Here is a 72,089-nt window from a genome sequence, read left to right as displayed (position 1 = left end):
CTCCTGCATGCAAGAGTTTCGGCTTTCCCTCATAATTTGGGAGCAATATCGTGGACCTACGTGCAACTCTAGGTACTACCGAGTTTACTCGCATAATGATCGCACTCGCTTAGTGATCGCACCCCCGAATTTTGTTGGCAAAATTCAATTTTTTTTATTCCCCGCGTAATAATTGCACCCCGAACTTGCCGCTGCAATTTTTGGACGATGTCGAGTCTAGCCGACAATAATAGTACTTGCCATCTGTCTGACAGATTGCACGTGCAGATGACCATCTTGCTTTGTCAGTATTACAGCAGCAGCCGCCTGTTGGTTGACCTGCAGTCACCTGGACATTCTAAATGCAGTAATGCTTAATCGCCGATACCAAACTTAACTGTGGTTATCTCAAATCGCAGTTCGCCGTTGTCACAAGGCTCGCCACCGTTCTGGGTTGCGGTGCAACAAACGAAGTGACGCGGTGATCCGGCTAAACTTTCTTGTTCTCGTAAATAATAAGCCCTGGGATACGGGAACGTCAAAAATGAATCCTCCTTGAGGATCGCTGGCCTGCACCAAGTTGCTGGTAGGAGTAATAACAGTGATACAAGCTAGTGTTATGTTCGCAGCCACGTAGCAGCTGCCGCCGTTGCAGCGCGAGTTACCCAATCTGCTTGCACGCTAGCTCCGCTGCTAAGGCATTGCCGAAATCGATCGTATATATTTATTTTAATATGAAACAATTAGGTTGTCAGTAAGGCAGCACCATAAGTAGAACATTCATTATGACGTTGGTCAGTTCAAAAGCGCTGTCCACTGTGGCTTCGATAAGAAACAAGTTAGGCCTAGTGACTACTGGGGAGTACAGAGCACCGTTGTCTGCCGCGCTCGTGGGCAGCACCATTGCGGTAAGCGCCCGGAATCCAGTGCTCCGAGCGTTGAGAACGTGTCACCTAAGTACGTCTACGATGCGGCAGGGACCGGACATTTTTCGGCGTAATTGCGGTAAAATGCGTAGCTTGAGCGCCGCGAGAGGTTGCTGCTCTACGCTGTTGCTGCACCGTCGGATGAGATCGAAGACTGCATGAAAGCGCCCTCAGATGGCACTCTACACACTGCCTATTTTATTGCGTTGCTGTTGGAACGTGATTTAGTGCGAAGAAAGTACGTTCTTGAAGCGGGCCAGCTCGTGCGCTTTTCGCACTCTACCTTCTCGGTTAACGACGTAAGCCGAGGTCGCCGAGCTCGGTTCACGATAACCGCGTTTAGCGGCGTAACCGCAGGTAGCACGCCCCTATGACAAGGGTTGTCTTCCTGCAACTTGTTTGTGTTTTCGGTGCTCAAAAATTTTTTTGTGAAAAATTTACCCCCCGTAATGATTGCACCCCTAAATTTGCGTCAATTTTAAAAAAAAAAAGTGCGATCATTATGTGAGTAAATACGGTATACGGTAACTCTACATGCGCGCAATGCTCTGTGCCACCCCAAGTCAGCCACCAGAAAGGGGCATCATCTCTATATGTCTTGTGCTAGCTTCCTCTTGTGCTCGCACCGTCTTACGTGATTTGTGAATTTCACGCGGAGAATAGTGGCTGCGGTGCCTGCAGTCAGCTCAGACTTGTTCCGCAGATGTCAGGGCAGCAATACGTCCTCCGATTTTTTATACACATTTATCATAGCGCGATGCGCTTCCGCGGGGAGCCGCTACGCATGCACAGGTCGCCTTTTGGGCCCCAAAAAGTGTTTCGTTGTCGTTGGGACCAGTAAGTGCGTGCACACTGGCGGCACGCAAGCGGATCGCGCTATGCTAAATCTCTCTGTTAATGCATGCTGCCATGCTGGTTACAGTGTGTGCGCGCCGTGTGTAGCGCAGCCGCAGACTCCTGGCTCGCACAGATCTAGGAGCTGCACTTCCGGTTGCTGCTCATGTCTGTTGTTGGGAGCGTGTGCTTCACCGGCTTTGGCATTCGCGCGGGAGCCCAGGCAGGTGGTGCGGAGTCGGGGCTTTGGTTGCGCATGTGCCATGGCCCCATCTAGGAGGAGGTGCGCTGAACCAAAACAACACGAAGCAAGAGTTCTAGAAACATTTTTCGCTCAAGGCGAGTACTTCGAATACCGCGAATACCAAGAAGACGAATACCGAACATTTGAATCGAATGTCAAGTACTTTACTATTCCACTGAGTATTTGAACTTATTTAATATTCGCGCATGCCTGGAGACAAGCTCTCAGACAGTGGCAGAATGGCAGCAATCGGAGAGTGGTTTTGGAATTGCGATCGCGTGAAAGTGGAACATTATTTCGAAGCTCGCACTTCGTTTTGCAGCCACGCGACTGTCTAAACGTTAGTTTTTTTTGTACTTTGGCATAACTTTCAGCGGAAGTATTTTACAGAACAGAAGTCTAGTTTAAGTATATATACTACAAGAAACTGTCTTTTGAAAAATGGCCTTTTTCCCAATTTTTTGCAAACTCAAGACCCGCACGCGCCTTATAAGCTCCCAGGAGGAAAAACTGGGCAGTGATAGCTGAACAGCTCCTCCATCTCGCTGAATGTGCTGACACTTATGAAGTGCTCATGAGCCTTGAGAATTCGTTAAGTTAGCACAAAGTTGAAGCACAAAGTTGCCAATTGAAGAGTTTGTTGTTCAGTTGCCTGACAATTTGACCTGTTGATCTGTTTTTAATACTTCTGTATTATCTATCTCTATGCTACCCATGTTATTTGTTTTTACTAATGTATTTACCCACTCCTGCTATGTCTCTCCTCATAGAGAGCAGTATTTGTAAATAAATAAATAAATAAAATTTTTTTTCAACTCCGTTGGTACAATAAGCTCAGTAACATCGGAAATTAACATGAAAGGTTTCGGGCCATCACTGTCAACTCATATCAGCACGGCATCGGGTTCAAAACTGTCAGTGTGTATTGTAGTATTGGTCTAACCTGTTGTCCCTGTTTGGCTGTCTTGTTTCGACAACATATCTCTGCTCCCCCCTCTTCAGCCGGATGTGACCCTCCAGAGCCTGGTGCCCATGAGGGATGATCCCAAGCCTGCTGAGGACAAGAAGCACTCCGAAGCGGCCCGGGCACTTCTTGAAGAGCGCGCGCGACTTACAGAGGTAGGAGGGATGGTCCTTCACGCGCAGGGTCCTTCTGCATTTCCAGGTGTGTCTGGTCCGTGTAAAGGCACACCTCTTCTCCACAGGGTTTGTCCCATGCACTGTGGAAAGATTCACTCGCCTGGTCTGGCTGCTTTCGGTGCTTCTCTTGCTCCGTCACGAGGGTGCACCATCGCAGTGTTGCCACAGGGCAGAACTACAACACTGTTGCTGACTCCCATCGAAGGGAGCACACACTTTCTACTTTCTTTGGCGTTTAATTATTGATTGCGGAACTGATTCGTGTTAGAATCAGCAGGCTCATTTTTACATAGACTTCAGTGGAGCATGAGCAGATCAAGTTTTGTAGTCCGAACTATCTGAGGATTTGAATGAATGCAGTTTGAATCAACGAGCTTTCGCTGTATATTCTGATTTCAGTTCATTTGCTGGGCGTTAAAGATCCACCATGTCTCATGGTACACAACACAGATTAAAACTGCATGCTCGAGTTAGTCCCATTGGCTCTCTGTCTTTTGGTCATGTCCTGTTCATTCCCGAAGGCTTCTTTCTTCAAATCGTTAAGTGACGAGTGCTAAGAAAAATGCCGCTTTTTTGCTGTGTGTTTAGGGAGGAAAAAAGAAGATGGAACCCAATGCGTGCTGCTTGAATGCAGCCCATTAGCAAATTCGTCACGAGTGGCAGTGCAGTGCAGGTTGATCTCTCTCGTGAGTCGCAGAGTGTGAAATGTCCCCCCCCCCCCCACACCCCCTTTGCAGCAAGTGATGCTCAAGAACCACCAGCTGAAAGAGGTCATCGACGCCCTCCGCAACATCATCTGGGAGATCAACACCATGCTGGCCATGCGCAAACGGTGAGCACACTGAGTGGGCCACTGACAATGTCCGCCTCTGGGATTCATGAGCCTGTACTCAGCACACACTTGACGTGAAGGTACCGTAAAAATCGGAATATAGGTCGGACCAGAATATAGGTTGACCCCCCCCAGCTAACCAATTCTAAAAATGAAAAAAAATTTGTCTTTTTCAACGCGAAAGTACCGAAAGACGCCCATACCTTGAAACAAATGCGACTCAACCGGCTGCACAATGGTGACAGTATTTATTTTCATTTAGATGCTGCTCCTACGTACACCCGGCCAATTCTTTAACAGTATCCCGTGACCATTGACCTGTGTGCTTGTCAGCGCCTTATTAATGGCGCTGAGCGGCGAAAGAAGCAAGATACGCACATGTGTACACATGCGCTTAGTCTCACTTCTTTCGCCGCTCCATGATAGGGTGCTGACAAACACGCGACGCAATGGTTGCACGATACTGTTAAAGAATTGGTTGGGCATACAGTGCAGAGAAGGGCGCGAAGTGTGCAAGAGTTACTCCGAGTCATCAGAGTCATCCGAACTCAAGTCGGATGACAATTGCTTCTCGTTGCCCACGTCCCATACAGCATCATCCTCTGTGCCGTCTAGCGCGTTGCTTATGCTGCATTTTCTAAAAGGCTTGCACACCGTCTCTGTGGGGAGAGATTTTGCCAGCAGCACCCAGCCATAAACCAAAATAACTTTGTGACATTGGAAACACAAATTGGCGGTGCCACAATGTCGCCATACTGCGCTGCTGCTAATGGCGATGGCGATAGAGTCTGTTGACTTCAGCCGCACATTGTTGCAAGACTTCCGTAGTTTTTCCGCCAATGACAAGTATATAAGACGGGGGTCGACTTTTTGCTATGGTTTTTTGAAAAAAATTTCGACCTATATTCTGGTTTTTACGATATGGTTGCATCAGTAAGGCTAATGCAGACTGCAAAAACTGGGATGGTAATTCTGTCCTCTAGTTTCTGTTATTTATTACAAATTGATAATGGCAGTAATAATGTTTCATAAATTTATTTTCCTCTATTGAACACCGTAGCTTCCTGTGGGCTAGTTTTTTGCCTTTTTTTCTTGCTATGGTTAGAGAATTGGTAAGAAAAAAAGTTGTGCCCTGACTTTGGTGCTCAGGTGTGTTCGTGTTTATTTTGTTGTTCAGTTTGTAGTTACAGATCAGTATACTAACGGGGCCAGCTATTTATCATGTCAAAAAGAGGTGTTATGTCATTCAAGGATCCCTTTGTGTTTAATAGAGTAGCTAGCAATTTGTGAGATGCCAGAGGTCTAGCCCAAACGATGGCCTGAACAATCTGTATCACCCAAGCAATTATTGGTAACATTGAAAATGGTAGAACTGTCTGGGAAACCTGTGAATTGCACAGAAATGAAGCATGCTCAATTGGACTTGCTTAAGCTTTTGCCGTTATTGAATTTTAATGAAATTCTCGTTAGTCGCTTCTCCCTATTTATGATCTGGATCTTGAGGTAGTTGGTTCGTATTGCAATTAAAACAGCAGCCAACGAGGGACTGCACACAGGAGGCTGATCTTGTGTCGTGTCTCTTTGGTGTGTGCTGTCCCTCATTGGCTGCTGTTTTAATTGCTGTATTTATCGTTTTCTGGCAGCTTTCCAGTTGAAAATATGAATCAAACTAGTTACTGCACTCTCCATCCCATTGAGTTTCCAAAAGACAGATAGGCTTTTGCCTCGTTTTCCTCTTGATTTCAGTAATGACAGCCTCCATTTGTGCAAGAGTCATCTTCCTATCTAAGGAACATGACAGTGCAATCAGTGTATTGATAGTACTACAACAAATATCCTGAGTGGCCACACTGCCATGTTTGTGCAGAACTTTGTGATAATGAAGCCATACCAAAGGTGCCCTACAGCTGCCATCCAATTTTCTCTCTAGTTATCTCACTTTTTCATTAGAAACGAACATGAATGTTGATAGTAGTGACCTTTAATAATGTGACTGCAGTTTAACCCAGTGAACTGCACGAGGCCGTCGTACAGTCGGAAGTCTCGCAGAGTTGACACGTATGCATAATAAATGCACTTCTTACTCTGGCTGTCAAACTGAACTAGATTTATTTTCCCCACACATTATAAAAGCGCTCAGTTTTTTGCTGTGTGAGAGTTGGCACTGAGACCACACAGTTGGCCAGTGGGCATTTCGGCGTCAACGAGGCCGTCTTTAGGTGAGGTGCGCTTCTCCTTCCATCGCTGCATCAAGTAAGTGTCACACGCGCCTCGAAAATGCTTTGGACGACATGCCAGAAATATGGCTGCTCCAACTAACGTCTACCGTATTTACCCAATTCCAACGCGCCCCCGATTCCAACGCGCACCCAATTTACGGCACCAAAAAAAAAAAATTTTCAAGCCCCGATTCTAACGCGCGCCCAATATTGGTAATAAAAAAAAAAAAACTACAAACCCCGCTTCTAACGTGCATGTGACTTCCACGAATGAAAATAATTTGCAACCGTTTTTATATTTTAAGGGGAGATGCGGGTGAAAAAACCGCGATTTTTTTCGATAAAGTCGATTTTGTATTTTCTTGCGTTTTGTATTCCCCCAAGCCTCTTCTTTTATGTGTAAAAAAATCAAAGCCGATAATCAATGGGAAGTTAGTAAAAAATACAATTAAAGCACTCGCGGTGGCTCGCGAAAGTGCGAATTTGACCGAATTTCGGGAACGCGGCATTTCGCTCCACGGCGTCGCCCGCTCTTGAATATTCGCGGGGAAGTAGGCCTACCCATCGTCTACGAGAAGCCACTTCGGCAGCGGCGCATTCTTGATAAAAATACGAAAAAAAAAGATCGTTTCCCGCCCGAGTCGAGCGTCGCGACTGGCCCTTCAAATCACGTGGTACGATCGGAGCCGTTCCATTGGCTACGAGCATTCCACCGCACGGTCGGGCGCAGACGCTCTTTCTTCGTTCTGCCGCCACCGAGACGTGAACCAACGCTTCTGCCCGGGTTTTTCTCCTATCTCCGCTATGGATGTGACTGAGAAACGAGATTTTCGCTCACGCAATTTCCTGACAAAGCATCAGTATAAAGGAAGACGCCCCAAGCGCAAGCGGAGAGCTCCGGTTACGGGAGGTTCGTCTGCTGCTAGGCGTAACTGCGGCAACGGCGATGCTTCTTGCGGAGCATCGATGACTTCGTCAGTGCGTCTGAGCGAAAGATAAAGATCTTCGACTGTAAAAACGGGCGCGGGAGCGCTGTTATCTGTGAGATCGGCATGGTGCACGACCTCGTCAGCGGCGCGGCGTGCCCCGCCTGCGGACGATGTAATCTCTGTCAGAGAGTCGGCCGCAAAACAGAAAGGAGTCTCATCGTTTTTGGAACTTTACCGCCGAAATGACGCGTTTCCGATAACCGTTGTTTCATCAACATATTCTTCGATCCGCGTATCTTGATCGTGCAACGGCAGTGATGAGGCGTCCGCCCGCGGCAGTGCACGGGATACCGTCGCCGTGAACGCGGTCCGTGGTCGCTGAGCACGCGACCAATGACAAGCGCCACACCGGTTGAAAACGGCTCCTGCGACGCAGAAAACGACGAGCAAACGTGCTCCCATGTTTCCAGCAGTTAGTGAGCTCCATGGAGGTTTTTCTTCCTCCATGGTGAGCTCCCACATCGTATAATGGCGATGACGATGGGCAGCTATGGGGCAGTTTCGGTTTGCACTCGAATCCAACGCGCATGCGATTTTGAGACGTATTTTCCCCGAAAAAAGGTGCGCGTTGGAATTGGGTAAATACGGTAATCCTCTCACTGGTTATTGTGAGCACAATAACTTTACGCTGAAATGAATGCAGAGTTGGTTTTCATAACACCTTTGCCAGCGAAACGAGCGGTAAAGAGGGTCACTAGAGACATTTAACATAGCATGCACTGCTGTCCAGTGCGTGGGCACATTCCAAAACGAAAATGTGTAAGTCACTGGACTACTCATCCACACTTGTGCTACCATCCTCACTAGGGGTGCCATCGTCATCAGCACTTTGTCATAACCCACAACACATCGTTCTAACATCGTTGTCCGGCGAAATTCCCCACTTCGCAAACAACCACACCGCAACTTTGTATGGAACAGTGGAAAATTTTGCTTCACTGCAGCCTCCACGCCTGTATCACCCGTTCCAAGACGTCAAACTTGTAGTTCGGTGGCAGTTGTTTGTTTCTTCAATTTAAAGAATGGCAGCCATCTTGATTGTAGCTGTGAACAAGCACCAGATGCTTACCGGACCCAGAGCACAAATGACATTTGATGAAACACTACATTAAAAATTGGTAAAACGTGGCTGGCAGTCGTCAAACACATCAGACAGAGCCAAAGAAAAACTGTGCATGAGAGGTGTCGGCTCTTCCATCAGCTAGTGACATTCTCCGGAAGTTGTGCCATTCAGAGTGGCGATGCTGCCATGATTGGAACAGTGGCCCTGCCATCAACTATTGACACTCCCTTGAGCGCCTTATGTGCAGTTGAAAGTTTAAAAAACAAATCCTGCCGAACAAGTGCGCAGAATAGCCGAATGTTACTGTGCAGAGCCGTAGAGCAAACATAAAATTGCAGCAGTGTTGTAGCATCCCTGATATCTGATTTGTCTCGCCTTTATTTATGGTGCTATGCTTTGGTTTAGATTATGAAGGCTGGTTCACATGCAAGGAATTGAGTGATTGAGCGGTGTGTTGCAGTGAAGATTTCCGACTTGTCGGAGCCTCGCCCCTCCAGCCGCTGGAGCTGCCGCCGCCGCTCGAGAGAGGGTGTATGTGCCGCGGTGGTGAGACTCACGAGCGTTTCATTTGCATGTGAACCAGCTTTTAGTCTAATCCCCCGCCCCACTTCAGATTTTCAAATAATGAAAAAATAAGTCAAGTTAGAGTCGTGTAAATATGGTACATTTATAGTGAGGGTTAAAAAATAATTAGTGAAATGCTGAATTTAGGCGCAACGGTTTGACAAAATCAGGCTCATGCAACAAAGGGGAATGCGCAGTAAAGCTGTGGAATAGGTGTGGTTAGTGCAGAAAAAAGGAGGTGTCGTGTTGAAACAGGCTATTTTGTTTGCAGAGCGGTTGGCTCTTGGTTTGGATCCAAGGTGCAGGAGGACATCTGCATGTGCATTAGCTGCAGGGAAGGAATTGCTTTCTCTTAGCTATGCTTTGGGCTGCTTGTATTTTGTTCACGTGGTATTTAGCCTTGATTGTAGGTCTGTTCAATTTGGCTGCACTCGCTGCACAAGTTGTGTAAAGTTCCACTTGTGAGTATGCAATGCCGATTCAGGCAGTGCAAATGTAACTTGGCTGTGGAGTGCTTCCAAAGTGTATTAGTGATTGCAGGACTCGTCTTCTGTTTGCCATGGCATCACCGCCGAATTGCAGTGAGCTGCTTGCTGGCAACAGCCTGAACTATGTAAAAAGATTTCAGGCAAGGAATTGCAGCGAAGCTTTACTCTCAGCCAGTCTCAGGAAATCATCATTTTCATGAATTAAGTTGTTGCATGCATTAAACATGCATGACTTGCGAAAATTGGTTTTTAGAAATGTGCAGTAGCTGTCTCACTTCTCGGTGGACACCTCAACTGTGGCATGAGAGAAGGGAGGAAAGTGGGAGTGAAAGAAGAAAGAGAGAAAGAGGTGCCGCATTGTACACCGAACTGCTGCCCACAGGGCTTGACACATTTGCTCAGGTTTACAGAGCTGACGCCATGAACAACCGCCCACCTCCTCCTCCTGTCACGAAAGAAAAGTCATAGTTTCATGAACCCGGTAGCCAAATCCTCTCTGACCCATTCATGGGTGCCGCCATTTTGCCGTGCTTCAGCTGCACATCCCTTTTGCCAGTGCAAAAGAGACAAGAACTCGTGCTAGGCCAGGTGAGCACTTTTGCAGTGGGCACACGCAACACTGGAAAAACTAATGCGAAACTGTGCCACTCCGTGGACTAGTGCAGCAAGTGCAGGCAGATGGAGCAGACCCTGATTGTGGCAAAGTGTGTGTGTGATACTGACCATTTGTTTTTCCTTTTGCTTTACTTTCAGGCACCTGCAGTTTACTCATCGGATCTCATCTCAAGCAAAGTGATAAGGGGCGAATAAAGTGGAACTTGTGGGTGGCTTTGTATAAAACGACTGATGCGTGCAGTGGAACCCGGTGTCTCAAACTTGTAGTACTACGCAGTACTAACACATGCCTCTCCCATGGTGGTGAGGACGACAACACAAGGCCACACTCTGCTTTTAGGGCTCGCTTTTTGCCTTGTACAAGCCTGAGCACTTGAACAGCCCGGTGCATTTCAGGTTATCTTTCTGCAGTCATTGCTGGCCTGTGCCATGAAGTGCTGTGATCTTTGCTTGCTTAACCTCCTAGCTGACTTGGACAAGCTAGGCTCACGATAAGCCAACTGGCATTTCTGGCTCTTGATGAGTCCAGCTTGTCATGTATTTTTTGGCATTTTGCGTCTGGTTCTTTGTGTCTGGCGAGTAGGGCTCGTTCAAAGCATTTTTTTTTGTTTGCAGACAGACGGAAGTGCGGGTGCCAAATCACTTTTTCAGAGATTAGGTGTTAACAAGCAGCAGGGGCCACCACTGATGGCATTCCTGCTTTTAGGAATTTATTGATATGGCTGTACGGTGCACTCTGCTGCGCCCCCATGGCTATTTGGATTGGTCGACCCATTGCCCGAGCATGGTAGCATTCACAGGTTTAAAGGGAAACTAAAGGCAATAATCTGTGGCTACAGGAAGGTACGCTAGGCTGAAGGATTGCTCTTCAGGAACAGTGGTGTCTTTTGTGTGAATATGCGAGTGGGTTGCTGAGAAAATCTCGGGTGAAGTCTCTGGTCTTTGAGTTGTTCCAGTTTTCCATCTGCCTGAAACGCTGATGATGTGACCTCCTGTTATGACGTCATCTTTCCTTCAAATAGAAAAAATGACGAATCTCTTGACCAGTCAGGCAAAACAGCCAAAACCAAAACTGCTTTTCCCGCCAATTGCACGGTCTTTTTTTTTAGAATAATTTATCAACAAATAGTGTCAACATCAGAACTGAGCCCAGTTTATCACTTCCCTAGTAATGGCAATCTCACTGCTCAGAAAGAGCGTGAACAACTTCTAGAGATTGTGCCATTCATTGCACTTCTAAAGTTGCTGTGTGTGATGCTTTACCCATTCTAGCTGTGTGGCATGCGCAGCAAATGACATTTTGCATTTTGATATCCCAACCGCACATGCCACGCTGTTTTCCTATTGTGGTGGTACTTCCCGTCCACGTGAAAGTAATGAGCCACCCACCGTGGGTACCGAAGGACTCGCGTAGCAAGGCACGGTTGCAGACTTCTCAAGGGAGGACCCCGCAGTTTTTAGCTTTGAGGTAATTTTCTGGCTTGGCACTCTGTTCTTGGTGAACATTCTGCTTATCTTTACTCTTTTGCGAATTTCAGTGGCAGCTTGGGTGGTGCAGAATGGTCATGCCAGTCGGGCTTTTTATTAACTCTGGGTGCAGCTGTGGGCTGTGTCCTGCGTTATGCTGCCGCACATGCATTAGAGCCGAGGGTCAGTGTTAGTGAGTGCCTTTTGCTGAGAGAGTTGGACTAGGCAAGAGCAGTAACCGTTAGTGGTGTGGGATAGGGGCAAGGGTAAGTGTGCATCACGCTGAGCATTGTGCATGGTTATCATACATCCATATGAGGCGGGAGTCCAGCATGACAGCCACTTCAAGGGGGTGAGCGTGGACCACATTGACGACAACATGATTTAGCCGAATATGCTGCATACAGCTGTCGCTATAAAATGACATTTGGAATCTTGGTAATCTCTCTGTCTAGCCTCACTTAGTATTCCCAGTAGTGTCCCTCTAAGCCCTAGAGCAGGATGATTTGTTACACTGCAACGGCTTTGAGAAAGCTAAGTAATTTTCTATTTTTATGTTGTTGCTGCACTTATGTGTATACCGATTTCTGCTGCTGTTAATCCTTGTCATAGTGAAGTCGTAAAAACTAAAAATCGAAACGAAGTATTCAGATAAAGAAAATGTGGGCGGTCTCCGGGAAAAGCGCGCGAAAAGTTCGCCCTTTTTGTGTTTTCATTTTTCATCGGCGCCATTTTTTTAGGCAGCCGCCGCTGCTACGACCGAGCTCCTTAGCATTGCGCGCTCGCACTTCGCGTTATTCGCACTCTCTTAATGCAGCACTATATGCCGAGTTGCTGCGCATTTCAGCTGCTACGACCGAGCTCCCTAGCACTGCGCGCTCGCACTTCGCGTTATTCGCGCTCTTTTAATGCAGCACTATGCGCCGAGTTGCTGCGCATTTCAGCTGCTACGACCGAGCTCCCTAGCATTGTGCGCTCGCACTTCGCGTTATTCGCGCTCTTTTAGTGCAGCACTATGCCGAGTTGCTGTGCATTTCAGCTGCTACGACCGAGCTCCCTAGCATTGCGCGCTTGCACTTCGCGTTATTCGCGCTCTTTTAGTGCAGCGCTATGCCGAGTTGCTGTGCATTTCAGCTGCTGCGACCGAGCTCCCTAGCATTGCGCGCTTGCACTTCGCGTTATTCGCGCTCTTTAGTGCAGCACTATGCCGAGTTGCTGCGCATTTCAGAGCACAAGCCTGCGTGAAAAAGGCTTTGTTCTTATCGTGATTCCGAGCGGCAAGAAAAACAGCATTAGAAGAGAAAAGTGGCTGCACAACATCGGCCGCAAGAACTTTACCCCGACGGTGGTCGGGGTGTGTGGTTGAGAGGGCCTCGGTGGTCGAGAGGGCCAAATTTTGGGGTGCGGACACTTTCCTTGGATGACGGGAAATCGGTGCGCGGATCTTTGGTTCTCGGTTTCGGCTGGACATCACCTCAAGGTCGCCGACAGCGGGAGCTAAAGTTGTTTCATGCTTAATAGAAAAAAGTTCATATTCGTTTTCAAGCCACCGCGAAAAATCTCAACTACAAAAACGATTAAGCCGTTGCATGTGCACTGCGCGGTGCTAAACTGAGACTGAACCTTAATAAAAAAATTTTAGGACGGCAATCAACGCAAATGCCCCAGCTTGTTCCCAGCATCCATCCCACTTCTGACACTACTCGTGAACAACTTCATAAACTGTACTTCCGCGGTAATTGGTTCAAAGTGAATCTATATTTAGCTAAACATTGGTAGGCTGAAAATATTCAGGAATGTTCAAATATATTGTAAATATTATGTTACATATACTATGCCGTGTTCAGACAGGTGGTATTGAAAAGTCAAAAGGAATGTGAGATGTATGCAGCAAGTGGTTTTGTTCGTGCCGCAAGCGCTCGTAATTGGCACTTTCATTGTGCGTACTAGACGCTAATTTATGTGGCTCGCGGTAGTCAAGTGTGTCGCATGTCTTTCTCGTGCTTTTATTCAAGTACAGAGCGTGGAAAAAGCGCGAACTTACGAGCGCGCGCATGTGCAGCCAACTGCCCGGACGGCGAGCGAGCGATGGCCAAAAAAGCGTCACGTTCGCGCTATCCCAACAAACACAAAACCTCCTCAGAAACTCCAAAAAAGGATGGAATGTCCCAGTCCCAGTACAACGTTTATCAAACGTTTCCAGACCATAGAGGCACGACATAGAAACACAAGCAAAAAGGCAGTGCTCCCACTAAAGGTCTAGAAACGTTTTTTCTGGAGTGTTAAGCAGCAACAAAAGCGAGTTAATGCATTTTCGTCCCAGAAATGTAACTGGGCATAACGTTTTGGGGCCAATGATTTTCAACAAGAAATAAAAATCGACTGCTCGCGCTCTCTTTTCTCTCTCCTTCGCGCCACAAGCTGCGGGGAAAGAAGGTTTTGCTCTTGCACTCGTCGTTTTGAGAGATGAAACGGCAGTTTCATTAGAACAGCCGAAGGAAGCGGTTAACCCCGCATCTCTCTCGGTGCATGCGTTTCTCGCACGTGGGCCGTCGGCTCCATGCTGCAGGCAGGCGGCGGCGGTCTGCATTTTCATCGCGCCGCCGGCAGCGGCGGTCAACATCTTTCCCGTTTTCTAGCGTTTTCCCAGCTTGCGCCCAACTTCAAAATTGTGTGGTGGTCCCTCCAGGCGTCTCCGACTATCGGCACTCCTCGCTGCGCCGCTGTCTAGCAGAAGTGCGGTAATGGCCTCCCGTCGCTCGCCCGGCTTCCTCGCTGGACGGACGCCATTTTGCGCACGCTTATTCGCGCTGCCCCAGACGTTCGAGCACAAGCCCCAGCGCGCGGCAGTTCTTGCTCTCGTCACTGCGCCAACTGGGCTGTCGTGGACTTCGTAGCTACGGATTCACGGAAGTTTTCCCGCGCACCTCGGCGTGCCCACACCATTCCTTTTGGAACTGATGCCGCGGCTGCGCATCGCAAGTCCTTTGCGCAGCTCCACGGCCCTACTGATGCCGCTGTTCGAGGCGGCGTTCGTGGCAGCGGAGTTCGTGGTAATAGGTGACTCCTCGCACGCACCCTGCATTCCTCAGCGCCTCCGACGACTGCAGCACGTTGGTGGCGGCAGCGTGGCCGTCTACTACGGTCTGAGGCGGGAAGGACCTTCCGAGACCCACCACTCTCTTTCTGCGAGTGCCCATGGATTAGCCTGCTCTACCAACTTCGCCACCGCGCAGCCATCCTGCCGCAGCGGTATAGTTTGTGCAGTGTTCGCGTGGTTATATTGACTCTCTCCCACTGGATTAATCGTGCCTTGATCTCGACTCCCACGCTGGACTGTGCCGCATGGGCGGTCTGCCGCACCATGGATGCAGCGCGCCACCGCACGTACCTGAGCACGTTCACCTTCCCGCCTGGCTCCAAGCAGTCTTATCCCCACACTTAGTCACAAAAAAATATACTCCCAGGATCGTTACGAGGGTGTAACGCGTAGTTTGAGCGCTCGCTGTGCTGTGAGAAGGCGCAGGACAGAAGCCTGCGTTTAATTTATGGTTTCAGCTGTTGCAGCCTTGTATTTCATCATTGGGTTTCCGTAGGCAACGTCGTCAAGGTATGTTGGTTTATTTTAATTCTTTATTTAATTTATAATAAGCATACTGCAGGCCCTTTTTAGCCTTTTTTTTATTTTCGCCTAGTAGAACTAATACTTTTTTTTCTGTTTTGATAACACGTCGCTGAAGCTTGCTCCGAGTCTCTAAGCGTGAGGGGGGTTTCAACTTGAAGAAAATCCGTGACCTGAAACTGCGTGTCTGCAGCGTACGCCCATCTCGTCTTTTCTTTTATCACCGAAGTTGCTCTTTACATACGTTTGCTTTTGCATGTGCATATCTGCTTTTGAAGCTCTTAGAATGCTCGTTTAAGGTGCATCAACTTTCAGCCTGTATTCTGTTTTACTTGCTTCATATTGCAGATTTCTCAGGGCTGGAGAAAAAAGTGGCCATCATATGCATGGCGCCGTAGTGGTATGTACACTGTGTATTAAATGGTGCATACGTTTGCGTCTGCTGTTTGTATTCATTCAGATTTGCGCCGTTGAACGTAAGTTTTTCGGCACGGACTTTCAATTCGGTCTGTATTGTTTTTCTTAGACTGAAACATGAATGCATTTTGATTGTGGTGGTGTATGGTGCGGTCGCCGGCATGGACGACAGGATGCAATTCGTGCTAAGAGCACACCTAGTAAACTGAAATTACTTCTTTATGGCGCTGCTATTTGCTCTTATATGAGCCAAATCGGGTGACTTTTTGAGTTCATATTTCCTTTGTGTGCAAAATGCTAGGACATTTCACGTAAACGGATAAGTGCAGAACGGCCGAGCCAGCACGCATTCAGACGAGTGGAAAGGTGTATTACACCACCTGTAACGTAAGTATGCACCTGAAATTTGGCACATATGTGCGCTTGGATGCCTGCAGGCTGCACGAAAAATGAGGAATAATTTTATTGAACCAGAGCCGAGAAATCGAGCATTAACCTTTTGGGGCTTTCCATGGGACGCACAACTTTTTGGACATTGCTAGTTGTGGGGACGTTTTTTAGATGTGTTCGGGAAAAATGAGCACCTCCTGGGGAGATTCCAAATGTCCCGATGGGTCATTTTTGGGAGATTTTGAGGAGGTTTTGTGTTTGTTGGGATATTACCCAGCAACGTCTTCAGAGAGCGCTATTGCACATTTCGATGTACCTGGCTTCCAGAGGTCTTCGTCTCTCGCCAGAAAAGAGTGTTGCAATGGCGTTTACAAGAAAAACGATGACCCGATATCCGCTGCTCCTAGGCGGACGATCGCTGCCATATGTACGATCTCAACGATTCCTGGGTGTTGTAATCGACTATAATCTGTCATGGTCACCTCAGATCAAAAAACTCCGCGAGAGGATTACTGCAGCATCGCAAGTGTTCAGGTTCATGGCGGGAACAAGGTGGGGTAGCAACTGCCGATCAATGCTTCTGCTTGAAAAAGCCTACGTTCAAGGAACCTTGCGCTACTGTCTACCAGTGCTTCAAAGATTATCTACATCAAGCAATAAGACTCTCAATTTCCGCATGGAACAACTGCCTGCGAATATGCCTTGGCCTCCCAAAGGGTTCCTCTGCATCAGGAACAGTAGCGGAGGCAGGATGTCTCCCACTAGAGGTGACTGCCGCCCAGGAAACTATGCGTACCCATCTCCGCCATGTCCTGCAAGGGAAGAAGCACTTCCTACACCGTGTCCACCTAACTCACAGCAACTCTAGCTTTGGCCAGGCAGTGCAGCTCCTGCCCCTTCCTATTATTAATCAGCCACAGAAACTACTACCTCTGGCCTTTCCTCCATGGACACTCTCTCCTCTAAAGGTGAAGAAGTCTGTTCCAGGTGTGAATGCAAAGAGCCGCATGCCACAGGCAGCGCTTCTGCAAGCTACTCTCGCCTACTTAATCGAAGAATATACGCAGCACACCCATATCTTCGCCGATGGTTCAACTACTAAAGAAACCTCTTCTTGTGGCTTTTATGTGCCCTCAACAGGCCATGCCCTTTCTTACCGGCTGCAGCGGAGGACATCCTCTACAACAGCTGAGCTTCACGGCATTAAGGAAGCTGTTTCTTACATCCTGCGCCTAACCGCCGGCCGTTGGGTTATCTTCACCGATTCAAAAGCATCTCTGCAGATCCTGGCCAACCTGCTGAAGAAAACGAATCACCAGCCAGTTTCCCTGGACATCGGGTATATGCATCATTTAGCTATTGCCGCAGGCCACTGCATAACATTTCAGTGGGTACCTGCTCACTGTGGCATTCTGGCTAATGAAAAAGCAGATGAAGCGGCCCGTAAGGGCCATCAAAATCAGAGATACATTCGAAGTTTTTTCACGAAATCTGATGCGTCCCAAATGGCTAAAAGTTTTGCTTACGAAGAAACGTATCGGCTTTTGAGTTTGCCGACACATCAGTACCAATTTCTTCACTCAGTCGACCAACATCTTAGATCAAGACTGTCACCCAGAATTCCTCGACAACTGGAAACACTTTATCACCGACTTCGTCTGAATGCTGCATATACAAAGGGCTTGCGATACAGTTTTGGACAAATGAACAGTCCGCATTGTGACAACTGTGCCTCGATAGAAACTGTGGAACATATCCTGCTTGAGTGCCCTGCGTATGCTAACGAGCGTGCATACTATGAAAATTGGATGCAGAAGCTCTGCCCAGTGCCCCTAACAATGGACAAAGTTTTAGGTCCCTTAGCCTGCTTCAGGCAACAGAGACTTGCAATGAACTTTCTATTCACATATTTAAAAGACATTGGGCATCTCGATAAGCTCTAAACTCACTTGCACGTTACCTTCATGCATTCTTCATGCAGTGAACTTCGTCAGCCCATTTGTCGGACTATGCACTCCATCATTCCATAGGTTACATCAATACTTGCCATTGCATCCTTAGTACCCATTTCATGGCCGCATTTTATCTTCGCTTATTTTTTCTTTTCTTCCACCTCTTCCACGCTGCTCTCCTTCTGTCTTTATCTCCCAAATTCCCCTCCCTACGCAGAGTAGCATGCCAGCGATATTGAAACGCCGGCTAAATTCTCTGTTTTTCATTAAAGAGCCTCTCTCTCTCTCTCTCAAAAAAGCGTGCCGTGTGCAGCGCGCGCAGCCGGCGGGCGAGGATATTCGAGGAGGAAAACGCCGGAGTGGAGGAGAGTGTCGCTACTTTCAAATTATCGATGGGCTTTAGGCAGCTGCGGCAGCGGCTGCCCACGAACCGGTGGCTCATTACGTGGTTAGTCACATGATTAGGGATGTGATCAGGCTAGCGTCGGAGCGAAGCGGTGGCGGTAAGCGCAGCTGTGGCGAGTCACGTGGTGTGACGTCAGGCCGCTACTCCGATTTAGAGGTCAAACGGCATCTTTCGTGACGGTTCGGTCTTAAAAAAATCGTGCATTGTCAGCAACTCAAGGCTGACGATACGTAACTACACATTGCTAAGAATCTCCCCAAAAGCAGCACGGATTCTGCTAAATTAGCCCACAAGGCGCATTCGCCTAATCTCGACGTCTGATGCCTCCCTTGCTGGCAATAAGGCGGCTCATAACACCGTTCAAAAACTGTCCCGCCGAGCTGGGTCGTGCATCCTGCCCGCCCTATACTCCGGAAAGGACAGGTTGTTTTCTTACAGAGAAATCCTGCGGCACTACAGGCTTGCAAGACTCAGATTCCCGCCAGCAGATAAAACGCTTTCCAAGCAACAGGCCAAAGCCTGGCGTAAACTTCAAACTAACACCTATCCAAATCCCCAATTGTGTAGCTTCTATTCGGAAGGACTCTGCTCAGACAAATGCAAAAATAGTGATAGCAAAGCCGATCTAAATCATATGATCTGGAACTGTCCGCAGTCCCTACCCGCGAGTCACTTTATTATCGACTCTGATCATTGGGAGGCTCTAATGCTCAGTCCTGACCCGGGGACACAGATCAAACTCCTCCGCCGCTACCCAAGTGATAGCGGCCGCCGTTTAAACGGGGGGCCACTTCGGGTCGCTCCTTTGTATCCTCTGGTAATAAAGTTTCACCACCACCACTGGCGCAGCCTTCCATGCCAGGGGAGGCTGCAGATCGATTCTTAAAGGGCACGGCGGTACAGTCACCACCGCCAGTCTGAAGGTGTGAGAAAGGGCAGCGAAATGTGTGGATCCCGTGCACTGCTGTCTACCGCCGTAAGTGCTAGCTTCCCGATGTAATGGCGCTGTACGGGTGATGCATGCCTAGCGAGAGCACTACCAGAAGAGTCGAGCGGAGACGGGATACCCCCTTTGGCTTCCCCTCTCCTTCAGCGATTGGCAACAATGCCACATCTATTTCATTTCCGGGTAATGAATCAGTTTTGAAACGGGTTAAAGGGGGGGGGGGGGGGTAAACTTTTATTTTTATAAAAGGAAGAACGACAGGGGGATCGGTCCGCGTGGGCGCAGTCCTCAGACCAAGACCCCGCCCACAATAGTTCGTAGCGGTCGCCATCATGCAAAAAGGCAGGCTGCCTCATTTTCGAATCCACTCTCTCCCCCACTCTCTCTTCCAAGTTTGTGGAGGAGCATTGTTTCTGAGAGCGGGGCAAAAACAGTTTGTTTCTTTCTGCACTGTTGCGTGCCTATCGTAAACATATCATCCTTGGAGCAGTCGCCGAGTTTTTCTGATACCTTGTAAGAAAACAGCGTTGAATTCGCCTGTGAAGATGCAAGCACACCGGTACCGTAAAGCTCCAAAGGTAGTAGTCGCTGCTGAACACCATTGCGGCGACTTTGGCTGGACTGAACGGCTCACCGTTCGCCTACTGGTTATCGTAATCTGCCATTGGTACCTGTCTGCTCTCGTTGGAAGTGGACGCGGGTAGAATGCGTGGCCGGCATTCAGTAGACGTGAACAGATCGCTGCGTGGCGGGGCAGGCAGGATCAGGCTTCCTCAAAATTACGCGTATTGTGCGCAGAGCGATGATCCACCCGCACGTGGGCATGGCACCTATGCACAGTGCAGGCAGGGAAATGACTGCCACTCTAGTACCCCAGTCAAAAAATATTAATGGGTCCAATTGGGAAACCAATTTGAAAGAAATTGTGCTAATTAGGAGGTAAATGGGTCCAAATGGGGGACCTATGGGTCCATCTGGGGATCCAAAGGGCCCAACTGGGAGACCAATGGTCAATTCGCGCAGCCAGTTAGTCCAGTTGGGCAGTCCACTTGGTTTTGTCATTCCCAATGGGTCACTCAACTCACTCGTCTAGGCAGCATTTAAAATCAGATAGGTGGTCAAGAAAATTAGAGAAAAGTAGCCAGCAGATGATTTCATTTATTTACATAGCATATAACGTGAATCCAAAGAATAATGTGTTCACAAAATCATAAATTTGATACCAAAGAACGTCAGACTGAAGTAAAACATCAAAGTGAAACCATAGCATATCTACATTCAGCTATAAATCGTGCAAAAGCAAAAACTACTAACATAGTAACTGTACAGAAGAGCAAGTTGCTGGGCTAATTGGTACTGTTGCATCGTGGTGGAGCAGCGCAAAGGACGGGAAACGAGAAACAAGGAAGGACGTACACAGGCGCTGACTATCAACTGAATTTTTATTTCGAAATACAGAGAATATATTCTCTGTATTTAGAAATGCAGAGAATATATTTTCTGTATTTCGAAATAAAAATTGAGTTGATAGTCAGCGCCTGTGTACGTCCTTCCTTGTTTCTTGCTTGCCGTACTTTGCGATGCTCCACCACGATGCGATAGTAACAGTACTCAGATTGAAAGATATTTACAAACAGGCTTCACACAAATAGAAATGAATTTGTTGAACAAAAATCTGCCCCATCCAGTTTGCAATACAATATGAACACAATTTATGGCCAGACAAACGGTGGAACAGATGAATGAATTTCTCCTAACAACTTTTGTATCAGAAGAATGACAATTTGTTGCAAAGATTTCATGTTTTGTAGCAGAAAGGATCGGGGCAGTGAGATGACTGCACACAAAATATCACGCGAAAATGAAACTATGCAGCGAAAGAAAGTGCACAGGCAGCACTTTATGAAATGCACAGTTAGCAAAGAATGGCTTAAAGGCTTTTGCTTGTCCTTCCCTTTTCTTGTCCTGTCCGCCGTAGTGGCTCAGTGATAATGGTGCTCGGTTGCTCACCCGAAAGACGCCTGACGCATGGACAGATATATTGACGCGATAGGGTTGAGGGCCCCGTGTCGCAGATAAGCCGGTGTCGTCGGCGGCGTTGGCCGAGAGCGAAAAACCCCAGATGCATTAATAAATAAAAGTCTTTCAGGTCATAACTTAGATTAGACTACAAGGTTTTAACTGACCGAGTATATTGACTACCAGGACGTCCTGTCGTATACAAAACTTGTCATGCAGGCTTTCGCCGGTGCGGAAATGCGGCTACAGCGTTCGATGGAAGGGGGGGAGCGATTCAAGCACACAGCCGTACAAACCTGACACACTACTGCTTCAACCAGTTGCTTGCACACACTCGCGCCCCTGCGCCATGATGTAAAGCACGCGTGAGTGCCCCGGCCGTGTTTTGATTTCTACTTCCACTACTCATCTGCATCCTTGCGACCGACGGCTAGCAATCCGCCCGAACCAGCAACCTACCTCCCCTACTATCAGGGCGCGGACAGTCCCGGCCTAGACACTCCAATCACTCTTGCAGAGGTCCGAGCAGAACTCAATCGCCTCAAGGCGACTTCGGCGGCCGGTCCCGACCGCATTTCAAATAAAATGCTTAGGAACCTAGACGACGCATCCATTCATGCTCTTAGCGACTATCTTCAAGACTGTTGGGCCAGCGGTACCATCCCTCAGGAGGGGAAATGCGCGAATCTAGTCCTCATCCCCAAGCCGGGTAAACCACCAACCTTGGCCAACCTCCGCCCCATCTCTCTCACGTCCTGCGTTGGGAAGCTGATGGAACACGTTATCCACACCAGACTCTTAAGATACCTCGGGGACAACCATCTACTACCAGACACAATTTTCGGCTTCCGTCCTCATTTAGAGGCCACAGACATTATGCTTCTTCTCCATCATCAGGAAGTCATGAGACGTACACTAGACACAAAAGTCATCGCCGGCCTGGATGTTGCCAAGGTATTCGACAACGTCCTCCATGAACCGATTCTTCAACAACTTCAGGCTGTCGGTGTCGGACATCGCATGTATGCGTACGTCCGAGATTTCCTCTCCGACCGCGCCGTACAACTTAACGCCGGTAGGGTGGCACCCTAACGCCGGCATGGGAGATCCTTCCATCATCTCTCCGGGAAACCGTGGCACGCCCCAGGGCGCCGTGCATTCGCCGATACTTTTTAACGTTGCACTAATAACGTTGCCGACATCCCTCACCTGCATCACAGCATTTATGCTGACGACCTCACGCTTTGTACCACGCACGGCTGTGATGGCCAGATAGAAGAGACTCTCCAGACCGAAATCATGCGGATCGTAGATTACCTGATAGCAGCTGGCCTCATCTCCTTGGCGACAAAGCCCGAGTATATTGGTACGAAGACGAAGAAGAGGGCAGTGGCGCGGGACGGAGCGCTCGCGCTAGGCCCACAGCCGTTAAATCAAATTATCATCTGTCATCATGTCGTCCTTTTCCTAGGTTTTCCACCTCGTAACATTTGGTGAAGGTGCGGGTTCCTCCTCGTCATCCTGGCTCCTGGAGCATCGCCACCTTCTGCTCGACTTCGTCCTTGGCCGAGGGGACCTGGACTCCGCCGCCGAATCAACCCGAGCCCGACCTGACCAGAAACGACCAGCCGCTTTCCCCAGCCCCGTCCCCAGCCCCGACCACAAGACACGACGACCAGGACCTGACGCAGTATGACCCGACGACGACCCGAATCAAGACGGCACCCCTGCCCAAGCTGTCCGGCGAGTCCTTAAACCCTGACCTTCGGCTGTGGGCGACCCACCTCTGGACTTGAAGCTCCAGGGACAACCGTTCACCAGATCATCTCGTTCTTCTTGGTGGCAAGCCTTTCTTCTTCTATTTTTTGTGATCATGGTCATCGCCACCTCATCATTGAGAATTTAAGCAATCTATCGAGACGATCGCTCGGAGGAGCCGGGTCATGTACGAAGACGAACAAGAGGGCAGTGGCGTGGGACGGAGCGCTCGCGCTAGGCCCACAGCCGTTAAATCAAATTATCATCTGTCATCATGTCGTCCTTTTCCTAGGCTTTCCACCTCGTAACATTTGGTGGAGGGGCGGGTTCCTCCTCGTCATCCTGGCTCCTGGAGCATCGCCACCTCCTGCTCGACTTCGTCTTTGGCCGAGGGGACCTGGACTCCGCCGCCGAATCAACCCGAGCCCGACCTGACCAGAAACGACCAGCCGCTTTCCCGAGCCCCGTCCCCAGCCCCGACCACAAGACACGACGACCAGGACCTGACGCAGTATGACCCGACGACGACCCGAATCAAGACGGCACCCCTGCCCAAGCTGTCCGGCGAGTCCTTAAACCCTGACCTTCGGCTGTGGGCGACCCACCTCTGGACTTGAAGCTCCAGGGACAACCGTTCACCAGATCATCTCGTTCTTCTTGGTGGCAAGCCTTTCTTCTTCTATTTTTTGTGATCATGGTCATCGCCACCTCATCATTGAGAATTTAAGCAATCTATCGAGACGATCGCTCGGAGGAGCCGGGTCATGTACGAAGACGAAGAAGAGGGCAGTGGCGCGGGACGGAGCGCTCGCGCTAGGCCCACAGCCGTTAAATAAAATTATCATCTGTCATCATGTCGTCCTTTTCCTAGGCTTTCCACCTCGTAACATTTGGTGGAGGGGCGGGTTCCTCCTCGTCATCCTGGCTCCTGGAGCATCGCCACCTCCTGCTCGACTTCGTCTTTGGCCGAGGGGACCTGGACTCCGCCGCCGAATCAACCCGAGCCCGACCTGACCAGTAACGACCAGCCGCTTTCCCCAGCCCCGTCCCCAGCCCCGACCACAAGACACGACGACCAGGACCTGACGCAGTATGACCCGACGACGACCCGAATCAAGACGGCACCCCCGCCCAAGCTGTCCGGCGAGTCCTTAAGCCTTGACCTTCGGCTGTGGGCGACCAACCTCTGGACTTGAAGCTCCAGGGACAACCGTTCACCAGATCATCTCGTTCTTCTTGGTGGCAAGCCTTTCATCTTCTTCTATTTTTTGTGATCATGGTCATCGCCACCTCATCATTGAGAATTTAAGCAATCTATCGAGACGATCGCTCGGAGGAGCCGGGTCATGTACGAAGACGAAGAGGGCACTGCCACGGCCGCTCAATGGAGAGCGCAAAGTGCGCCTCCATTGAGCGGCCGTGGCAGTGGCGCGGGACGCAGCGCTCGCGCTAGGCCCACAGACATTAAATCATATTTCATCGGTCATCATGTCGTCCTTTTCCTAGGCTTGCCACGTCGTAACAATATCATCATCCCGTCTCCGGGACGACGCCCTCCAAAGATACATCCTGAGATCAACCTCCAGGTGCAAGGCAACCCGATCCCTCGTACAGATCACATCAGGATCTTGGGCTTACACCTGCAGGTCAACGGTAGCAACAACACGGTAGCCTCCGTGCCCGTGCCTATACCACTCTAATTCGACCTAAAATTGAATTTGCCTCGGCTATTTGGGACCCTTACCAATCTTACCTAATAAATAACATTGAATCATTGCAGAACCGCGCCGTTCGTTTTATTTACTCCGATTATTCACGTAACACCAGCATCACAGCCTTAAAGAAACGCGCAGGTCTCCAGGATTTATGTCTCCGCCGCAAAATTGCACTACTATCACTTTTTCATAAACTTTATCATCATCCATCACTTCATAACGACTTTTTTTCTTTGCCTCCTTCGATTTTTGACCGCCGCGATCATCCCTTTAAAGTTATTCGTTTCACGTGCTGAACATTTAACTATGCGCATTCATTTTTACCACACACAATATCTGACTGGAACACTCTGCCTTCACATATCGCAACCACCACTGATCCTGATAAATATTTTAAACTTATATCTTCAATAACTACTGCTTAACTCTTCGCATACATTGTTATTTTATTTGTTCATGGCTTCCTTTTTTGCAGGGTATGTTACTAAAATGATTCATTGCATTAGTGTTCTGTTTGTATAATTTTAATACTGCAGTAATCTTCGTTCTTTGCCGCGCTGCCATTCTTTTGATTATTTTGCTTTCTTATGTCATGCAAAGTGTCTTATTTCTGCTGTTGTTTTGATTCTTTTGCTTACTTATGTCATGCAAAGTGTCTTATTTGTGCTTTTGTTGTTTGTTTTATATTTGTGGTTTTGTTTTATTCTGTTCGATTGCCTGTGCCCCCCCCCCCCCCCCCTATGTAATACCCTCTCGAGGGCCTTTAGGGGTATTCTGTATAAATAAATAAATACATAAACACCACGCTCCAACGCATCGACCAGTCGGTGGTACAGATCGGACGCCTCCTTAAGCGAGTTTCCAACAAGCATCATGGTATGCAAGAGTCCAACCTCCTGTGCCTCGTTCAAGCCTTCATCTGCTCCCGCATCACCTACTCTGCACCCTACCTACGTCTCACTCGTGCCGAAAGCGAACGGCTAGAGGCGTCACTCTGAAAAGCGTACAAGACGGCCCTGGGTCTTCCCATGTCCACATTTATCCATAAGCTCATAGCTCTCGGAATCTCCAATACCGTGAGCGAACTTATCGAAGCAACCCTCACTGCCCAATACGAGCGGCACTCTCTCACACACGCTGGCCGAGCGGTACTGCAGCAAGTTGGGATCTCCCCGCCGAGAGCGGCCCCAAGTTATGCTGAACTTACCCCGGAATATCGCCTCAATCTCAGCATACCTCCCATTCCCAAACAGATGCACCCTGAACACCATGCCGAGAGACGGGCCGACCGTGCACGCCAATTCGAGAAATACTTCAGCGGACGTCCGGACGTCACGTATAGGGACGCCTCTTACCATCCCTCGAAGCCAGCGGCGGTGGCGGTAGCTCTCGCTCCTCACCGCAGCTGGTACACAGCCTGCAGCATTCGCAATGCAGAAACAGTCACCGCAGCAGAGGAGGTTGTCATTGCGCTAGCGCTAGCCGACCCTAATAACAAAATCGTCATCAGTGATTCTCAACAGGCTATCCGCAACTGCGATGCTGGCCGTATCTCTTGCCAGGCGTTACACATTCTACTTTCTGCTGCACTCTCTTCCACCTCTCGCTTACTTCTTTGGGCTCCAGCCCACGAGTCGCTCAGCGGAAACGCCCAGGCGCGCACTCTCGCCCGAGATCTCAGCTGCCGAGCCGAGTATATGGTCAGCCTCCATGCTTCCTCTGGCACTAATATCTCACGCGCTTCTCCACTCACCACTTACACGGACATACTCCAGGGGCCGTATTACGGAACTGTCAAATCAAAAACTTGTCAAAAACGCGTCAAAAACTCGTCAAAAAGCCCCGCCGTAGTCGCGCTCCTATTGGTCGGCTGTGTCCGGCGGCCATGTTGCTTTCTTGCGTCATGGGTTGCTGGCGTTTACGTCACGGACATGACAGAAGTGGTGACGTTGCACGCCTAATTATGCAGGCGCATTTTGACGATTTTTTTTGACGGCTTCGAGGCGGTCAAAATTGGACCGTTCCGTTTTTGACAGAAAATGGCGGCGGCGGCAGCGGCGTCGTATGTGGCTGAGGCGGCTGCGGCGACGCGAGCAACGGCGAAGGAGGGCGCACGAAGACGCGTTTGACTTGCCGGACGAGCTGTTCCGACGCCTTTTTCGACTGGAGAGGCAGACTGCGGTGTGGCTATGCGACGAACTCGCCGATGAATTTGGAGGTTTGCGTGCGAATGCGCTGTCGGTGCAGCGGCGGGTGCTGTGTGCACGGCGGTTATTTGCGACCGGCGGCTTTCATGCAAGCTTCGGCAGCCGACGACACCTCTGTGCCACAGCTACATACAAATAAAACATGCTTATGCTAGCAAAGAACTTTATTTTCACCTGCAAATCGCACTTCGTGGCCGTCTTCCGGTCGAGGAAAAAGAAACAGACGACCACACATCACATACGACGCTTCACGCTTTGACACTTTTTTCATCGATCGTAAGAGCCGAACAACACAGACCTTAACAAGTTGGCTTCGTCGATTTTTCCGCACTTAGAACAACCGCACAGTACCTTGATTTTCATCGCCACGTAAGAAAACAGTATCAAGGCGTGGAACAGCTGTGTTTTCGTGCGAAGCGGCTCGGGGCTCGTTGACGTTTTTTACCGCCGTCAGCGCACCCCCGCGGCAGCGAAAGTTACCCACTAGCAAATTTAATAGCCCAACTTCTTGCACTTCTTGTTTTTCTTAATATTTTTCATCTTTAAACATATTTTTTTGGCAAAAAAAATAATAATTATTTTTATCGTTGAGTATTTCTTTACTCTTTTAGCAAAAATTTAGCAGACGGTCCCTCGTCGTGCAGACAAATGCTTCCGGGGCGCCGCTCTGCTGCAATTGGCTGATTCCCCCTTACGTCAATTTTGCGTCAAGCGTCGACGTCACATTGTTTCGTCATTTTGACGTCACTGTCAATAACTTTTGACAGGTTTTTGACAAAGTTCCGTAATACGGGTCCAGTATTACGGAACTTTGTCAAAAATCTGTCAAAAGTTATTGACAGTGACGTCAAAATGACGAAACGATGTGACGTCGACGCCTGACGCAAAATTGACGCAACGAGGAATCAGCCAATTGCAGCAGAGCGGCGCCCCGAAGCATTTGCCTGCACGACGAGGGACCGTCTGCTAAATTTTTGCTAAAAGAGTAAAGAAATGCACAGCGATAAAAATAATTATTATTTTATTTTGCCAAAAAATGATATTTAAAGCTAAAAAAATATAAAGAAAAACAAGAAGCGCAAGAAGTTAGGCTATTAAATTTCCTGGTGGGTAACTTTTGCTGCCGCGGGGGTGCGTAGACGGCGGTAAAACGTCAACAAGCCGCTTTGCACGTGAACAGCTGTTCCACGCCTTGATACTGTTTTCTTACGTGGCGACGAAAATCAAGGTACTGTGCGGTTGTTCTAAGTGCGGAAAAATCGACGAAGCCAACTTGTTAAGGTCTGTGTTGTTCGGCTCTTACGATCGATGAAAAAAGTGTCAAAGCGTGAAGCGTTGTATGTGATGTGTGGTCGTCTGTTTCTTTTTCCTCGACCGGTAAACAGAAGACGGCCACGAAGTGCGATTTGCAGGTGAAAATAAAGTTCTTTGCCAGCATAAGCATGTTTTATTTGTATGTAGCTGTGGCACAGAGGTGTCGTCGGCTGCCGAAGCTTGCATGAAAGCCGCCGGTCGCAAATAACCGCTGTGCACACAGCACCCGCCGCTGCACCGACAGCGCATTCGCACGCAAACCTCCAAATTCATCGGCGAGTTCGTCGCATAGCCACACCGCAGTCTGCCTCTCCAGTCGAAAAAGGCGTCGGAACAGCTCGTCCGGCAAGTCAAACGCGTCTTCGTGCGCCCTCCTTCACCGTTGCTCGCGTCGCCACAGCCGCCTCAGCCACATACGACGCCGCTGCCGCCGCCGCCATTTTCTGTCAAAAACGGAACGGTCCAATTTTGACCGCCTCGAAGCCGTCAAAAAAAATCGTCAAAATGCGCCTGCATAATTAGGCGTGCAACGTCACCACTTCTGTCATGTCCGTGACGTAAACGCCAGCCACCCATGACGCAAGAAAGCAACATGGCCGCCGGCCACGGCCGACCAATAGGAGCGCGGCTACGGCGGGGCTTTTTGACGAGTTTTTGACAAGTTTTTGATTTGACAGTTCCGTAATACGGGCCCAGGGGCCGTATTACGGAACTGTCAAATCAAAAACTTGTCAAAAACGCAAGAAAGCAAGAAAGCAACATGGCCGCCGGCCACGGCCGACCAATAGGAGCGCGGCTACGGCGGGGCTTTTTGACGAGTTTTTGACAAGTTTTTGATTTGACAGTTCCGTAATACGGGCCCAGGGGCCGTATTACGGAACTGTCAAATCAAAAACTTCTCAAAAACACGTCAAAAACTCGTCAAAAAGCCCCGCCGTAGTCGCGCTCCTATTGGTCGGCTGTGTCCGGCGGCCATGTTGCTTTCTTGCGTCATGGGTGGCTGACGTTTACGTCACGGACATGACAGAAGTGGTGACGTTGCACGCCTAATTATGCAGGCGCATTTTGACGTTTTTTTTTTGACGGCTTCGAGGCGGTCAAAATTGGACCGTTGAGTTTTTGACAGAAAATGGCGGCGGCGGCAGCGGCGGCGTATGACTGAGGCGGCTGCGGCGACGCGAGCAACGGCGAAGGAGGGCGTACGAAGACACGTTTGACTTGCCGGACGAGCTGTTCCGACGCCTTTTTCGACTGGAGAAGCAGACTGCAGTGTGGCTGTGCGACGAACTCGCCGATGAATTGGGAGGTGTGCGCGCGAGTGCGCTGTCGGTGCAGCAGCGGGTGCTGTGTGCACAGCGGTTATTTGCGACAGGCGGCTTTCATGCAAGCTTCGGCAGCCGACGTCACCTCTGTGCCACAGGTACATACAAATAAAACATGCTTATGCTGGCAAAGAACTTTATTTTCACCTTCAAATCGCACTTCGTGGTCGTCTTCTGTTTCTCGGTCGAGGAAAAAGAAACAGACGACCACACATCATATTCTGCAACGCTTCACGCTTTGACACTTTTGTCATCGATCGTAAGAGCCGAACAACACAGACCTTAACAAGTTGGCTTCGTCGATTTTTCCGCACTTAGATCAACCGCACAGTACCTTGATTTTCGACGCCGCGTAAGAAAACAGTATCAAGGCGTGGAACAGCTGTTTCCGTGCAAAGCGGCTTGTTGACGTTTTACCGCTGTCTGCGCACCCCCGCGGCAGCAAAAGTTGCCCACTAGCAAATTTAATAGCCTAACTTCTTGCGCTTCTTGTTTTTCTTGATATTTTTGAGCTTTAAATATCATTTTTTGGCAAAATAAAATAATAATTATTTTTATCGCTGTGCATTTCTTTACTCTTTTAGCAAAAATTTAGCAGACGGTCCCTCTTCGTGCAGGCAAATGCTTCGGGGCGCCGCCCTGCTGTAATTGGCTGATTCTCGTTGCGTCAATTTTGCGTCAGGCGTCGACGTCACATCGTTTCGTCATTTTGACGTCACTGTCAATAACTTTTGACAGATTTTTGACAAAGTTCCGTAATACGGGCCCAGCACTACCGGCTCGAAAGATGTTTCTATCCTTCCGCACACCGTGATCTGACAAGACGCGAGGCTGTCCAATGGCGCAAACTACAAACTGGCAGTTTTCCAAACCCCCTCTTATACAGCAGGATCTTTCCGCAACAGATAGACCCCATGTGCAAAGACTGCTCAACTCTGGCCACTCTCATACACATGGTGTGGACTTGTCCACAATACAACACAAACAACTCAAACACCTCAGAGACGTGGGAGTCTCTCTTGCGCACTTCCTACCAACGCCGGCTTATCCAGCGCGCGGTGGAGGCCGCGACATCCCAAGGGATCCCCGCCGAGCGCAGCCGGTCCTTGGACTGGTCCCCTGTTTTTGGGCGTAATAAAAGAGTTCACCTCCACTGTCCACGCTCGTGTGTGATACCCCACAACCCGCATATCTCTTACTCTGGGGTTAATGTAAAAACAACAAGTGGCATGACGGTGACCACGTGTCAACGCGATATTCAGCGACAGCTGTTAATGCGATATGCGACAGCTGTTAATGCGAAGTGCTTTCTAGCTTCATTCTAACACATTTTCTGTATAATTTTATGTAGTTCTTATGAGTGATTGTAATTGCAGATGTTTTCATGTTTTGTTCTATTTTCTTTTTGGATGAGACATGCCGTTTCATTGCGCCTATGATGCTGTCAAGTGTATAGGGGGGCCTCCGGCTTTGTCAAGCTGTCGCTTGTGACAGCTTTTACTGCGGGTCTCCCGCGCCATGTATTCATTTGGCGCAAATAAAACCATTATTATTATTATTATTATTATTATTATTATTATTATTATTATTATTATTATTATTATTATTATTATTATTATATGTTGTGCCTGAAAATATGAGCGCGACCTCTTATCTGTGTAGTTCTATGGCACTCTTTTCAGTATCCCACACAGACGAAAAGCCGGCGGCGTCGTAGGGGCCGGCACCGCGCGTCGGAAAAATGTCTATATGTTCCAGATGGTGTAATACCATTCAGCCTTTCGAGCAGCATAAACTTACTTGTTAGAGAGCTTGCGGCAGGAATTCAAACCGGCGACCTATAATCGGAGCTGCGGATGTCCACCGAGATGTGTGTGAGTTACTGCAACTTCCTTTCCCCAAATCCAATTTTCGTTTCCTTCATTAGGGCACCTCTTTCTCGCTCTCTCTTCTTTCACTCCCATCTACCTCCCTTTCCTTACAGCGGGGTTCGGGTTTCCCCAGATCTGAGCCATCTCCTCTCCTCAAAAATGCGTTGCGTTCAAAGCTGTTTCCAACGGGCAAGGCGTCGCTCTGAACGGGCGATGGCGTTCCGTGGACTAGCTCCCTGGAAGCGCTGCAACACGCTGTCGCGTTCCACTCCTTAAGGCGAAGCTTAAGCGTCTTCCAATTTTTTCTTTATTTTCATTTTGTGTGAATCGTCAACCAAATGCATGATAAGAGCAGCATGGACCGAAGTATTGTCAGCAAGCTCAACACAACCGTCGCATGCTCGTTTGCACTGCTGGCGGAGTTTGTCCGCGTGCTGCCCAAGTTCGCGGTCACAAGCTTGTGGCTGCATGGTGCGGTGCATACTGCGGCTATTTGTAGCACGCCTTGGCCGGGCACAGTGCGTAAGTGGCCGCGTGGCCGCCGTCGCAGTTGACGCAGCGGTAGACGGTCGCGGTGCACTCCCGATGGTTGTGGAAGCCCGCGCACAGCTTGCACCGGGTCTCCGCCCGACAGCGGAAGGCGCGGTGCTCGAGGCCGAAGCAGTTCATGCACTGCAAGGGCGGCCTTCGGGACGTCTCGACGCGGTACTTGTCGCCCTCCAGGGACACGCTGGCCGGAATCTCGGCCAGCTCCGGCGCGAAGGTCAGGATCACCGTGTTCTTGGGCGACTCGAGGCAGGTGCCGTTGGCGAGGCGAGTGTACGAGGTCGCGCGCCGCGCCGCCATGACGCCGTAGGGAATCAGGGCATTGAGGATCTGCTCGTTGGTGACGTAAAAGGGCACGCCCCGGATCTTGGCCGCGTTGCGGTGGTACCAGGTGGAGAGGGTCACTTGAACCGCGGCCCCGAGCAGGGTCTTGACGCGCTGCATTCGGATGGCGGCTTCGCTGCTGCTCACGTTAGCCAGCAGGAAGCCGGAGGCTGTGGTCTTGATGGACAGGACGTCGCCCGCGGCTGCCTCGCGGATGGCCTCCTCAATGCTCCGGGGCTCCAGGTCCCAGGGCGTGATTGTCTCGTCTTCAAACCTGATCACCATCGGAATGTTCGTTGGCGGAGGCTGAATCGCGTTGTCAACCGAGCGAGCCTCGTAGCTCGACTGAGGCGCGGGGTCGTGAAAAGCCGCAGGTGCGCCGCTGGTCATAAAGCTTTGTGCTCGCTCACTGCAGTTGCTTTGTATCGAGTCGCCGATGACCCAGGTACCTTTCGAGTCGCCCGTTTCTCTCGAACCGCTCACAGTGGCTCTTGGGTAGAGGGCGACGTTCTCCTCATCGTGCAGAGTTCTGTGACCAGAGAAACTTGCCATGATGAGCAAGGAGCTTTGCAGATCTACACTTGCGCTATTTATAATTTTTCATTGGGAACGATAGGAGCACTGTGCCACCTGCGCTTTGCGGACTGTGGGATGTCTTTTGTGCAGGCACTCTTAAGGTTGGTCAAGACGTGTGTAGCAGATGTGAGGAAACGGAAACAATCGCTATTCTTACTTCGGGCTGGATTTACCGTTTTCAGCGCAAACGTATCGCGTGGTGCGGCCTGCCACAAGGGCTGAGTTATGCTTCTCAAGAAGGAGTACAAAATGAACAGAACATAAGGAGGCACACGCTAGCGTCGACTGCGGTAATCTTTTTTTCTGTGTGTGTGTGTGGGGGGGGGGGGGGGGCATGACCAGAAGGTACTTTTAATATTTTCTTTTTCCTAATAAAGTATTAATTATTGCACTATTTTATTTGCTACTTCAATAATTCATTTATTTATATCGATATTTCATTATAAATTCTTCTAAGATAAACGCACTTTTACAGATTGGTTGGGAATCCAGCTTTTTGAAACCACGCTCATGCCCCGCTAGTGTACAGAATAATTCAGTGAAGGAGAGTTCGAAAGCTGCGAACTTAAGAAAGAAAACTGTGAATAAAACCGATAACTTTAGAGTTCCCAGCAGGAATGCATCTATTATGCATTTAGTACATTTGATGTAGTCACCCGCGGCCCACAACCGGCAGTGAAGTTCCTCCAGCAACAACAAGAACAGTCAAACTTCTCCATATCTCATGGCGGTCTCCCCTTTGTGCCCGCTCTGTGTTGAAGCTAAAACGATTGAACATTTCAGGGCGCAGCTCTTAGACGCCCGTTCCTGGCTTCCGTCTCGCAGCTCGAAGTCGAAGTCGGCGCAACCGATTCTTCGAGTATACCCGAAGCACCACCTGGAAGGTGCTTGCCACGAGAAGATCCCGGAGGGTGGCTGGCAGCGTAACACGCCACCTGCCAGATGTGAAGGGCTCCGCTCAAATTTCTCATTACCGGCTATTGCAATCGTCTGGCAATTTTTTTTTTGTCCTGCTGTCGCTTCTCGTTTACGTATATTACACGCGTTATAACCTTATTATTTTGAAATGAATTTAAGCGCACAAGAACACGCACACAAGAAGAGGAAACACACAGGACAGGCGCTATCATGTCCTGTGTGTTTCCTCTTCTTGTGTGCGTGTTCTTGTGCGCTTAAGTTCATTTAAAAAAAAGCTATGCCCCATCTAGCCCAAACAGAAGTTTTGTTAAATTATAAACTTCTCTTCAGTGTTTTTTCGCATGCCTTCATTGACGGCTATATGACGTCTGCCATCTTGCAATCAATAGCAGTGTTTAAATTCTTTTGTATGCTCTAGAATGGCCTGTTCGCTAAAGTTACTAAGAATGCACTAATATTTTTTATTGTCAGCATAACTACAGTTTACTGATAAGGCCCACTGATAAGGACTTACCGAGAAAGGTATATTCACTGCATAATTGCTCAAATACTCGGCCATAAATATGGCTCACAGTGTAGCATGGTTTTAACTAATAATCCTTATACACGCACCTACAACCTAGGATATTTACACTATAACATGTCCTTAGCATCACAGTCTTCAAATTTACTTGCTTTCAAGACCCCTGTGGGGAATCAGCTGGCGTATTATAATGGCACTTAACAAAAATCTAATTCACTAGAATGCTGGGATGAGTTCAGACCTAGGCCGCTTGTTTTATTCACCCGGATTATTGTTGAAGGTGCAGTGTCACATCACTCAAGGTGAATCTTCAAATTTCTTGATCTCGTGAAGAAACTGCAGGTTTTTTTTTTTACTATTTATCGTCACATAACCAGGCTGGAATAGCCTTTCACTCTACAAGGCTTACAAGCCTCTTGTCCTTTGAGGTTGTCACTGCAGAAATCTGTGCTGTTAAAGACGATGTTGGTCCACTATTTGAATAAACCCCAAAGGCGGAGAAGTTTTGTAATAAGGGAGTAATTGCTCATTAGCATCCACCTAAGTGCAATCATACGGTTGCCGGCTGCAAAGGAAAGCTATACACAGTTCTACAGAAACTTTAGTTGAAGTAAAATTTGTCCTGGTCTGGGGTTCAATCCTGGGACCACCGCCTCACCGAGGCCGTCGCTCTACCGAGCTTAACGAGAAAGCTAGCATATGGTAAAGTGAATGGTACGGGAAAACAGCGCTGACGGACGGGACGGAAGAAGACGAGACAGACACATGCGCAAGACGCAGCACATGTGTCTGTTTTGTCTTCTTCCGTCCAGTCCGTCAGCGCTGTTTTCCCGTACCATTCAACATGAACCAACCAGCCCGACACAGCCCTCTCCTTGAATGGTAAGGTAAGCTCGAAGTGGGAACGGTCTTGGTCCAATGTTTTAAGGGAGTCCTTCCAGGTGGAAATGATTTGCAATAGGGGGTAATTACAGATTAGCATCCACTTAAGTGCAGCCATAATGCTACAAAGAAGCGCTACAAAGCTTTCTTTTGTGGCGAAACTAGCAAGCATATGGCTGTGCTTGGGTGCTAATAGGTAATTACTCCTTTATTAATAAATTACAAGCTCGTCAAACTCCTACTCGGCACACATTGTCGAAGCACACTACTCATGTATTTTCATTTAGAACCGTTGAGATATACTAAATGTCTTCAGCAATCTTGAGCAAATCGGAATGACAATCGAGGAAACAAAGCGGCGTGTGTTGATTAACTAAATTATAAAGCAAAAATAAGAAATAAAATAATTTTCAGAGAAAAGTAAAGGTATCCAGAAGTTAACACAAAAAATCTCCCGGTTTCAATAATATACTTGTGAAGAAGCTGAAACACCTGCACGGTTGCACCGAAGGAGAGGAGGACGGGAAGAGTAAACGGCCAGCCCTAATTGAGCGAGAGAACTTTGCAAAAACTGGATTCTCTGCCGTGCAAACCGCCGGCAGTAGAGGATGGTGACTTCTATACAACGCGACTTTGTTTTCCTTCCTGCTGACAGTCAGCGCTGCCATGCTTCGGAATCGTCTTCAACTTTTGGCAAACGCATTAGTTACCAATATCCGCAGATTCATCTTGTGTACACTGCTTTTATTAACAACACTGTCTTACTTATGTTTCACGGACACTCACGTTTCAATTTAGTGTCTACTTTCACTTAGCACGTATGATCGCTGCGACAGCGGGTAACACGATACAGCGAGAAGGAAGTTGTCCCGACCTGCGAGCGGCCGGCCGCCGGCTGTCTCGATTGTCCGGTGCAGGGCGACGTCGCGTCGCTCTTGGTCGTCTTCCGCGATGGCCCACGGCAGCTGGAAGGAGGATGAAGTGTACCGTGACCACTTCGATCCCGGTGAGCGGCGGCCAAAGTTTGGGCGGGCCAGCTTCGTCGAGAGTGGTCGTGCATGTCCCCTATTTCGCGCTTCTTTACGCGGCGGCCTCCTTTCTTTATTTCTTTCTTTTTTGCGTCAGTTAGCTTCGACGCTAAAAGCGGACGCCACAGCTCAAAGGAACAGTGAGGACAAACTGAAGCTGGCTTGCATTTATATGACACCTTGTTCTGGTCACAACGAGACTACAATCGAAAACGAAACTTAAGTAAGCTAGAAAAGATCAAAAAACTTATACACGTGTCGCCGCCACCGGCCGATTTCGGAAGTGAAATGTGTGCATAGGCACCGGTTGTTGGGTGCGAATCCCGGAGGTTAGGCTCCACCGCTATTCCACCATCCTTATCGGTAACACGTCTCGAGTGGAAATTCAGCGGTGGGAAGATATAAATGTGTCCTTCCCTGGTGGACAATCGTCAGTACAGTCAGAAAGAGCCAGATAATGAATTTTAGTTGGTAGCAGTAATCGCATGAAGTTGTCTTCACTGTCTTCAGTGGCTGATTGCGCCGTAGCGCACTTCTGATTAGCGCTACCCAGCTTGGGTTCAAGAAGGTGAAGCAATGACCTCAGTACACGGCTGTTTAGGCGCTTCGTCTGAGTGAAAATGTGGCTGCTGACTGTGCACTCCACCCACGACACAGATGGAAATGTCATTGAGACTGCATGCGGTGCCCTTTTACGATGTAAACAAGAGTGGACCTGTATGGAAATAAAAAGGCACTACTAGAGCTCGTCCTCTTATATAAGGGTTGCGCCAGAGGACATCTCACTCCCTTCTTACTCCTCTCTGTTTATAGCCTTGTTTGTTATGCGACAATATCAGCTTCTCAGGCGCCGTAAAGTCACTCCCGAAAGATTGCATATGCCCTGTTAGTCGACGTGCCGCAACGTTTGATTGTTGAAACTGAGAGAGCACGTATAACACACGCACATCTTTTCGCGAGACTTAATGCTTGTCTGGGTTTCTGCGCTGAAATTCCGTTTGCTGTCAGGTGTCACCCACACTTCGCGCACTTTTACGTGGGAAGCTCCCAGACACCCTTAGAGCGTGTGGGGGTAGCGGTCTCGGACTCAAAGGAGATGCCCTCGACTCAGCGTGGCAAGCTCAGCGGAGACCAGCTACCAAGTGACAAGAGGTTTTTGGGCGTTCGGTGCCCAGCTTTCGCTGGTCGCAAGACAGAGAATGGGTCGGAGCCAGAGGTTTACAAAACAAAACAAAGTTTATACAGCAATTGAGACGATACAGAGCGTTTCACAATCACTAGCACAGACAAATACAAAGTGATTAATAAAACAATGCAACGCGTGCAAGTTAAACTCAAGAGAGAATACAATACACAGGCAATATTGCACCTAAAGTGCACTAACACACGAGAGAGAGGTAAACAAGCAAAACACAATTTGTTCACCGGGCACTGCGGCAGTCCGACGACCAGAGTTCCGCGACGATGCCGTCCCGCAGACTGGCGACCGTTGCCTCGTTGGTCCGATGCTGGCCGAGTGGTGTTTTCCCGGGAGTCGAACGGGCGCGCTTCGACGAAGCTTAAACGGCGGTCCGGACTGACTGATAGCGGTCTGTTTGTTGTTCGCGCCCGAGTAGGCGCGCACATACACGCCGCATTGGCAGTGCTGTCTCCCTTTCCTCTTCTCACCGGCCGCGCGTCCCCATTGGTCAGAGGTCGGGGGTCGCATCTCGAAGTTTCGAGCGTGTTCTTGAGCGGCGCCGACGCCGACTGGCGAGGGGGACGTGTCTTAGTGCACGCAAGGCTACGCCCTTTCCCCCCCCCGTCAGCCGTAGAACCGACTCGCATGTTCGAGAATAATCGGCGTGGATGACTCATCCCCTCGGCACACGCTGTGGCGGTGGAGAGAGAGGCACGCGCTCGGCGGAACTTTCCCTCTCTCCCGTTGGGCTCGCGCCGGCGAGACGCCGTGCGCGCGGCGGTTTTTCTTTGTTTGTTTCTAAAATGCGCCGAATTTTGTGACATCAGGTTTGGTTTGGTTTATTGGGGTTTAACGTCCCTAAGCAACTCAGACTATGAGGGACGCCGTAGTGAAGGTCTCCGGAAATTTCGACCACCTGGGGTTCTTTAACGTGCACTGACATCGCACAGCACACGGGCCTCTGGAATTTCGCCTCCATTGAAATTCGACCGCCGCCGCCGGGATCGAACCCGCGTCTTTCGGGTCAGCAGCCGAGCGCCGTAACCACTGAGCCACCGCGGCGGGGCCATGATTGGAAGTGTCAGTAAGCAGGGCCATGGGCGTCCGGAGGGGGGGGGGGGGGGGGGCAAGGGGGGGCGGCTGCACCCCCCTGGAAAATCCCTCACTCGAACTGGGAGTGATGGCCGCACGCCAGGGGCGGTGGTGCGCTCAGCCAAAAGGGTAAAAGCAGCCCCGCTTCCACGCTTTGGGTCACATCTGCGAAATGCCGCGTCCGGGCGCGCGTCGTTCCGCCGTTTTCAAACCACGCCACCGTCAGCTCTGCTGAAGGGCGACCTGTTGCAGACATACAGCGGCACCGGCGAGCATGTGTTTCGAGCCGTCTTGAGATGGGTGTCTGTTTCTTTGATCTCTAGAGAGATAGCGAGACGGAGGCAGACAGTGCACAGGGCACCTTGTTTTGGCCTTCGTCGCTCGCTATAATCAGGATACGTTCGTACGCCGGCCACCGATGAATTCTTCAGGAGGGAAGGACAAATCAGCCGTGTCCACCCCCGCTTTGTCGGGCTGCTCAGGGTCAAGCGGGCGATGAGTTGGCGCCGCCGCCGCCGCTCGCTGTCTCCTCCGATCCACGGGAGAGCGCAGTTCGGTAGAAGCGCCGCTTTCAGAATCTTCGGCAAAGGGGATTAGCTGCTTTTGTTCACGGCGACGCATCTCCAGAGGCGCCCCCACACCAGCGTTCCTTGCGTCTAATCCGAAAACCAGCGCCTTTGGCCAACGCAGCCCGATGGCGCCTGCCTGGCTCGCCTGTCACCTCTGGCTGGGCCTCAAATCACAACAGCGCCCATGTACTGTGCGATGTCAGTGCATGGTAAAGAGACCCAGGTGTTCGACATCATCCGGAACTCTGTACTACTCCGTCCCTCATAGCCCGAGTCGTTTTGGGGCTCTGAACCCCATAAAAACACAAGAACAAATTTTCCGACAGGAGTGGCGAGTGTCCCTTCCCCTCGGAAGTCGCGCGGCGTTCCTTTCACCCCCAAAGTGCGCATTCGGGGATATTGCAGCAAGTAAACCCTTGCACGTGTGCGCGCGCCTCTGTGTTTGTGCTTCGGTGTTTTTAGTGGCCAGTTGTCAACGAAGGTGAGAACAACCAAGACAGTGGACGAGAAAACGACGTGCGGCGAGCAGTGTGTGTGCGGTTGTTCGACTGTGCGGATGCGCGAGCAAAATGGAGCGAGGTGTATGAAGCTGCGAGCGTGCATTTATCTTGTAAAGAAGTTTTTGTTGTATATATGGTCATCTTTTGTTTTCAAAGTACGCGTTAAACCGTTTTTCCAATCAATGTGTATGATGAGTGTGCACCGAGAGCGTGTAATGAAGCACAGAAATGAATTATCACCCGTGTAATTGCGCAATTCGCCCAGAAAAATCCGAGGCGCCTACAGTTGCTGTTCAAGGAAGACTGACTAAGTGACTGTAGTTGCGTGTTTGTGAACATATTGTGCTGTGTGCTGGTCATCAATCCGGGTGAGTCGAGAACTCGTATGCAGCAAGACTGAGCACTCTTCTCCACGAAGTGATAGTATCTTTTTGCACTTTTTATTAATTGTAATTGCTTCTTCGTCGATAAACTCCAATGCATCTCTCCTAGCCACGCTTTAATTTGCTGTTTGTAATTTTTCTTTCGTGTCTGTATTTTACTTATTTATTTTTATTTATATATAAATAAATAAATTTACTCCGCAAATAGGGCCTTTTTGCAACGAACATACCCCCCCCCCCCCCCCCTCCGGCGCCAACAACCAATGGGGCCCCCCCCTGCAAAAAATTCTGCGGACGCCCTTGAGCAGGGCTACCATCAACATGTTATTTGTTTCAGTCGCTCAAAGCCAGCATAGCACAAAGGAAGTTGCGTCACGCATGAGTGACAAACAGAGAAAGAAGGAAGAAAAAGGCAAGAAAGAACAGGCAGCTCTGATTCCCTACCTGCTTTAAGGTTTCCCACAATCTAAGAAAGGTGGGCGTTGTTTACGGCGCCAATAAAGTTTTTGAGTCTGTGCACAAACAGCTGCCCCATGCAAACGCGGAAACCGGAGTGCCCAATTAAACACAAAGATCCCTATGTGCCCTGCAGGGGCGGGCGTAACCACTGAGCCACCGCGGCGGCGCTTTGCTGTCAGGCGAGCACACAATCCATAGGGTACGAAACCAGATCGCTTATTGCCGAACGAAGGGGAACCTTGTATATGCGCTATCTTACGACTATATGTGCTATTGAGTAGCCGTGCATTTTAAAGGAATGCAAAAAGTTTATAAAAAGAAATAAAAAATAATAAAAACAATGCTTTCACATTCAAAGCAAATAAATAGTCTTAAGTGCCCTGCGTAATTTTAAATTTTTTCTTCGCAACTGCTGCTATTTCAAATGTTCCGGCGGAAGGTGCACCTTCGAAAGCCTTTGTGAGCGTTGCACAAAATGTCTTGGTGCGTGTTAAGCACGATGTCTCGTTGGCACTTTTTCGGGGCATTCTGAATGCGTACGCAGTTGTTCATGGTCGGCTTTTTGAACTTCAGAGCAGTTCTTAAGAACCTTGCTACTTTCCAGCAATACTTTGATTTGAGTTAGTTGGTTGTAGCATGACATGTTTACGCAAAAGGCGTACTGGCGCTAAAACGGAGACAACACACACAACAAGACAGGACTGGCGCCAACTTCCAACTGAGTTTATTCACGGAAAAACCACTTAATAATCACACTGCATGCAAAAAGATAAAGACAAACCAGATACAAGGGGTGATTTAACAGACACACGTGCCAAACGGACCAAAGCAATGATTATAACGCTGACAAAGACCCACTGTCAGCGTTATAATAATTGCTTTGGTCCGTTTGGCACGTGTGTCTTTGTTAAATCACCCCTTGTATCTGGTTTGTCTTTATCTTTTTGCATGCAGTGTGATTATTAAGTGGTTTTTCCGTGAATAAACTCAGTTGGAAGTTGGCGCCAGTCCTGTCTTGTTGTGTGTGTTGTCTCCGTTTTTTAGCGCCAGTACGCCTTTTGTGTAAACATGTCTTGCTACTTTGTTTTTGTATATATTTGAGGGTATTATTAGGCCCGTGTCCATATTCACTGTCGGGTCTACGTGACGACATTTGCGAACACGGGTAGAGACATTGTTTGGGGGGCTTCAGAATCGAAGCATGAAGCACCGAACTGCATGCCGAAGCCGAGTTTTGTTGGATGCGATCTCCAGCCCATTGCGCATCACAGGATCGCTTTCGTCTCTGATGCGGCGCAGGTGTCTACGTGTGCGCCTCGTGCAACAACAAGCTGTTCGAGAGCGGATCCAAGTTTGCGCACGACTCCCCCTGGCCGGCGTTCAGCCGGACCGTGCACGACAACAGCGTCAAGAAGGAGCCGGAACCCAACAAGCCCAAGGCTCTCAGGGTGAGCATTGGACGTCGTATGAACAGGTTTTGCGATGGCGTGTGTGCCAGGAAATTCACTGTGACGTTTCAACGCAGCCAGATAAATGGCAGATCACCGCGATTACGATTAACGTAGGGTGCGTATATTTATGAAATGCAACGCTTTCACGACTTGTGTCTCGACTGGTCCTCTTCAATAGCCAGCCTGTAAACCACTGTGCGGTCGAATGCGAGCGATTCTTGCCACAGTGATTGTCCAACGGCTTCGCAGGCTTTTGGACACTGCGACAGGTGTGCGCTCCGAAAAAGATATTCCCACTGGTGAAGATGAAATAGCAGTATTGAAGAATAGGATAATTTAGTTCGTGCATGAAATCCTCGATCTTCGGCTAAGTCCAAATCGGTACCGAAAACAGCAGGAAGATGAAGAAGCCGCAATTGAGGCAGGCCGTCAGAACAGTGACAAATCGTGTTCGGTAAAGAGTCGAAATAGAATAGTAGATCGAAATCTTTTGTTGGAATGCTTACTTGGGCTCCTGCGGCACTTGCTTGGAGGGCGCGTCGCATGGGGCGCGTGAAAGCGGCCAACTTCGCGTATTTGCCGGAACGGCATCTCACCGGTCCAACGTCCAGTGGCTACAGAGCAAGGGCTTCGGTCATGGCTGCTTTACTGTAATGTTTATTTTTATTTTCTGGGTGTTTCAAAACCTTTCCTTCACTTTTCTACGCTTAATCATGATTTGCAGTGCCTACTTGCTCTTAAGTTTCTTTAAAGAGGGGTTAAAGGTGATTGAAGTCTTTACACGGCTCATTAGCGTCGTGCCACGCAAACCAAGTTTGCACTGCCGCTAAGTCTTAGGTGCTGATTTACGCCGTCTTCAAGCAGGGTCTTTCTTTTTTCATTTTTGGCTGATACTGTCAGGCATATTGGAGAGCAATTACAGAAGTGGAAGCAAAAGAAGAAAATCTGATGAGGCCTAGCGCGCAATTGATATGAATTGAGATGTGACTACAACGAACAACAGACGGGCCATGTCAAGCGATTAATTTACAAACAGTGTGATCACACTTTAATAAAATAGCTGTTGCCTGCCAGCAGTATAAGTGGCATGCAGTATAATCACACGGGAACACATGCTTGTGCTCAACACGAGTATTACATAAGTTTTCATTACTTACGGCATTCGCTACTGTCGAAGCAACGCTAGGTTATTCAAGCTGCTTAAGTGACAGGAGTCGCCAAAGATTCCTAGTTGCGAACTCTTTTAACACGTTGGTATCTGATTTTCTATTGCCACCGGCGGCGGCTTCCTCTCCACTGACCTGAAATAATAGAGGAGTGTGCAGGGGCTTCAGATATGTTATTGTAGCGTTACTTACGGTTATGTGCCACCAGTAGAAAGGAAAACATCACGGATGCACCGTGAAAAATGGCGAAATTGGGATGAATATTGTGTTTTTGAAATGAGCAGCGGATTAGACGAAAGATGAGTTACATTCAAGAATGAGGCAACTAGCGTGCGGAATTCGTAGCTACCATATCTCAGTGCCAGCAGAGTGTGAGAGAGCTTAGCTTTCACTACACAAGGAAATTCAAGACCACAGAGAATTCCCGAGAGACCTAAAGGTAGATTTGTTAAAACTAGGTAGCCACTTAAGGCAAAAGAAGATTTCGCCCGGGACAAAACCATTTCCTCCAGGACACGGTCTTCGCTCGAACAATAACTAAGGTATCGGCTATAGTAACAGGGAATAGGGTGCTGAAAAGTACACTGTGCAGACTTCTGAGCATTGCCATATGAGCTCAGCAAGTTTTTGCTTTAAAACTGTTAAGGTGGAAGCACTGAATTAAGATACTGAACAATGTGTGTACACTGGCCGTGTATAGTGCATAGAAGGCGACTCTGTTGAAAAAAAAAATAATTTCATTGAACACAAAGCATAATATCGAGATTTACTGCTGCAAAGTGTAATTCGCACAATCACAATACTTGTGTGTATATCTGACAAAATGAAACTGAATTACATAGAAATAATTTTTTTCGCTATTATTCATTTACTTTTGACAGCGTCTATTTATAATAGTTAATAAAATGCTAGCCACAGAGAGTTCACACAGTTGCAGACGTATTTAGTTTGTGTCCGCTTTCAGGATGTCAAAACTCAAAGCCGCCGTGGTAGCTCAGTGGTTTTGGTGCCCTTATACTGACCGTAAAGACGCGGGTTCTATCCCGGCCGCGGCTGTCGCATTTCGGCAGAGGCGAAATGTTAGATGCCCGTGTACTGCGTGATATCAGTGCGCGTTAAAGAAACCCGGGTGGTCGAAATTCTCCGCAGCCGTCCACTACGGGGTCCCCATAGCCTGAGTCGCTTTGGGACTTAAACCCTGCAAACCATGTCAAAACTCAAAATTTCGATGTGCGTTATCCTGAGCGTTAGAACGTGGTGACGCTGGTGGTGGAAACATTTATTAAAAAGGGACAGGAGGTATGTTTGGATCAGCCCGTAAGGGACCGATCCTTACAAACACTAGGTGGAGGTCCCTAGTTTGGGACACCAGTGACGGTGGCCGCCACCCGGGCGCGCTCGATTAAAGCTTGTTGGGCCTGTAAGTCGTGGCAGCCGAGCAGGGTGGCCTCCCAGTCCTCCCGGATTGGGTTGGGGGTGGGGGGAATGGCCGGCTTGGCGGGGCAGGCCCACACCATGTGATAGGTGTCCGAAGAAATCCAATTTTAATGCGTTCTATACCTTCAAAAACATACTACCAAGAAATCGCGATCAGGCGATCACGTAGAGCGATCAGGCGGCGCCCACTAACACCTCCTCCTCCTCGTCTCAATGTACGCCACTGCCCCAACAGATTGCGCGCGACGGTAGCGCCTCCTCCTTGAGGGGCTTTAGCGCCACCCGCTTGTCTCGTTCGGGCGCGGGGACGCAGGAATCACGCGGTGAGCGGCGAACAACGCAGCGCACATCGAAGGCGCGTTCACCACGAGGCTTGTGGCTTGCTGCCCCTTCGTTGGGCGCGGAAGCTATGCTGGCGTCCATGGCATCGGGATGTTGAGAGGCTTCCTAGACTCCGAGCAACGGGCAAGGCGAACGGGCGATAGCGTTCCGCGGACTCCGTGGCAGTCTACGACACGCTGTAGGGTTCCACTCTTGAAGGCGAAGCTTAAGCGTCCTCCAACTTTTGACCCCTCCTTTAGCGGAAGCTGCCCGTTAGAAGGTGTTTTTTGAAGCTCTGGCTGGAGACCTTTCAAGACAGCCAGTCGCGACGCCTATTGAACATATTTGAAGCGAAAGCTTCACTACGCTCGGTAAAGCCAAGGCCACCGTGCTTGCCGATTTCACCTTCAGTCCCCAAACCGGGTACGAAACTCCAGATCGAAAATCTCCAACCTATCTCACTCACCTCCTGCCTAGGCAAGCTCTACGAGCGAGTCGTTACTCGGAGGCTCCAAAGCTACATGGAAGACGAAGACCTGTACCCCCACAGTATGTTCGGCTTCCGAGCCCACCTCTCCACCCAGGACATCCTCTTACAACTCAAAGAGGAAGTCCTCACCAACGTCCCGAGCGTAGGCGAGGACGTGTTTATGGCCCTCGACATCAAAGGAGCCTTTGGCAACGTTAGCCACACGGCTGTAAAGAAAGGACTCGACAACCTCCACTGCGGCGAGAAGATTCCCAGCTACGTGAAGGCCTTTCCAACCGCACTGCAACGGTTGGGCTCGGAGACCTTCGCAGCGCTAAATTTTCGACCCCCAACAAAGGCACACCTCAAGGGTCCGTCATCTCGCCACTACTTTTCAACGTGGCCATGATCGGCCTCGCGAGACAACTCGAGAAGATCGAAGGCATACAGCACGCAATATACGCTGACGACGTCACGGTCTGGGTTACCACTGGGTCGCTCGGCCATAAAGAAGAACGACTGCAAGCAGCGGCTACCTGCGTGGAAGAATATGTCAGTGCACGAGGCCTCGCCTGCTCCACCGAAAAATCAGAACTCCTGCGAGTCCACAAAGGGAAACACAAGGAAGGGTCCCTCAATGTCTCCCTCAAAGGACAACTAATTCCCGAACGAGACAAGATACGAGTCTTGGGAATGTGGCTGTAGAGCAACCAGCGATGCGGCCATACGCTCGGCCTTCTCAAGCAATCGGCCACTCAGGTCACCAGAATGATCACGCGCGTGTCGCAGAAGCGGAGTGGCATGCGAGAGGGGGATACCCTGCGCCTGGTTCAGAGCCTGGTGGTCAGTCGCGTGGGTTACGCCCTCCCGTACTTGAACCTCAACAAAGGAGAAGTGGATAGTGCAGATACCATACTCCGCAAAGCTTACAAGACAGCCCTGCATCTACCAATGAACACCTCCAACGAAAAACTACTGGCTCTTGGAATTCACAACACCTTCGAAGAGATCAAAGAAGCCCAACTGGTCACGCAGTTAGCTAGGCTCCAGCAGACTCCTACGGGGCGCTCGCTCCTTAGGCGACTGGGGCTAGGCGGAACTGCGGAATTCGAGAATCGTACTGCGAGCATACCGGACGCAATCCGCCAGACGCTAAAGGTTCGCTCCCTTCCCCGGAACATGGACCCCAACTTGCATGCGGCCCGTAGGGCAGCCCGGGCGAGGTATGTACAACAAAATCTAGCTACAAAATCCACAACGGTATACACGGACGCGGCTCCGTATACAGGAATCTCACATAACAGCACAGTGGCGGTAGTTATTGATTCGAACTTAAAGGAATTAGCTAGCGCCTCAGTGAGGGATTGCACGGTAACCGAAGGGGAGGAGCTGGCCGTAGCTCTAGCGGCGGTAGCCGGTTATCGAAGCTACATGTCCCTCACCATCCTTACAGATTCGAGAAAAGCGTGCCGTAACTACATCAACGGCCGCATAGGTCGCGCTGCGCTCCGGCTCCTCCAGAGCGCGACCCCGCCAAAAGTCACGCATAGCATTTACTGGATGCCAGGACACACCGACATAGCGGGGAACGAACGCGCCGACGAGGTAGCTCGAGGGTATACGAGCCCAGCTTCCTCCCAATCGGACGGTCTACCCGACCGAGTCAGCCCTACGTACTCAGACATTCTCAACTACTATAAGGGGGTACGGATCCGCTATCCGCCGCCTCATCCTGATCTAAATCAACTAGAGGCAGTGTATTGGCGAAGATTGCAGACAGGAACATTTCCAAACCTGCATATCCTTAGCAAGATTTACCCGACGCAATATCGGGACACTTGCCCATGGTGTGGCAGCAAACCATTGTTGTACCACATCACGTGGGAATGCAGTAAAAACGACAGCTTTCGCAAAGACCCGAGTGCAGAACCGTGGGAGAGCCGGCTCTCCAGCGGCGATCTGGGTTGCCAACAAGGTCTGATCCAGCACGCCCAACGAGCAGCGAAGCTCAGCGGAGCCCTAGAATAGGGGCACCGACCCTGTGAGAAGAAGGAAGATGGACCTCTTCTTTCTCGTCTGCTACTAGCACCTTTCTAGAGCAATAGAAGTCTTTCCTACCTACCTACGTCACCTTCAGACAAAGCAAAGGAAAGGAACGGTGCCGATTCTCTGGGACAGTGGACACCTCAGCCGCGCTTTAAGCTATGAAACCGATGGAGCGCGGAAGCTTCGAAAGCAGAGGAGAGGCGCATAACTGGCCCCCTGGGACACCTCAATAATGCTTTAAGCTACGTGGCGGTAGTGACAGATGTGCGCCGCATGCCTTGGCACTAACAACGTTGTGCCAGAAACGCGGCGCTGAAGCCATGGGCCGTCTGCTTTCCTTGCGTTCATTGGCATTGGCGTTGACAACATCTTAGACTCCGTTGACTTTAAGGAAAGGAAGTGCGCATAACTGGCTCCCTGGGTCAGCGGACGCACCTGACTCTATCCCCCTCCCCACCCCCGCCTATCCCACTCCCAACAAATCCTCTGGAGGCGACTCCAGACCCGAACTCTTCCTACCCCTCAGCTTCTATCCCACCTCCGCCATGTTTCCCCAGAGTGCACTCTCTGCGGAGAACCGCACGCCACCCTGGACCACATCCTCTTCGGCTGCCCTGCCGATCCTCCCCCGCAGGGACAGCCCGCCATCGGTACATGGGAGGAATGGGAGGCCCTCCTTGCGTCGCAGGACCCGGACGCGCAACTTCGCTGTGTGAACCGGGGTGCTAGTGCCATGGCCCTACGTGGACTGGACACATGCGCGTAATGTGAGGGCTGTGCGGTGGCCCTGAGACCTTGTACGGTCCAAACTCACTTGCTTAATAAAGTTATCCATCCATCCTGAATCGCGCTTTGAGGTACATGGGGTGGTGTGACAGTGATGTGGGCTGCATGCATTAGCGATGACAACGTAGTGGCAGACACGCGGTAATGCTGGAATAGGCCGCAGTGTTCATTGGGTGAGCAAACTCTTGCGATCAACCAACGGCCACCTGCCAGGGTGGCAGGGTGGGCGCGCTGCCTGTCCAGTGTCCGGAATGCAACCAACATTACAGACGCCAAGCCGCGTGTAGTTGCCCGATACGCCATAGCTTTCTCTCTATAACTAGGTTGAGCGGCAGTTAAACTGCAGCTATTTTAAGGCGAAAGCCTTTAATGCCTCATCGTTGTCGACAGAAGGTTGGCAGCAGAAGTTTGTCAGCAGAGGTGTCACGCTTTTCTGTTGGTCGAAATGATTATGACGTCAGAGTGCGCGGATTCGTAGTAATGAGGCCACCCACGGAAATAAAGAGAAATTAACAAAAAAATAAAAAGCGAAAGAAAATAAAAAGTTGAGATAAAAATAAATACAACAAAAACGTTGAAACAAACATAAATAAAGAAATAAAAATTAAGTAAGAATGAAAAGAGAAGGGTACTAAAAATAAAAAATGACTAAAAAATTAAAAACAACAAACAGTTAGAACAAATAAAAAATAATGAAATGAATTCCAAACAGTGCGCCAGGAAAGGCTTTCGCCTTGCAGCACTTTAAGAGCCGAAGTGCCGCCTGAATTATTTTTTGTTTGTTTGTTTCAGCCGGATACACTCCTCGTGCCCCAGAATGGATGTCGTTCCCTCATATAAGGAACACTCAGGGCAACTGCATTCCAATTTTCTTCTGAGTAAAAATCGATTCTTTCCGGCTCTCCGAGGGAATATTTACGTTTGTCCAGCCACAAGATACATTTATTAATGCAAGGCCATTGGAAGCCCCATTCAGACGCGAAACCGGCGTGGTCACGAAAACTGGGGATGCACAACTTAATGACGGCACAGGGTAACCCAATAGTAAAAGATAGCTGAGAGTAGTCAATAAATGATAGGAGACCGAGGTTCGAATCCCGGTGCCACGTAATTCTTCACCGGGTTTAAACAAACAAAAAAAAAACTTGGCGTGTCGATGGAGTTTCATAATCAGGCCTGGGGTGCGGCCTGATCTCATTAACCAGAATCGAGAACGCACTCTCTCACCAGAGCAGGATTTGGCCACCCTGGTGCAGTACTTGGCCACAATATCTTATATGAACAAACCATTTAACCCTCGGCTGTCAGAGCCCAGCTTCTGCGGAGCAGCTGACCAAGGCACCGTCAGCCCTGTTACGCAGCGATAGGTGCTAAGAATCTCTGACTCCGGACAGACCGCCATTGGAAACTGAACAATGCAACGTTTAACGCAAGAACCTCATCCAGTGAGGCTAGCTTAGCAGTGCTGTTGGAGGAATTAGCGTGAATTAAATGGGATAATATAGGGCTTAGTGAGGTTAGGAGGACAGGTGAGGCGTATACGATGTTAAAAGATGGGCACGTACTGCTATCATGGATTAGAGGACAGATGAGAACTAGGTGTGGGATTTCCCATCAATCAGGATATAGCTGGCAACATAGAGGAGTTCTATAGTATTAGGGAGTGGGTGGCAGCTATCGCAATTAGACTTAATAAGAGAGAGGTATAAGCTGAAGGTGGTGCAGACCTACTGGCCGACATCTAGCTATGATGGCCAGATCGTAGAAAGCTTCTATGAGGACGTGAAATCAGCAGCGAGCAAAGTAAAATCACATTGTACTTATGGGCGACTTCAATGCCAAGGTAAGGAAGAAGCAGGCTGGAGTCCAGGCAGTAGACGGCTAGGCATAGGCTCTGGCGCTCGGCTTGTGACCCGAAAGACGCGGGTTCGATCCTGGCCGTGACGGCCGAATTTTCATGCAAGCAAAATTCTAGAGGCCCGTGTGCTGTGCGATGTCAGTGCACGTTGAGGAACCCCAGGTGGTCGAAATTTCCGGAGCCCTTCACTACGGCGTCCCACATAGCCTCAGTCGCTTTGAGAGGTCAAACCCTAAGAAAGCAAAAACCGCAACAGGGAAAGAGTGTCAACTAGAAAGTACACACGAAAGGCACTGGCTCAATAATTCTTTTCTGGCTTCTTTCAAGCTGGTCATACTGCTTAGACTAGGTGGTATTGAACTGAACATAAATGGCACATAGTAAAGTCTCATCCTTTTACCCTAATTAGTATAAATTCGTGGTATGCACTATTTTTCAGTTCGTCTCAGAGTTTGTTTTCATAACTGGTGTTTTATACTCCGTTTCATAATATCCTGAATAGAGAACAACATAACGGTGCAGCTGGTGTATATTTAAGAGTTGGATTTCGTTCATTATTGTACTTGTTTTAAGTTATGTAAACTACTGTCGTAGGCAATGTTTTTAGCACATCTGCAAAGCAGCCTGTTGACCCTTTCGTATCTATTAGCTGAACAAAAGCCCTGCGCAGTAATTACATATCGGATGACGCTTTCTTCAAGCGCTTCATAAATTACGTATCTGGTTTCAGCGTCAGCGCCTTCACGCAGTGCACAGATGTGTGTGGCCACTGTTCGAAGCTTTTTACAAATACGTGTAATGCGCTGTTCCAATTTAGAAACTAATCTAGGTATAAACCGAGGTATCTTGCATGTGAACTGTAGTCTAAGGGGGAGCTGCACCGTTCACAGTTATATAAATGGAGGTATATCATGTTACATAGCTTCATTTTGTTATGAGGGTTCCTGAAACACAAAAGTTTTGTTTCATTTTGATATACAAATATGTGATTAGAGGTCATCGAATCTAGAAGATTACTTATGTCTACCTGTAAGATTTTTTTTATCTTGTTCATATCAAGAGTGTGTGAGAAACAGGGCAGTGTCATCAGCATATTGATAGACACGGGGAGAGAACGGTAAGGTATGAAGATCGTTCATATAGATATGTAACAGCAGGGGGCCAACTGTCGAACCGTGTGGAACACCATATTTTACAAGCGTTTTGGAACCCGGCATGTTGTCTGTTTTTGCACTCTGAGATCTCCCTGAAAAATAGTTTCGAAAAAGATCAGCGTGTTTTCGCCTAAATTCCATTGCATTTAATTTTTGAATGAACAAATTATGATCAACTGTATCGAAGGCTTTTGTCATACCCAACAACAAAATTAATATAATCTGGTTGTTGTCTAGTGTGACATTAATCACGCCACTGAGGTCTTCTAATAGAGCAGTGGTGCGTCTTCTTGCGTCTTCTGAACGCAAACTGTGTTCCTCAAATTAAACAGTACTTGTCACAGAATTTAACCATGTTATTTGCAACATATTTCTCTATAAAGTGAGATAACACTGACAAAATGGCTAGAGGACTGTGGTTATTGCTGTCGCTTTTCGTTCCCTGCTTATATATAGGACGCACAACGAAAGTCTACATATTCTTCGCAAATTGTCCTGTTCTTAAGATGCCGTTTAGTATTATAAAATGATGGCTTTATGTTTGTTCATATTAGCTTTAATGTCTCTCGGCCATATACTGCCATAATCCTCATGTTTATTACGTGAAATGGTCGCTACAAGACTGTCTAAATCATCCGGTGCATATTTCGGTAGGAAGGCTTACTTTGCATGTCTTGGCAGGGGCGATGTTTGGAATTCTGTGGCTGCTATTTGTCATCGAAGTTGACCAGGAGCAGCAAGAAAAAACAGAATTAAATGCATCTCTTAAAGATAATAAGTCACATAGGTTTCCGAATTCCTTCCTGAGAGTAACGCCCGTATTGTGTTATCTACATCTTCTCATCAATTCATTCAGAAGCTGACCATAATTTTTTTGGCTTGCTCTTAGACCTCTCTAATTTTTGAGAGAAACGCCTTTTTTTCGCTAGCCTGAGTTTAGGTGTTACTAAATTGCCTAAGGCATGGAATTCCTGTTTCAGTGCAATGTCGTCCTACTTTTATCTCGCCTTTTTCCAAGCAAGCTTGTTCTTTTAAGTGGCATAAGGCTAGAATTTCTTTTCTTATCCACTTTTTCTATCTGCCGTTGTTTAATTCTGGCCCTTCTGGACTCTTTATATGTGTTTCTAAATTGGCTAACCATCTGTTCATGTAACTGCAAGTGATCAGATGCCTTAATGGCGTTCCATTCAAATCCCTGTATAACCTGGGCAACCGGTTTGTTATCAGTTACTTCAACTAAATGTATCTTTTTATTATTATTGTCGCCGGGACCGAATAACATCAAATCTACGCTAGTAATGATCGGTAAATATTTTTGTGAAGTGTGAATTTAGAGGACCTTCTTAAAACCTGATCACTACATGATTTAGTTATTTTGTCTTTTAAATACTCCTGTGACGTCACTCCCGAAATGAGGCCTTCAACTGAGAATTGGGCTAATATGTCTAGATGTTCTCCTACTTCTTTTGCCGATGTGGTTGACGTATCTATGGTAATATCACCGGCGAGGATAAATTTGTGATGGCAGCAAATTTTCTGAAAAGCATTTCTAATTTAGCAAGGAAGTAATGAATGTCACTATAAGGAGTACGATAGACTGCATAAATAAGGAAAGTACGCTGTTTGCATGATATTCTAATGGCAACTGTTGCGGCAGCTTTTAGTGACAGCTCAACGTATTCGGAAACTTTGTTCAACATGTTCAGCAGATCGTTCAACAGCTTGTTCAAAAGCTCAACTTTTTCGCACAACTCAACTTTTTCGGATGATGGTGATGGTGGATTTCGAAGCGAACAATTATCGTAATTCGACTCACTGTTGGTTTTATTTCCGCTCGAGAAAAAGCGCGGTGGCGTCGACTCTTGGAAAGGGCGAAGACTTCGATGTACAACGGAATAACTGTGGGCTGTTATGTAGGGGACTAGAAGTTAATTTGTTATTTTTACCCATCGAATTTCTGGCATGCCCTTTTAAGTAAACGAAGCTCTGGAGCTATATATGCCAATAATGGGAACACAGAGAGAAGGTTTATGCCGAGAAATGCTGTGGCGCGATACATGTCACGTAGAGCATCTGTAGAACTCTTCCTTAGTATCTGTAACAATGGCCTCTTAATACTAAGTAACGCTAATGAAAGCAGCACTTCATTGGTTACGGTTTCAATGCGAAATGGCCCAGCTGCTGAACACTCCTAAAAGGCAGCCGAATATACCTATTGCTGTGGCAGTGCTTTTATATTTTTCAATACTACTATCTGCTTACGCATGCAGCTGAAATATATGCTGTTTTCTAGCGAGATGATCTCATTTTTGCTCAGCCATATCGGTTTCAAGCTTCTTAATACGATTGTATTTAGGCTGCCGTCTCACAAAAAATTTGCAGCTCCTCCGAAACAAAATTTCTTGATTGCTCAATTTCCAGATGATGTCACTTGGCTCACGTGGCCCAATTTGAGCAATCAGAGACGACCACGAAATTTGGAATTCTCCACGAGATTCTCTGATTGGTCGAGAGTGGTCACGTGACCTTGTGACGCACACTATACCGAAATGTTGTCGCATTTTCTTTAATAACGCGGTCAAGAAGACAGCCAGGATTTTTGTTTTTGTTTTAGTGCCAATATCAAAGGTGCGGTATGAATCAATGTAGAAAATTGCACTCATTGCGCAGGTATACTGTGGCCAGTGCGAGATCCGTCTAGGCCACGAGTTCTTGGGCGAAGGACCCAAAGGAAAGTCGCGCTTCTGAATAACATCAGAATCCATCAAGTTCTTCCCCAAAAGTAAGAGTTCAGTGTGTGTAACGCAGTCAGTAATAAACTGCACTTAGAAGCACTGTAGCACTTCTGTTTCATCCCGCCCGTCGTACCATAACTTCTTTCAATCACTTCCCATCCGGCCAGTTCATGCGGTTTAGAGATGGCCTATTTACGTCAGCCTGAAAACGGTGTGCAAGTAAAATTATTTAACGTCTTGAGAATGGACGTAGTATAACTCTGCTGAGCCAGCCACAAAGAAAGACAGGAGTTTTAGTCATGGCTCCATTCGTTCCGTATGATTGGCTGGTGCTGGCCGTCACAATTTCCAGTATGCTAGCACAAGCGAGTGGAGAGAGAAAGCCTTCAAGAGAGGAAGCCCGAACCGGCAAAAAAGCTTGTTACCCAGTGGAATTTAGAAGCTTATCTGATCTTTATCTCAGTTACGTGTTGAGCAGTAATGGCTTGCGTAACGAACCTAAGAACAAAAGAGTGGCATTATGAGAGGCATTAAGAACACGATCAAAGAAGAGAAAAAAAAAGAGTGAACCATTGATGAGGCACATGAACTGAGAGGCACACCTGGTACAAGGTAAGAGGGACTTTCGCTGACAGCTGGGAGAGGTAAAAGTAGAGACGAAATAATTGTTAAACGTCCAATGAGCTTTTTCACACGTCCGTTCTTGCGAGCGCGCTTCTCATCCACTGCCCTCTCCCGCGCTCTGCTGGTTGCAAAGAAATCGCCACGACCTGAACAGACACAGGCGCGAATAATAGATTTGATTTCACCTTATTTGATTCATTAGGGTTTAACGCCCCAAAGCGACTCAGACTATGAGGGACGCCGTAGTGGAGGGCTCCGGAAATTTCCACCACCTGAGGTTCCTTAACGTGCACTGACATCGCACAATACACGGGCCTCCAGAATTTCGCCTCCATCGAAATTCCGCCGCCGCGACCGGGATCGAACCCGCGTCTTTTGGGCCAGCAGCCGAGCGCCGTAACCACTGAGCCACTGCGGCGGGTTAAGGCACGAATAATAGATGCACTGTTGCTGCCTTGCTGAACCAGATAACGCCTGTGACGTTCACATGCGTGCGCCTTCAACGAGATTTATGTGTCCAAGACAAATCTGTTGGGTGCTTCCAAGTCGGCTCAGCACCTCATGAAAATGCAAAATAGAATGGTTAGAAGGCCTACTTCACACTGCAGTAGTATACAATGTGGAAGACGAATGCTCCAGTACTAACTGATCCACTACAGTTGCCGGAAAAAGGCCAGGGGCAAATGGCACAATTTTTGCCCCGTAAAATTTCTTGCATAGCCCCCGCCAACGCTCTCAACGGTAAGCTACCGTGTACGGCTTGGCCGCAGATAGCTGGGCTCCAACTCAGATCGTTATCACATTCTCAAGGTAACGGGGTCTTCCTCTTGATCGTCGTTTTTCACACCCCTGTTGGAAGGTGAACTGGCAACTTGCCAGTTTAGCTATATTTATATTTCATCATCATCATCCTCATCATGTAGGTTATCATCCTCATCATCATCATCCTCATCATGTAGGACACGATAAAGTCTATATGGGAGTAAAAAGGCAGTCAGCTGAAGTCTAATGCGCTCCCTTTTAGGTTCAGGATATGTTTAGCTTCAGACTAGATCGATGGCTGCGCGTGAACTGAGATCATTATCACATCACCAGGGTACCAACTTTTATATGGAATGTTTGGCAACGAAGGCATACTCCCGCTGGAAAGCATAGTAGCTTTACGCAGTCAGCAATGAGAAGAGGCTTTTGAACGTGGCGCAGGAGATAAGCCTATTAAATACACGAAATTCAGAACCTCGGCTATAATCTTCGGGACTGTCAGAACTTCTCATGTTTTGAAGAAGGGATTTGATCCGTTGCCAACAGTAAGCATTCCGTATTTTTTGGCGGTAGAAACGTACCCAGGGCGAGAGCCGAGTAGCTTGCCCCCTAATGGAGAGTGCGCTAGAGGACAGCTTACTCCCCTTATGCTCATATATATATATATATATATATATATATATATATATATATATATATATATATATATATCAAGTAAAAGGAGGAACATCGCTTCATATCGAAAAATTTATTAGGTCGACATTTCGGCCAGAAGCTGGCCTTCATCAGGACTGAGTATGAAGGTATTGCACATGTGCAATACCGTTTAGATACTTTAACTCACATAAGGTTGTGAAGCACGCTAGATTTGCGCGCGAACGCACAGAGTCGCGCCTGTGATCCACGATCAAATGCTGACGTGGGGAATGTGCAACTTCCGCTGGGAAAAAAGCGCGAATCGCCCAGTAATCTGAGGAGCCGTCAGCGCCATTTACGCCAGATGTCACGTGACTTTCCACAACAGCTGGCGCATCTGTTTCGCAGCTGCAAGAGGAGCTGGGCCGAGCAAGGGATGAGGAGCGAAGTAGGGGCAGCGATGCGCTGACCTCCGTTGCACTCTGAAGAGAAATTAGTAGAAGTAAAAGAAATTGTACTCCCGTATGGGCGCATTCGTGCTCAGAGTGTCTCGGAGGTGCCGCATGACTGCCCTTGATTGAACAACACCGACAACCAAGAGGCTGCGGGCGGGCGACAACGCACTCATGACGGTGGCCGGGAAATCCCCGCACAAAGGAACCGGACCGCTCGATGGAAGCCGCCTGCGGTCTTGGCGAGTTTGTACCGTTTCCATTTAGCGTGCTCATGGTAAACTGATGGGAAACCGCACGAGGGCAAAATTCAATAAACGAGTGCATGTTTGCGCTCTCACAAAGGAGCATCTTGTATCGTGGGATGCAGTGCTGAGCTTCTGCGCTGGTGGAGTGTTCGATGACGAAAGTAGACAGCTTATAAAAATTTCTGTAGCTGGGTTGCGTTAGCACACGGGTAGGAAACTGGTTTGCGCCGCTTTAACAAAGCAACGTGCATTCCAGTAAGCGACCTAACATTTATGCCTGTCAAGTATACGCAAATAAGGAGAAAGATGCAGGTTTTCGTATGGAGGAGAAAGAAATCAGAAGAAAGGAGCAACAGACAGTTTTGAAACCTAGTGTTAAAAAAATGCACATGCTATCATACACGTAATGTGACACACATGCGAAGTGTTATCTTCATGTTTCGCTTTTACACTGATCGCCTCCCCATTGTCTTTTGAATTTTATTGCACGGGCACTGGAGGGCGGATTTGGGTGAAGCGGGGAAGCATACTGTAGAGTGGAGGTAAGTGCACTTGGGTGGGCGGACAGTTGACGAAGGTGCTCCGGTCCGCTCCGTTCCGCGTAGGCTCTGGGGGCGAAGGCGTAGGACACACACTAGAGCAAGGCACTTTCTCCGAAAGAAGGTATACGGCTAACGCAGTAAAGAACTGAAAGGGAGCAAGTCGACCCCACCTGACATCACTTGGCCCTTCTCGTCGGCCAGATCAGGGTCTCAAACGCCACAAGAGGCCTATATTGTCGCGAGTGGAAGAAAAAGACGAGTAGCGATTGCGGCGCGCCGACGACGACGTTGCTGCTGGTGGACCTGCCTGTTTTGTTCTGTGCTCTCTGTCTTCACCCGTTCTCGCCGCCGGCCTGTACGTCAAGCCGTGACATTTGGTGCAGGTGCTGGGTAACGCATCTCATGCAGCGCACCCCGCCTCGTAGTTCGAGCCCCGTCCTAAGTCCTGGCCGTCGAGTTTTCTTGGAGGAGCCCTCGGCAGAAACTGAGACTCGCGCTAGCCGACGTCAGCAAGGCCAAGCGCCGGAATTCGGACTCTTGCCCGAGGGATCGCGGACATCTAGGACAGCCAACGTCGCCATGGCGTCCCAGTCACAACAAACCGACCCCGCGATTGCGTCGAGGATCGTCTACGTGCCTGTCACTCCAAGATCTGTCGTCCCGTTCCGTGGCGATGGCCTCGACGATGTTGAAGACTGGGTCCAGCACTATGAAAGAGTAGCTCGACATAATGGGTGGACTCCCGACCAATGCCTGCAGAATCTGTACTTCTCCCTGGAAGCCACAGCAAAGTATTGGTTTGAGAACCATGAGGCTTCTTTAACATCATGGGAGACATGCAAGAGCGAACTGGTGCGCACGTTCGCGAACCAACACCGGCGACAGCAAGCAGAAGATCTGCTCCACGCTCGCATCCAGGGACCCACCGAAAGCGTCAGGAGCTTCGTCGAAGACGTGCTGCGTCTGAGTGCCCGCGCCGACCCGCGGGCTACTGAGGAGAAAAAGGTACGGGCGTTGATGAGGGGTGTCCGGAATGACATCTTTGGAGGCCTCATACGCAATCCTCCGACCACAGTAGCCGGATTTGTCGCCGAAGCTACAAATATCGAGCACGCATTGGCGACAAGAACCAGTCACTTTCAGAGACTGAGCGCCCTTCCTGCCGTCTCAAGTCTTGCCTCGTCTGGCCTGGGCGGAGTTGGTCTAGCCGATGTTCGAGAAATAATTCGCGACGTCATCCGCGAGGAGCTGAAAAAGCTCTTCCCTTCTCCTGAGCAGCCCGCCTCTGTCTCCATCGCGTCGGCCGTTCGCGAGGAACTGCGACACACGATGGCGCCAGAAAACGTCCCAATTGTAGCTGCAGCCGACCCACCAACTCTGAGCTACGCCGCCGCAGTTCGTCGTCCGCCTCCCGCCCATCGCCAAGTCCAGAGCGCTCCCGATTCTGGCCTTCAACGCCGCGAGTTCCTGCACCCGTCTGATGCCCGCCTGGGACCGCCGAGACGCAGGAAGACCGACATCTGGAGGACTGCGGACCGGCGACCATTGTGTTTTCACTGCGGTGAGCCTGACCACATGTATCGCTCCTGTCCATACCGCGAGCTTGGCCTAAGGGGTTTTAACCGGGCTGATCCGTGCCCCCGCTACGGTGAACAGCCCCGCGACATACAAGACTACCTTCGACGTTCTCCATCACCGGTTATAGCTTCTCCTCGCACCTCCCGGTCGCCGCCACCTCGCCGCCCACCATCCCCTTCTCGCGGGTCTCGCCGTGAGAGCCTTTCGCCACTTCGGGAAAACTGAGTACGGCGACGCCTGGAGGTGGCGTTGCCGGAGTCGCACGAAGTAAAGAACCTCCGCCTACGTTGGAATGTCCCAGCTCGACCGATGGCATCCTTGGAAGCGCGAATCGTTTTGTAACCTCTAGCAATGTGCACATTCTGATCGACGGACGCGACGTAACGGCGCTTGTGGACACCGGCGCCGATTACTCGGTCTTCAGCGCAAGTTTCTCTCGGCGTCTTCGCAAGGTTACCACCCAGTGGGACGGACCGCCCATACGTACCGCGGGAGGCCACATCGTAAACCCTGTTGGCAAGTGCACTGCCCGCGTCGAGATCCACGGTGAGACGTGCCCCGCCACATTCGTGATATTGGAGAATTGCTCTAAAGATGTTATTCTGGGCATGGATTTTCTCCGTGAATATGGCGCCGTAATCGACATAGGGCAGAACAGGTTGACCCTCCGCGCACGTTCTTCATCGCCAGTACCGCCTCGGGCCACAGGCTTTGCGATGAAAGTTGATGCCGACCATGTCCACTTGCCGCCGTTGTCGACAGTTTTCCTGCCGGTCCGAGCCGATACAACAGCATGTGGAGAAGGCGTTCTGGAAGGCAGTGTCCAGCTGTTACTTACGCGTGGCATTGGTGTTGCGCGAGGGGTCGCAAATGTTCGACGAGGGTGTGCCAACATCTTCGTGACCAACTTCAGGAACGAGCCGCAGCACCTGACAAAAGGGTCAGTTATAGCCCAAATGGAAGAACTTAGCGGCGTTCGTGAAGCTGTTGCGCTGCCTACAGAGGCGGCCCCGCCCGAGTCTCGAGACCCTGCAACGTTGCCCCTGGATATCGACCCCAAACTTGAGCCTTCCCAAACACGTGAACTGCTCTCTCTTTTGCATCGGTACAATAACTGTTTCGCGACGACATCCCGAGTTCGCCAGACACCCGTCGCCAAGCATCGAATTATTGTCGACACCGCAACGCACCCGATTCGTCAGCCGCCGTACCGCGTTTCCTTGAAGGAAAGGGAAACCATACAGGAGCAAGTGCGCGAAATGATAAAGGACGACGTCATCCAACCATCCAACAGTCCGTGGTCCGCACCTGTAGTACTAGTGAAGAAAAAAGACGGGACCCTACGATTTTGCGTCGACTACCGGCGACTCAACAAGGTGACCAAGAAGGACGTGTATCCACTACCACGCATCGACGACACCCTAGACCGTCTTCGTCATGCCCGCTATTTTTCGTCCATCGACTTGAAGAGTGGATACTGGCAAATTGAAGTGGATGAGCGCGACCGCGAAAAGACTGCATTTATAACCCCGGATGGCCTCTACGAGTTTAAGGTGATGCCGTTTGGCCTGTGTACAGCGCCCGCGACATTTCAACGAGTCATGGATACTGTGCTCGCCGGTCTAAAGTGGCAGACATGTCTCGTGTATCTGGATGACGTTGTCATCTTCTCAAGCACTTTCGCAGACCATCTGGTGCGTCTTGAAGCGGTTCTTCAAGCTCTTCTGAACGCCGGACTCACGCTCAAGCCTTCGAAGTGCCGGTTCGCATACAGTGAACTAAAGTTCCTTGGTCACATCGTCAGCCAAGTGGGTGTGAAGCCAGACCCCGAGAAAACGGCCGCCGTCGCATCCTTCCCTCCACCGTCGGACAAGAAGACCGTCAGAAGCTTTCTTGGTCTCTGCGCATACTTCCGACGTTTCGTACGGAACTTTGCCCAGATCGCGGCGCCACTTTACCGCCTGACGAAGGATAACGTTGTCTTTGAGTGGACCGAGGAGCAACAATCAGCATTCCGCCAATTAAAACACGCCCTTGCAACATCCCCCATACTAGGCCATTTTGATCAAGACGCCGACACTGAACTCCACACGGACGCCAGCAACAAAGGACTAGGAGCAGTGCTGGTGCAATTCCAGGACGGCGCTGAGAGGGTTATTGCGTATGCCAGCCGAGCTCTTTCGCAGGCAGAGGGCAATTACTCGACAACTGAGAAAGAGTGCCTCGCTGTCATCTGGGCCATCACCAAATTCCGGCCCTATCTGTACGGTCGCCCTTTTCGTGTCGTCACCGATCACCATTCGCTGTGCTGGCTCGCCAATATTAAGGATCCAGCAGGCCGCCTTGCTCGGTGGAGCCTTCGGCTACAGGAGTACGACGTCACCATCACCTACAAGTCCGGCCGCAAACACCATGATGCTGACTGCTTGTCTCGAGCCCCCGTGGAGCCGGCACCGGGAGGCGAAAATGACGAAGAGGACGGCTTCCTTGGGGCATTGGACATGGCAGATATGGCTGCTCGGCAACGCAGTGATCCTCAGCTTGATCAGCTGATGGCGCACTTGGAAGGCCACGAAGCTGCGGTGCCTCGCATTTTCCAGCGCATACTGCCGACATTCAAGATAATGCATGGTGTATTGTACAAGCAGAACTTCGACAGCAGCCCGAGGTCGTGGCTCCTTGTTGTGCCGGAAGACCTGCGCGCCGAGGTCGCCCAAGCTTGCCATGACGATCCTACAGCTGGTCACCTTGGCTACAGCCGAACACTTTCACGTATTCGAGAACGGTACTACTGGCCGACACTTCCTAAGTACGTCCGTCACTACATAAGAACTTGTCGAGAGTGTCAAAGGCGCAAAACACCGCCCATACGACCAGCTGGCCTTCTCCAACCACTCGAACCACCGCCTGTTCCGTTCCACACTGTCGGAATGGATTTTCTTGGTCCATTTCCAACGTCGCAGTCGGGCAACAGGTACGTTATCATAGCGACGGACTACCTAACACGATACGCGGAGTCCCGAGCACTTCCGTCGGCGACAGCTGTTGAGGCAGCCCAATTTTTTATTGAGTGCATTGTGCTCCGTCACGGTGCCCCTGCCGTTTTGATCACTGACCGGGGTGCCGCGTTTCTGGCCAAGCTCACACAGGAGATCCTCCGTCTCAGCTGCACCAGCCACCGCCGAACTACTGCGTACCATCCGCAAACGAATGGGCTGACGGAGCGGCTGAACAAGACCATGGCCGACATGATCGCCATGTACGTGGATGTCGCCCACCGCAGTTGGGACGCGGTACTGCCTTACGTTACATTCGCTTATAATACCGCTGTCCAGGAGACGACAGGTATGTCCCCTTTCCAGCTGGTACATGGAAGACAGGTTACCACGATGCTTGACGCTATGCTACCGCACGAGCCACCTGTCGACGTCGCCGATGATGCCCGACTAGTCTGCGAGCGCGCAGAAGAAGCTCGGCAACTCGCCAGACTCCGTACCCAACATCAACAACATGCCGACGCTCGTCGGTACAATCTCCGTCGACGCGACGTCCATTTTTACCCTGGAGACAAGGTCTGGGTGTGGACACCGGTGCGCCGTCGAGGTCTCTCCGAAAAACTCATGAAGCGCTACTTCGGCCCGTATACAGTTGTTCGCCGCCTCGGTGAACTTAATTACGAGGTGCTGCCCGAAGGAACCCGACCGTCATCACGTCGTTCACCCCGCCCTGAAATAGTGCACGTAGTGCGGCTTAAACCGTATTACGCGCGATGATCGCCTGGACCCGAACTGATTTTACCACTCCCTTTTACACTGGCCAGCAGGAGTTGCTGGGTGCGTGTGTGGTTTTCCTTCCTGTGCTCTTGCTTCCGTGCTAGCATCGGGACGATGCTTCTTTATAGGGGGAGGTAGTGTCGCGAGTGGAAGAAAAAGACGAGTAGCGATTGCGGCGCGCCGACGACGACGTTGCTGCTGGTGGACCTGCCTGTTTTGTTCTGTGCTCTCTGTCTTCACCCGTTCTCGCCGCCGGCCTGTACGTCAAGCCGTGACAATATTGGTGTGTTTGGAGAGAGAGCAAAATAAGAACGTGTGTGGGTCGTGCAGGAGGCGACCGCGGTCACGTTTATTAGAGGGCTGCCGGAGAGTAGATTGCAGCAGGGCGGCATCAGCGTCCGGTCGAGGCCAGATCCCGAGCGTTCTGGAGCGCGTGCTAGCGATACTTCGTCCTCTTCCTCATTTCGCCACCGTCTGCCGCGCGGATCGCTATAGGCCCCCCCCCCCCCCCTCCAGTCGATGAGTCGAGCAGGTATGTGCGACAGTGATGCACAAAGGGGAAAAACAAATTGCCAGCCAAGTCTTCAAAAGAATCGTGCAGGGCGTTCGGGGTCCGACGGCGCGGCTCAGGCGGGCAACCCTGGCTGTGGTGTTGCAGCCAAACTATCTAGTTCACTATATAGGCCGAACTTTCGGAAGGCGTCTAGGGATGCGTATTGGTAGATGAGAGATGTGGTTAGGCCTGGTATGGGGACCCAGCGCCGGCGGGTCTGGTTCGACAGGTGGCGCATTATGGACGGCGCAGCAGAGGGAACGAGGCGTCCTGCGGGTCGGGAGAATCGCGCAACTGTTGCCGGGTGGAGCTGCCCGGTACCAAGGTCGACGGCCACGGGTGGCGCAGCGAGGTGCGAGGTGGAAGAATTACTGTGGGGGACTGTAAGTGGCTGCTGGGACACGCTCGCAGTCAGCCGTGCACTGAATGCCGTGAACGTGACGGAAGGCTGCACGAGAGGCGCCCTAGCCACTGGCACCGCTCCGTTCACGAAGAGGAACTCCGGCGAGGTAGCGGCAGTCGGAGGCGGCCTCGGCACCGGGGCAGCAACCGGGGGCACAGCAGCTGGCCTGGTCAGCCTAGCAATCCCCCGAGATGGCGCCTGATGAAGCTGCAGAGTGGGTGGAACTCGGACTAGCTGTGGGCGCCAAGTTGTGGGCGGTGGTCTCCTGGCGCTCGTGCGTTGAGTGGCGGCTGAGCCAATGCTCTCAGGCTTCGTTGAAGATAGTGACGCCGGTGGAGAGCAAGAAGAGCCCACAGCAGTGGCCTGGTCTGGCGTGGCGACAGGCGCTGGCACCGGTTCAGGGTCCTTTTTAGGCAATGTATGGCGGCGAGTGTAGCGTCATCACTACATGCTCATCTTGTTGAGAGCGAACTGCCCACCGTGGCAGGCGGCAGTGGTGCAGGTGGCACCACCGCGCCAGCAGGGGTACGAGGGCTCCCAGGGATCCATGAACGCAAAGGAGAGAATGACCAATTCCGCCACTCATTAACGATATATCGCGTGAAGTCCTTACGGCGAAGCTAAGTGTCCCCTCCATTTTTTTTTTAATACGCAGTGCCGTTTTATCACAGTTGCATTTCAGTGCAAACGCATCTTTCTGTACGTAATCATCATCGCTTGTGCCAGCGAGTGCATGCATATCCGCGTTGCCCCTTTGTGTAATCGCGGTTTAATTTGGTTCTCTTAAATACCTCTACCACAGCCACAAGTCGGTCTTTCCGTGCTTATTTTCGTCGCGTGCACCGCTGAAAAAAGATGCAATAATTTATGCAGCCTTTGTTTTGTAATAATAGTAATATTATCTGGAATTCAAAGTGTCGAAGTGACACAGGTGTTATGAGGGACACTGTACGGACGACTCTAGATTAAATCGAACTAGCTGTTGTTCTTTAACCTGCGCTGACCTCACACAGCACTCTTGTATTTTTGTATTACGTCACATTAGAAATGGGGCCGCCGCCGGAATTAGCAGCCGAGCGCCACAGCCACTGAGCTATCGTGGCGGGTCTTATCAGTTCGAAGGCACGATTCCAGTCGCTAACCTGGTAAGATATCTTGCGGTGTTCGTAGGTTCGTAGCAAGTGAAAGAAACAAATAAAAACTTGAAATAAACATCCCCTGGTGGGATTCGAACCTGCGGCGGTACGAACAGATAGCCATCGATAGCCGGCAATAACAATGTGCTCTCGGGCAGTGCCACTGCGCCAGAGCACATGGTCATCGCCGCAGCCGGACGCGACTCGTTTTAAACTGCAACACGCTCTCGCTCTGTGCATTGCTCGTCGCCTTCTTCAACTAATATTACTATCTTATTTTATTTTATTTTTTTTATTTACAGAATACTGCAGACCGAATCGGTCCAAGCAGGAGAGGGTACATACATTTGTTAGTAAATACAATGCCTTAGGATCAGCAACAATGGTGAAGTTAGAAATCACGACAAGAAAATATAATAACAAAAATAAACAAGGTTACAAAGCAAATACACTATGTGAATGTACATGCCACAAACACACGCACATAGGCAACGAAGCACACTATGCACTGCTAGTGAATGATAAACATTTCCAACCATACACTGAGATATGTAGGTTCTCAAATGGTTGAAGGCAGGAGAGGTGAGTCATGAGGCAGAGAATTCCATTCGGATATTGTTTTTGGGAAGAATGAATACGAGTATCTGTAGAGATTCGTGCGGGCAAATATTGGCCTGATGCTATGACTATGTTTATGCCTCGAAGGTCTGGTTGTGTCCCTTTCGAAGTAGTCCTGTGGCTGAATGCCTAGCTTCTGAAGATGCAAAGAGTGAAAAAAACGCCGCCGGGCAGCCTTTCTTCTTCCAGCTAATGGCTCAAGGGCTGCCTGATGTAACATGATGGATGGAGAGTCCCTTCTCTTATACCGGTTGTATATGAACCTTACTGCTAATCTCTGGATTTTCTCTAATTTTTCTATGTTGGCTGTGGTGTGTGGGTCCCATACTATGCTGGCGTATTCAAGAGTAGGTCTAACAATTATTTTGTACGCTTGAAGTCTAAGTATGCTTGAAGAATTGCCTAATTTATGTTTTAAAAAGCCTAGCTTTTTTCTTGCAGAGGAACAGATGTTGGAGATATGGGATGACCATTTAAGATCAGATGTTAAAGTCACGCTCAGGTATCTATATTCTTCCACTTGACTAATTCTGTTGTCTCCAATGGCATACGTAAATTTCATTTTGTTGATCTTATTCGTAGCACATAAATAAACGGTTTTGTCATAATTAATTGTCATGTCCCACTTGTGACACCAGTCTGCAAGAAGCTGCAAGTTCGAATTTAGGACAAGTTGATCGGGTACAGAATTAATGCTTTTGAAAATAATGCAGTCATCAGCGAATAACCTGGCCGACGTACTTAGTTCCAGAACGCCTAACAGGTCGTTAATATAAATATTAAATAAAACAGGCCCCAAGACGGAGCCCTGCGGAACACCTGAATGAACATCTAAAAAGCGGGAGCAGTTGCCATCAATTTCCACACATTGTTTTCTATTTTGTAAATATGACATAACCCAAGCGATGATATGGGAAGGGGTACCTATTTCTTTCATTTTAGTTATTAATTTAGAGTGAGGAACCCTATCAAACGCCTTGGAGAAATCCATAAAAATTATATCGACCTGACCGCCACTGTCGAGAGTTCTTGTTAGGTTATGTACGGTATCAATTAGTTGTGTACTAGTGGAAAAACGTTGCCGGAAGCCATGTTGCCTGTTGCTAATGATTTCATTCGTGTCTAAAAAACTGTTCAAGTATTTGAGTATGATATGCTCGATTAATTTGCAAGGAATAGAGGTGAGAGATATTGAGCGGTAATTATTGATTTCCGATGGATTTCCTTTCTTTAATATGGGTACAACACGCGCAATACGCCAGTCATGGGGTACGACGCCTGACTCTACAGATTTTTGGAAGATTACGACGACAAATCTAGCCAGAATTTCTGCATACCTTTTTAAGAATGCTGCGGGAATATTATCAGGACCTGCTGATTTTTTTGGATCCAATCGCAAAAGAAGTTCGGTAACACCTTCCAAAGAGATAGTAATGTTGCTTGCACCTTCGCTAACTGACGCGTTATCAATCCTCGCATCAGGTCTTGAAAAAACGCTCTGAAAATAAAGGTTGAACCTGTCTGCCATTTCCTTTTTGTCTGTGACAACTACCCTGTCAACCGTTACTTGCTCTAACTTATAATTTTCCTTATTCGACAGGTACTTCCAGAATTTCCGAGGATTTTCCGTTGCAAAATGACCAAGTGTCTCGGAAAAATACCTGTCTCTTGCTTTTTTCAATCCATGCTTGAGGGAGGCGGTTAATTCTGTGATTACTGACGCATTTTTATTCTTTTTCTTCCTGCAGCGCTTGATTTTCCGTTTTAATTGTATTAGATCTCGTGTTAACCAAGGGTTTGTCCTCCCTAGTTTCTTTATTTTTTCCGGTACAAAGTTTCGTATGCAGTAATCGCAGAGGTATTTAAACCTCGCCCACAAAGCATTTATGTCGTCCTCACAAAACGATGAGAGGGCATCTTCCAGATAATGCATAATACGTGGGTTGTCTGCCGCGTCAAAATGCTTCACAGTGTGATTTTGGCATGCACTTTCCCATTTGAAGAGGGAGCATGCAGGTAAAATAGACTAGTTTGTGATCAGAAATGCCCTCGTAAACTTCAGTAATGCAATTTTTTATGCCTGCGGAACATAAAATGAGGTCTAGAATTGATGAAGCTGAACTAGTTACGCGTGTAGGAGAGTGTACAGCCTGGACTAGATTATACGCCAACAATGTATCAAGTAATACTTCTGAACTGCTTGCATCGGGGGGACTAAACTTCATGGTGCCCCAATCAATGTGGGGAAGATTAAAGTCACCTGCAATTATAATATTCTGGTTTAAATACTTTTCTAGGTGATCATATAATTCCAGTAGATAATCTGGTCCCGCCCCAGGAGGCCTATAGATGCCAACAATAGTTATTCGGTTGCCTGAGAACATCAGCCTACACGAAACGCTTTCATGATAAGTGGAAACATCGGGCAAAATGATAGAAGACAACCGAGCTTTCACGAGAATCGCAATTCCGCCACCCCTCATGGCACGGTCCTTTCTGTAGCATGTGTATGAAGGCGGTAGGCGCAGCTATCAGGAATGTCGGCATGAAGCCAAGTTTCAGATATAATCGCCACGTGTGGATCATAGGAGAGTAATAAGTGTTCGAGTCGGTCTTGCTTGTTGCACAAACTTTGCGCATTCAAACATATTAGTCGAAGTGATTGTTCCGCAGCGCGTGTAGTGGTATCTGTTCGTCAATCTTGGGACGTGGAGGCTGCTTTGTGCAGCAATACCCTGCAGTTATTCTGCTCGTCCCAAGCATAAATGTTACCATTTACATGCAGTTTGTTGTAGACGAGCTTTATTTTGTCGCCGGGGCGTTTTTCGCTCTTATAGGATTGCCAAAGCCGTTTCCTTATATTTAAAGTTGCCTGCGAGTAGTCGTCAGATGTTGACACTCCGGAATCTTTGAGTTTGTGGCCATTCGTAAGTACGGCTATTTTTTCGTTATAGTTGTAGAGCCGAAGAATAACAGGCCTTGGTTGATCATCGCGTTTTTTGCCAATTCTGTGTATACGTTCCAGAGAATCAATATTCACTCCTAGTTTGTCCATACAAACGTCTTGAAGAAATTTTTTTTCGAGATCAGACCGGGTTTCACTAGCATCTTCCTTTGCCCCGATGACTACTAAGTTATCTCCTTTCTCTTTCTTTTTTTTATCCCCTCACCCCCTTCCCCCGTGTAGGGTAGCAAACCGATTATTATTTCGGTTAACCTCCCTGCCTTTCCTCTTCTATATCCTCCTCCTCCTCCTCCTCCTGCGGCTGCGGTCCTCAAAATCTATCAGTTGTTTTTCTTGTGCAGCCACAACTCTCTGTAAGCTCTGCACTTTGGAGGCGGCTCCAAACACGCACTTTGCCCTCCCCTTATATACGCTCGCGATATCACCCAGTCCACACGAACCCTTCCTGTACCCTCTGCCACCACCCCAAAGCCACCCTCGACCATATTCTTTTCCTCTGCCCGGCGGATCCTCCCCCGCGGGGCCTGGAGCACCTTACCTCATGGGAGGCTTGGGAGACCCTACTGCGCTCGGAGGACCCGGCCAAGCAAGCCATCGCCACCGGCCGGGCTGCCAGCGTCATGAGCCTCCGGGACATGAACGTTTGAGTGCAGTGGGGCCGTGCGGGGGCCCAAGGACCGACGTGTCCAAAACTCCCTTGTTATAAATAAAGTTTTCATCATCTGAACTGTTTCTTCGAGCTTTAGTATCTTTTCTTCGTTTGCCTTGGATATAGTGAGCACTTCGTCTAGTTTGGACCGCTTTTCGTTAATTTCTGCAAGGGTAGCGTCGCGCTTTGAATCAGTAAGTTTCAGACCCTTTATTGCTGCCAAGATTGTGCTCAGTGTTGGCTCATTATCACTGCGAGGACCGGGATTCGTTTCCACATCACCACATAATAAAAGTAAGAACACAGACCAACAATCATAAAGAATGCTTATGCACGTCCGAGGGTACGGCAGCATCACAAGACCATAGCAACTGCTACGTAAGCAATGGTATGAATTGTGAGACCTGACTGTCTTGTTGTAGTCCGGATAACCTTCAGAAGAAGTTGCTGTTTCCCAAGCATTTCTTGATAGAAGGTTCTGCGGCGCCTGCTCCGTGGAAGCCGGGTGCGCAGAACATGACAGCGGCCGGACCTGTACAACGAGCCATGCAAAATGTGACATGTTCCGATGAACGCTGCCGTGCCCTCTCAAACTGATTCACTTCGAGTTACGTGGCTGTAGTCACAAAGAGATGTACGCTGCGTGCGTTGACGTGGACGAAACGTTGCGGAATAAACAAGGCACTCGAGCAGTGCGCGTTGGCAATGAACACATTGCTGCAGAAACGTGGCATTGGAGCACAGGCCTCTGGCGTACATTGCCTAAATTGGCATTGACGATAAATAAGGATGAACACGCGCATCACTGGCTTTTTTAGTCAGTGTACACCTCAATCGTGCTTTCAGGCACGTGACGGTGGTGTACACCTGCAAGAAACTATCCTTTTTCCATGCTTAGAAATGCTAAACCGCCATACATTTTTTTTTTTGTATCGGCTGTCTGAGACAACAAATGCCTCTGAAAGTGAGTGTTGCACAATGTCATTGGGTCGTTGCACGTGCTTCACATATTAATGACACATGGCACAAAGAAAGGAAAGCTATGCTCACTCGGTCTTTAATGAGGTAGATCAGTGCTAAAAATTTGACTGAAGACATCCGCAAACATGTGAATCTAGTAAACTCAATATGTCACATCAGCCTGGCGTGAAAATGCTTTAGGATTGCCGAAAGCGCAGCGCATTACAGAAGTGCCAATTAAGTTACTTTTCTAGACATCAGACCTCCCGCAGGTTTGCTGTCGCGCACTGGGGCCATTTTCGCCTTGCCTAGCGCACACAGCTTTCGGTGGCTACGTAGTAGCACATTTAATTATGTCAGAAAACAAAAAAAAAGTATTCTGTGTTTCAAGAAAAATGGGGCTGACCCGAGTCCCGAACCAGTTCGGAACGGTTCCTTTGGATCGTTCCGGTTCGGGTTCAGTACCAAGATGGCGAAAAAAATATGGCTTCGATTCGGTTTCGATTTCCGTTCTGGTCGAAAATGCGGGCTTGGAGAGTGCTTCCAATTTGGAGAGTGTATCAACTTGGAGAGTGCTTCCGCATTGTTGTCGTCAAGCAGCATGCCAAGCACAAACCGCACCACGCAGCGAAGCTCCGATTCATCTGACGTGCAAGTGTCTTCACAAGGTGCCCCTCACACAGTATACAAAAATTTTAAGCACCATGTCGCTCGCACTCTTAAGAAAAGCTGTCTTGACCTAATGGCTACACAGTGCGCATATGAGAGAACACTCCTTGCAGCATACGGAGGATCGCCCTTCTGGCAACGCCTGTTTTTCGCACTACTCAAGGAGGATGGTGTTCTTGAGCTCATTTTCAAGCCAACTACAACTACCGAAGCCTCAGAAGGATGTCTAAAGTGTATAAAAAAAATAAACACCGAATGCAGACAAGAAATCATGTACAGTGCCCACTTATCAAATGTGCGTAAGAATGTGGCTTAAGGAATGCCAAATCGGCGGCTTATTTTCTGTTCAGTAGGCAGCAGTCTGAAGTTTCTTAAAATTATTCCGCCGCACAAGGCAACATGGGTATATCTCATTCGTCAACAGAAGCACAGAAACAATGTCGAAACACAGTGCTCCTGCCCGAAAGAGGCGTAAATTAACTGTTTATATTCATGATGCATTCTGTTAGTGTATGATTAAAATATTTGGCCTTTTTATTGCGGCCTACTGCTTATGTGCCCTCTCGAACTTTTATTGCAATGTATGTTTTTTATGTAAATTAGCGTTTTTGTATATTTGTTCAAAATTCTGCTCTGTTTGCACATATACTACAATGATTGCTTTTGCTCCTGCTAGTTACATCTTTTACAAAATGCAAGTTTGCTTTCTGGAAGCCTTGAGTGCTTTGTTAGTCTGAGCATTGTTATGACCAGGGGTTCTCAATTTACTTAGTGCTGGGGAATTCCAACGCCTTACAAAAAGTGCCTGCGAACCCCATGTTTCGGCTTCTTTGACTTAATGTTCAAGCAAACACAGCCCCTCCAAAAATGCCAGAGTTCAGTTAATAATGACTGGTTGTCTCCTGAAAACAGTCTCTACGAGTAGATACCAAAATGATCACAGAAAAGACCCACATATCAGACTGTTTCAATGTGTTTTCCAGTCAGTATTTACGAAAAAAACTACAGATCATGGAAACGATCAGTCCGATGATTTTGACGCTTGCGCAATGGGCCCACTAGACATCAACCAACCGAGCATATCCCAGCAACTTCTTTCTTGCGCTTGATACAAAAAAAAAAAAAACACGCGGACCAGACGTGATCTCTAGTGAATTCTTGCGGCGATATGCTTAATGGGTATCATTTTACCTAACAATAATCTTTCGAAAGACCTTGGCAACCTGTTCACTACCTCAAGACTGGCGCAGCGCTGTTGCGATTCTTGTTTTTAAATTTGGCAGTCGAAGTCAAGTTACCAACTATTGTCCAATATCGCTCACTTCGGTGACTTGCAAGGTTATAGAACATGCCATATCAAATCACATCATTCTCTTTCTTGAAGCGAACAACTTCTGTTCGTCACAACACGGATTCCGAAGTGGTTTATCCACTGTTTCACAACTCATTGAAACAGTTCATGATTTCTGTGCAGTTTTAGATGCCCGCGAACAAACTGACGTCATCTGCATAGATTTTTCCAATGCATTTGATAAGGTTCCGCATGGTAAACTGCGGTTTAAACTTCGGAACGCAGGTATTGGTTTGGTTTGGTTTGGTTTATGGGGTTTAACGTCCCAAAGCGACTAAGGCTATGAGAGACGCCGTAGTGGAGGGCTCCGGAAATTTCGACCACCTGGGGTTCTTTAACGTGCACTGACATCGCACAGTACACGGGCCTCGAATTTCTCCTCCAAAGAAATTCAGCCGCCGCGACCGGGATCGAACCCGCGTCTTTCGTGCCAGCAGCCGAGCACCATAGCCACTGAGCCACCGCTGC

At 49.1% G+C, this 72,089-nt stretch overlaps 1 protein-coding gene and 1 long non-coding RNA gene across 3 annotated transcripts in view; both read left to right on the top strand.

Annotated features, from left to right (window-relative positions):
• The window catches only part of LOC149369444 (mediator of RNA polymerase II transcription subunit 30-like), a 77,541-nt gene extending 67,420 nt beyond the window's left edge, over positions 1-10,121 (top strand). For both annotated transcript variants that reach the window (XM_089558551.1, XM_089558556.1), the window contains exons 4-6: positions 2,986-3,102; positions 3,861-3,955; positions 10,032-10,121. In XM_089558551.1, the coding sequence (XP_089414677.1) occupies positions 2,986-3,102; positions 3,861-3,955; positions 10,032-10,074 (255 nt within the window). In that variant the 3' untranslated portion in view covers positions 10,075-10,121. The remainder of the gene's footprint in view (positions 1-2,985; positions 3,103-3,860; positions 3,956-10,031) is intronic.
• Positions 10,122-41,583: 31,462 nt separating this feature from the next.
• On the top strand, positions 41,584-56,212 carry LOC149369443 (uncharacterized). The gene is made up of 3 exons (XR_016288703.1): positions 41,584-41,727; positions 53,638-53,749; positions 56,133-56,212. It is a non-coding gene; the product is annotated as an uncharacterized LOC149369443 (long non-coding RNA).
• The last annotated feature ends 15,877 nt before the right edge of the window (positions 56,213-72,089 follow it).

The sequence above is a fragment of the Amblyomma mixtum genome, chromosome 1 (genome assembly GCF_055824585.1).
Source record: "Amblyomma mixtum isolate Tamu chromosome 1, ASM5582458v1, whole genome shotgun sequence".
In the NCBI taxonomy this organism is placed as follows: Eukaryota; Metazoa; Arthropoda; class Arachnida; order Ixodida; family Ixodidae; genus Amblyomma; species Amblyomma mixtum.
Note: the sequence above shows the minus strand (reverse complement) of the source record. Positions and strands in the feature narration are given on the sequence as shown.